General features: G+C 58.9%; 1 protein-coding gene across 4 annotated transcripts; it reads right to left on the bottom strand.

The window, feature by feature from the left end:
• Positions 1-22,338: 22,338 nt before the first annotated feature.
• Positions 22,339-62,788, bottom strand: BDH1 (3-hydroxybutyrate dehydrogenase 1). Of its 4 annotated transcripts, none has more exons than XM_075938322.1 (7): positions 62,659-62,788; positions 48,543-48,674; positions 44,533-44,605; positions 39,578-39,688; positions 30,893-31,034; positions 28,370-28,522; positions 22,339-24,563 (listed from the first exon to the last, which is right to left on the bottom strand). In XM_075938322.1, the coding sequence occupies exons 2-7, from the start codon at positions 48,626-48,628 to the stop codon at positions 24,094-24,096; spliced, it is 1,035 nt and encodes a 344-aa protein (XP_075794437.1). In that variant the 5' UTR covers positions 48,629-48,674; positions 62,659-62,788; the 3' UTR covers positions 22,339-24,093. The 4 variants fall into 4 exon arrangements, with proteins under 4 accessions (XP_075794437.1, XP_075794436.1, XP_075794435.1 ...); XM_075938321.1 differs by lacking the exon at positions 62,659-62,788 and adding an exon at positions 56,094-56,251; XM_075938320.1 differs by lacking the exon at positions 62,659-62,788 and adding an exon at positions 51,606-51,676.
• Between the last annotated feature and the right edge of the window lie 7,020 nt (positions 62,789-69,808).

Below are 69,808 nucleotides of genomic sequence, written 5' to 3'. Positions count from 1 at the left end.
GAAGGGTTAGTACAGGGGCAGGCAAAGCATGGCCCACAGGCTGGACCCACTCAGACCTGGCCCACAACACTCCTCTGTGATGCCAGCGTCCTGCTCCCTGCCAGCTGCACCCCACACACTGCTCCAAGTAGCCAGCTGCTGGGGCCAGCCCATGCATCTCTATGCAGCAAGCAGCAGTAGGGGGGAGGAAGGTCTCATGCACTGCCCCTCCCCCCAGCACAATTTCACAGCTCCCACTGGTCAGAAACTAGCCAATGGGAGCTGCCTGGGCAGTGCTTATAGCACAGGCAGCACACAAGCCCCCCCCACCCCCTCCGCACATGGCACGTTGTGCAGACACACCTGGTCCCAGCCCCCTGGGCTTCTGGCCAGCAGCTGCCTAATTAAGCACCTCCCGGCCAGAGCCTGCACCTGGCACCCCAACTCCCTGCCCCAGGTCACAACCCAAACATTTGCACTCCCTCCTATGCCCCTCCCCAAATCAGTTGACCCAAACTCCCTACCAGACCCCCACCCCCTCCTGCACCCCAATCCTCTGCCCCAAACTCTTTTCTGCACCAACCTCCACTGTGGCCCTTGGTCATTTACCAAATTCTTGGAGTGGCCACCCCATCCAAAATGATTGCCCATCCCGGGCTAGTAGCTGCCCAAGGCCACACAGAGGAGGTGCTGGTAAGAGAATCTATTTAGGGTCTTGTCTAAAGGCCAGGCCTCCAGCTTCCCAGAGCCCTGCTCCCACTGTCTCAGACACAGTGCCTAGTGAGCTCTGCTGTGCGCCCGAGAGCGACACTGCAAAGCCTGTGGGGACAGCTGGCCACCTGGCTACTGACCTGTGTCCCAGCCACGGGGGTTCATTGCGCAGCGGGGCAGGAAAGGGGCTCAGCGATCGGCTCGCCAGGGCCAAGGTGGTTAAAAGGAACCGTGGAGGAAATGGCACATGTGGAGAACTGCAGGACAGTCCCCCTCCAGGAAGGGATACAAGCTGGGGGAGGAAGAAAGCGGCTGGGCCCAGCTCACAGGATGGGCAGCTGAACCTTCGCCAGCCTCTTGGTAGCACAGATCAGATCTCAACACAGGACCTGTCTCACGTGCAGGGCCGGATTAAGAGAGGGGGGTGAGCCGGGCAGCTGCCCGGGGTGCCAACCTATGGGGGGCGCCTGATGGCAGCTGTAAGGAGCCCACAGCACCCCTTCTAGCTGCCATCAAGCGCCACACACCCGGCTCCCGGATCGCGGGCTGCAGCAGCTCCCAGTGGTCATCCTGCAGTGGCCGCCTGGTGCAGGGGCCGCGTTAACCCCTGCAGCGCCGGCCAGCAGCGCCTTTCCCCGCGTGGCCCTGCACGGCCAGGCTCAGCCCTCCCCCAACCCGGGGCACAATTAAACTGTCTGCCTGGGGCGCCGGAATAGTTCAGTCCGACCCCCTCGTTCACAGTCACGTGGACCTTTAGGGGAGTGTCAGGGCTGTTCCTCACTCTGGCACTCCAAGTGCAGACATGGGGGCCACAAGAGACCTTAAATACCTTGCCTCTATAGGCTCTGCTTACAAAACTCCCCAGAGACGCAGGTTGGCCAACTTTGGTGGCGGAAGGGAGGGGGTAGCTGCCACCACCAAGTGAAACAAAAGGGGAAAAAACACCTTTCTTCTTGAACCCAGGAAGGAAGCACTTGGACGTCTTTCAGAGGGGAACCCCCAAGCTCCTTTGCCACAAAGAGAAATCAGCCTGTGGTTGCTGACCTTAGTCTGAGGCATGCAGACGCAGACGCAGACACAGACACAGACCTGCTGTTTCTTTCCAGGACACAAGAAGCAAATCATCACCTTAAAAAGGTGATTTTGTTAACAAAACAAAAAAGATAAACTTGATAAAGCATCTTGGATTGCTAGGGGTTACAGAGCAACTAAATCCAATGAATTAAAAGACAGAGACCATCTCCTAGACAGTGAGTGGGGGAGGGAAGGCATTGGTTAAACTTCTCTGTGCGAACCTAACCATCAAAACAACAAAAAATACCCGATTGCGACTGAATAGCCCTTTCCCTTTATTTACTCACGATTCCTTCCTGGTTCAGTCCACTTCCATGCCCAGTGTTCCTTGTAGACATGGTCATTCCAATTACTCCATGTTGCTCCCTCCAGCCCTTAATTTACAAGACAGGAGAGCAGGTGAGATCAGCCCTGTATCCCCATTGGTTCTTCTGGCCCCCTGCCAACACCCTTGCTAGCTGCCTGAGTTTAACCCCTTAGTCCCTGGGTGGTTGCTAGCTCCCCTCCTACCCATCACAGAGGCACAGGGGCAAGAGTGTTTGGCGCTCTCACAAGGGAGCTTGAAGGCTGCTGGGAGGCAGCAAATCCTGTTCAGGTGGCAGCGGTTCACTATTTTAGGCACCAAGAGGGAGCTAAACCGCTGCTGACAGTTCTCCACTGGGAGGCTGCATCTCTCGCTCCCAGGGGCCTTGGCATGATTTAGTTTGCAGCACAGAGGCACTTCTAAGCCACCTTCCTTCTCCTGCCTGCAGAGCAGCACTAGCACCTGGGAGCGGGGCTTGAAAGGGCACTGCCTGCACAGAACGGCTTTGGGGATAGATACAAGCACAGCTGCTGATCTAGGGTCACTCACTCTGCCCCCCAACCCTGCTCTGGCCCTCAGAAGCATGTTTGCCTTTTGCTTTCTGCTGAGCACCGCAGACAGAGTTACCCCTCTTCTCACCAAGTCCTTTAGCAACTAGGAAACCAGGCAGTTTCTCTGGCTTCTAAGTCTTACGCCTCTGAAGGTGGGTCAGTAAGCATGTCTGGCTCCTGATTAGCTAAATCCCTGAATGGCGATTGGATCCTAGGACACTAGCTGGAGGTTGCCCTCTGGAAGTCAGAAGTTTCATTTCTTGTGCGTTAGTTGCTGTGATTTCTGCTGTGTCTTGCTCTCTCTGTGTTCCCCACTTTTTGGAGCACCTGTCTTCCTGGACCAAAGGGGAAGCCACTGAATTGTAGCTTTTCAGTGTATGTATCAGGCTTTCAGTGCTTGAGTCTGGCTCATTCCACAAGGGAAAACCTGCAATCCCTCTTAGTAACAGGGTTCTTGGGCCACGAGGGAGGCTTTCCGGATTCAGAGGTCACTAGTTCCCACTGTTCTGCACATATTCCCTTGGCTCTCCGGCTAGCGTGGGGTCAGGGAGAAGCCCAGCTGGGAATTGCTCTTGACGCCCCTGGGACAGGCACTGTGCATCCAGATAACCGTTATCTGAGTTTGAAACCAACACGGGAGAGCGAAATCTCCACGAGAAAGCACTTGCCTGCTCCATCTCCAGTAGGGGCCTTCCACAACCGCCTGCACAAGGACCCGCGGAGAGCAGAGCCCTGCAGCAAACGAGCCCTGCTCTAGAACCAGTGGAAAGCTGCATTCTGACTGCTCTGTCCACAGAGAGGAGCTCCAGGCCCTGACAGGCGCCCTCCTGCTGTGTAAGCGGAAGATGGTCCCGCTGCTGTGGGGAACTTTCCTGGCTCCTACATGACCCCGGTGAAAGGACCTGAGTCCCCGCTCGCACTTCCTTTACCCAGAGGCCTCCCTGCCCTCGAGGGCTCCCCTTCCACTCTCCTGTGTGGCAGAGTCCCCGCAACCCCAACACCGCCGGGCCCAGGGCTCCTGAGGCTCCACCCCTCACAGCGCAGGGCCAGGGGGGTCCCCGCGGCAGGGGCTCGATCCCCGCTGGACGTTTCCCTGGCCCACTGAGGATTACAGACAGGACTCTCCCCAGACTCTTCACTCCTTCATTGGCCAACTCACGCTGTCAATCAGGCTGATCAGGCGCACTCTTCTCATTGTTCCTGGGGCCTGTCAGTCTCCAGTTCCTGATTTCTCAGAGACCCACCCCCTTCCTTTTGGTGCTGGGAGCGATGGGCCAGCAGTCCCAGACATATTCTATCGAGCGTGCACTGTAAGTTAGTTACAGTTTGTGCAATAGGGAGCCTACTCTTGCTGAGAAATGACCGTCCCTAGACCCAGAGGCTGCTAGGACATCACAGACTTTGCTGATGTAGCTGTACCAGGCCCAGTAAATGCTGCCAGCGAATGTTTCAGGTGCAGAGCCCAGTCCTTTCTCAATCAGCTTTTTCCAAATACACTTTGTGGATTAATTGTAGGGCTCAGCTGAGAGCACATTGATCATGCTGATTAGTGGATTCAGGAGCCCTGAGGGATTTCTCAGCAGCACACAAACAGAAGGAGGATAAAGAAACACCAGGGCTACATCTACACTGCAGACTTCTTGCACAAGAACAGTTGTTCTTGCGCAAAAACTTGTGCAAGTAAATTTACAGTAAAGCGTCGGAACAGAGGGCTTCTTGCGCAAGAGCTATTCCTCTCCCCGCGAGGAATAAGCCCTCTTGCCCAAGAAGGCAGTGTGGCTGATAACAGGGGTTTCTTGCTCAAAGGAAATGGCCATCAGAGCTTTCTTGTGCAAGAGAGCGTCCACACTGCCATGGATGCTCTTGTGCAAAAGCACATGGCAGTGTGGACGCGCTCTTACGCAAAACAGTCCTTGCGCAAGAAGCCTGCACTGTAGACATAGCCAGGCAGGGTAAAATGAGAGAGCACGAAGGAGACGTTCTTGGGGGAAAACTGGAGACAAATTTTATTTTATTTAATTTTTTAAATGTATTCAGAAAAATCACACCCTCATAGTCTCTGGCTGCAAATACATTCAAACTTACAAATACATTCGTCAATTAACAAAAACATTAACCTGTAACACATCCTGCTCACAAAGAAAATTGTGCCAAACTGGACAACCATTCTTGAGCAAAAGGCTCAACAAATAGCTAGATCTGGTGTGTCCTGGAAGTGAATAACTTGGATTTTGCCATAACTATGGGGAAAGTGAACTCCTGAGGAGGCCTGGGCCAGGCACAACGCACAAGGATTGAAAGCAAGAGGGTCCAAGTGGATCTCACCAGGCTTTGAGATAGTGCGTAAGGAGACAGGCAAGTCTCAAAGGTAGCCTGGACATAGGCTACGTCTACACTGCAGGCTTTTTGCACAAAAACGGCCGTTCTTGTGCAAAAACTTGCAGAGCGTCTACACTGCATGCGTGTTCTAGCGCAAGTAAATTTACAGTAAAGCGTCAGAAAAGAGGGCTTCTTGCGCAAGAGTTATTCCTTTCCCCCCAAGGAATAAGCCCTCTTGCGCAAGAAGGCAGTGTCAACGGGCAACAGGGGTTTCTTGCACAAAGGAAATGGCCATCAGAGCTTTCTTGCACAAGACAGTGTCCACACGGCCATGGATGCTCTTGTGCAAAAGCACATGGCAGTGTGGACGCGCTCTTGCACAAGACCTCTTGCGCAAAACAGTTCTTGTGCAAAAAGCCTGCAGTATAGACGTAGCCCTCCAGTGTACAGCTTTCTTGATGAAAATCCGCACCTGGAAGGGCACTAAGAAATGAAGTGTAAAGAATCCGAAAAACTAAGATGTCCTTTTACTCTGGACTACTAACAAACTAAACTGTAGGGACTGGCAGTTGCCACAGGAAATGGCCCATTAGGCTGAATCTTCCCCCAGCCATACCTCTTATTGGTTTGTATTATATGCAAGTGACATCAAAACATTGTGAGCTGCCTTCAAACAAGGCAAAAATGCAACCCAACCCTGCCCATGACTTGTCTGCAAATCATAATCCACTGTATGAAGTGCACGCAAAGTACTGACAGAGAAAAACCCAGGCAAATAAGCACACAGGTGGAAACTTTTGGGAAGGGAGAAAGTCTCACAGTCCTTGGGCTTTCTGCTCACATAAAATTCATTATAAATAATCCCAAGCAGCCAGAAATCATGAACAAATTACCCAAAATCCTTAGTTTAGTTTCAAAATCATGAGATTAAAAAAAGTCAGTTGTGGGGAATGATTTACCTTTGTTTAAAGAGCCACTAAATCAAATTATGGTTTCAATATTTTCTGTGCAACTTTTCTGCGAAAGGTGCTTTTTTTAAAGAAAAAAACCAAAAGCTGAGATTCTCACCTAATTGCTTGCCTTGAGCTGGGGTTTTAAGCTAAACATCCAATATTGATTGGTTTGTGTTTGGAGCAGCAACAGCTCACCTTGCCCAGCCTGTCAGAGTGAAAACTCATGAAGTCAGACTCACCAGCAAGAATAAATCATGAACGGTAACTGGAAACGAGTTTTATTGTCAATTCTCTGAGAACCTGCCTCATTCAAAGAGCCATTGGCAGCTGCTCCATGCAGTCTCCTAGGGGCAACTGATGAAAGCTGCATTGTGCTCTCAAACTACTCCAAGCCCCAGGACCTGCAGCTGTGAAGTTAGATCCCTCCTATCATTACAACCAAAACAGATTGTAGGGGCAGGCAGTGATCGCATTTCCACCTCCCGAATCCTCTCCCCCTGCTTACTCCCCGACCCCTTTTTTTTGGGGGGGGGGGGTCAACAAATTTTCACGCCAGGCATTTGCCCAGGGCTACCAACGATTACAACAGCAACCACAGGGCCAGAAAGAGGCTCGCTTTTGCAGATGTGACCTTTCAGCCCGGTAAAGCCATCAGCAGCCAGGCCCAGGTTCGATATCCAGAGGTTTCTCTCTATCCATCCAACACAGAGCTGCCTCGAGCACCCACCCCGTAACCTGGAACGTCACACAACCCCTGGGGGCCTGGGAAGGCTGCTTCCCCACTCGCCAGCAGAGTCTGTGTGGGAAAGAGCCCTTTCATAAAAAGGGAGGGTGGTGACGTGGCATTGATTTGGGAAAACCCCACAGACAGGGTCAAGAAACGAAACCGTGAGTAAAAGCCCCCCCCGAAATAGCCTGGGCAGGGGCCTTTTCCTCTCAGAGACTTAAGTGCGGAAATGTGAATGTCCCCTCCGCACCCGCAACCCTTCTCTGCCATCTCCCCCTCGCCCCCTGCTCCCCCCTCACTGCACCTCCCCATCGCCGCCCTGCTACCCCGTCACTGCGCCTCCCCATCGCCGCCCTGCTACCCCCTCACTGCGCCTCCCCCTCGCCGCCCTGCTACCCCGTCACTGCGCCTCCCCATCGCCGCCCTGCTACCCCCTCACTGCGCCTCCCCCTCGCCCCCCTGCTACCCCCTCACTGCGCCTCCCCATCGCCCCCCTGCTGCCCCGTCACTGCACCTCCCCCTCGCCCCCCTGCTACCCCCTCACTGCGCCTCCCCATCGCCGCCCTGCTACCCCCTCACTGTGCCTCCCCCTTGCCTCCCCCTCGCCCCCCTGCTACCCCCTCACTGCGCCTCCCCCTCGCCCCCTGCTACCCCGTCACTGCGCCTCCCCCTCGCCCCCCTGCTACCCCCTCACTGCGCCTCCCCATCGCCACCCTGCTACCCCCTCACTGCGCCTCCCCCTCGCCCCCCTGCTACCCCGTCACTGCGCCTCCCCCTCGCCCCCCTGCTACCCCCTCACTGCGCCTCCCCCTCGCCCCCCTGCTACCCCCTCACTGCGCCTCCCCCTCGCCCCCTGCTACCCCGTCACTGCGCCTCCCCATCGCCGCCCTGCTACCCCCTCACTGCACCTCCCCATCGCCGCTCTGCTACCCCGTCACTGCGCCTCCCCATCGCCGCCCTGCTACCCCCTCACTGCGCCTCCCCCTCGCCCCCCTGCTACCTCCTCACTGCGCCTCCCCCTCGCCGCCCTGCTACCCCGTCACTGCGCCTCCCCCTCGCCCCCCTGCTACCCCCTCACTGCGCCTCCCCATCGCCGCCCTGCTACCCCCTCACTGCGCCTCCCCCTCGCCCCCCTGCTACCCCCTCACTGCGCCTCCCCCTCGCCCCCTGCTACCCCGTCACTGCGCCTCCCCCTCGCCCCCCTGCTACCCCGTCACTGCACCTCCCCATCGCCGCCCTGCTACCCCCTCACTGCGCCTCCCCATCGCCGCCCTGCTACCCCCTCACTGCGCCTCCCCATCGCCGCCCTGCTACCCCCTCACTGCGCCTCCCCCTAGCCCCCCTGCTACCCCCTCACTGCGCCTCCCCCTCGCCCCCTGCTACCCCGTCACTGCACCTCCCCCTCGCCCCCCTGCTACCCCCTCACTGCGCCTCCCCATCGCCGCCCTGCTACCCCCTCACTGCGCCTCCCCCTCGCCCCCCTGCTACCTCCTCACTGCGCCTCCCCCTCGCCCCCCTGCTACCCCGTCACTGCGCCTCCCCCTCGCCCCCTGCTACCCCGTCACTGCGCCTCCCCCTCGCCCCCCTGCTACCCCGTCACTGCGCCTCCCCCTCGCCCCCCTGCTACCCCGTCACTGCACCTCCCCCTCGCCCCCCTGCTACCTCCTCACTGCGCCTCCCCCTCGCCCCCCTGCTACCCCGTCACTGCGCCTCCCCCTCGCCCCCTGCTACCCCGTCACTGCGCCTCCCCCTCGCCCCCCTGCTACCCCGTCACTGCGCCTCCCCCTCGCCGCCCTGCTACCCCGTCACTGCGCATCCCCCTCGCCGCCCTGCTACCCCGTCACTGCGCCTCCCCCTCGCCCCCCTGCTACTCCGTCACTGCGCCTCCCCCTCGCCCCCCTGCTACCCCGTCACTGCGCCTCCCCCTCGCCGCCCTGCTACCACTTCACTGCGCCTCCCCCTCGCCCCCCTGCTACCCCCTCACTGCGCCTCCCCCTCGCCCCCCTGCTACTCCCTCACTGCGCCTCCCCCTCGCCCCCCTGCTACCCCCTCACTGCGCCTCCCCCTCGCCGCCCTGCTACCCCCTCACTGCGCCTCCCCCTCGCCCCTCTGCTACCCCCTCACTGCACCTCCCCATCGCCACCCTGCTACCCCCTCACTGCGCCTCCCCCTCGCCCCCCTGCTACCCTGTCACAGCGCCTCCCCATCGCCGCCCTGCTACCCTGTCACTGCGCCTCCCCCTCGCCCCCCTGCTACCCCGTCACTGCGCCTCCCCCTCGCCGCCCTGCTACCCTGTCACTGCGCCTCCCCCTCGCCGCCCTGCTACCCCCTCACTGCGCCTCCCCCTCGCCCCCCCTCACTGCGCCTCCCCATTGCCGCCCTGCTACCCTGTCACTGCGCCTCCCCCTCGCCCCCCTGCTACCGCCTCACTGCGCCTCCCCGTCGCCCCCCTGCTACCGTCACTGCGCCTCCCCCTCGCCGCCCTGCTACCCCCCTCACTGTGCCTCCCCCTCGCCCCCCCTCACTGCGCCTCCCCATCACCGCCCTGCTACCCCCTCACTGCGCCTCCCCCTCGCCCCCCTGCTACCTCCTCACTGCACCTCCCCCTCGCCGCCCTGCTACCCCCTCACTGCACCTCCCCCTCGCCCCCCTGCTACCCGCTCACTGCGCCTCCCCATCGCCGCCCTGCTACCCCCTCACTGCGCCTCCCCCTCGCCCCTCTGCTACCCCGTCACTGCGCCTCCCCCTCGCCCCCCTGCTACCCCGTCACTGCGCCTCCCCCTCGCCCCCCTGCTACCCCGTCACTGCGCCTCCCCCTCGCCGCCCTGCTACCCCGTCACTGCGCCTCCCCCTCGCCCCCCTGCTACCCCGTCACTGCGCCTCCCCCTCGCCCCCCTGCTACCCTGTCACTGCGCCTCCCACTCGCCGCCCTGCTACCCCGTCACTGCGCATCCCCCTCGCCGCCCTGCTACCCCGTCACTGCGCCTCCCCCTGGCCCCCCTGCTACCCCCTCACTGCGCCTCCCCCTCGCCCCCCTGCTACCTCCTCACTGCGCCTCCCCCTCGCCGCCCTGCTACCCCCTCACTGCGCCTCCCCCTCGCCCCTCTGCTACCCCCTCACTGCACCTCCCCTTCGCCGCCCTGCTACCCCCTCACTGCGCCTCCCCCTCGCCCCCCTGCTACCGTCACAGCGCCTCCCCATCACCGCCCTGCTACCCTGTCACTGCGCCTCCCCCTCGCCCCCCTGCTACCCCGTCACTGCGCCTCCCCCTCGCCGCCCTGCTACCCTGTCACTGCGCCTCCCCCTCGCCGCCCTGCTACCCCCTCACTGCGCCTCCCCCTCGCCCCCCCTCACTGCGCCTCCCCATCGCCGCCCTGCTACCCTGTCACTGCGCCTCCCCCTCGCCCCCCTGCTACCGCCTCACTGCGCCTCCCCGTCGCCCCCCTGCTACCGTCACTGCGCCTCCCCCTCGCCGCCCTGCTACCCCCCTCACTGTGCCTCCCCCTCGCCCCCCCTCACTGCGCCTCCCCATCACCGCCCTGCTACCCCCTCACTGCGCCTCCCCCTCGCCGCCCTGCTACCCCCTCACTGCACCTCCCCCTCGCCCCCCTGCTACCCCCTCACTGCGCCTCCCCATCGCCGCCCTGCTACCCCCTCACTGCGCCTCCCCCTCGCCCCCCTGCTACCCCGTCACTGCGCCTCCCCCTCACCCCCCTGCTACCCCGTCACTGCGCCTCCCCCTCGCCCCCCTGCTACCCCGTCACTGCGCCTCCCCCTCGCCGCCCTGCTACCCCGTCACTGCGCCTCCCCCTCGCCCCCCTGCTACCCCGTCACTGCGCCTCCCCCTCGCCCCCCTGCTACCCTGTCACTGCGCCTCCCACTCGCCGCCCTGCTACCCCGTCACTGCGCATCCCCCTCGCCGCCCTGCTACCCCGTCACTGCGCCTCCCCCTGGCCCCCCTGCTACCCCCTCACTGCGCCTCCCCCTCGCCCCCCTGCTACCTCCTCACTGCGCCTCCCCCTCGCCGCCCTGCTACCCCCTCACTGCGCCTCCCCCTCGCCCCTCTGCTACCCCCTCACTGCACCTCCCCTTCGCCGCCCTGCTACCCCCTCACTGCGCCTCCCCCTCGCCCCCCTGCTACCGTCACAGCGCCTCCCCATCACCGCCCTGCTACCTCCTCACTGCACCTCCCCCTCGCCGCCCTGCTACCCCCTCACTGCACCTCCCCCTCGCCCCCCTGCTACCCCCTCACTGCGCCTCCCCATCGCCGCCCTGCTACCCCCTCACTGCGCCTCCCCCTCGCCCCCCTGCTACCCCGTCACTGCGCCTCCCCCTCACCCCCCTGCTACCCCGTCACTGCGCCTCCCCCTCGCCCCCCTGCTACCCCGTCACTGCGCCTCCCCCTCGCCGCCCTGCTACCCCGTCACTGCGCCTCCCCCTCGCCCCCCTGCTACCCCGTCACTGCGCCTCCCCCTCGCCCCCCTGCTACCCTGTCACTGCGCCTCCCACTCGCCGCCCTGCTACCCCGTCACTGCGCATCCCCCTCGCCGCCCTGCTACCCCGTCACTGCGCCTCCCCCTGGCCCCCCTGCTACCCCCTCACTGCGCCTCCCCCTCGCCCCCCTGCTACCTCCTCACTGCGCCTCCCCCTCGCCGCCCTGCTACCCCCTCACTGCGCCTCCCCCTCGCCCCTCTGCTACCCCCTCACTGCACCTCCCCTTCGCCGCCCTGCTACCCCCTCACTGCGCCTCCCCCTCGCCCCCCTGCTACCGTCACAGCGCCTCCCCATCACCGCCCTGCTACCGCCTCACTGCGCCTCCCCGTCGCCCCCCTGCTACCGTCACTGCGCCTCCCCCTCGCCGCCCTGCTACCCCCCTCACTGTGCCTCCCCCTCGCCCCCCCTCACTGCGCCTCCCCATCACCGCCCTGCTACCCCCTCACTGCGCCTCCCCCTCGCCCCCCTGCTACCTCCTCACTGCACCTCCCCCTCGCCGCCCTGCTACCCCCTCACTGCACCTCCCCCTCGCCCCCCTGCTACCCGCTCACTGCGCCTCCCCATCGCCGCCCTGCTACCCCCTCACTGCGCCTCCCCCTCGCCCCTCTGCTACCCCGTCACTGCGCCTCCCCCTCGCCCCCCTGCTACCCCGTCACTGCGCCTCCCCCTCGCCCCCCTGCTACCCCGTCACTGCGCCTCCCCCTCGCCGCCCTGCTACCCCGTCACTGCGCCTCCCCCTCGCCCCCCTGCTACCCCGTCACTGCGCCTCCCCCTCGCCCCCCTGCTACCCTGTCACTGCGCCTCCCACTCGCCGCCCTGCTACCCCGTCACTGCGCATCCCCCTCGCCGCCCTGCTACCCCGTCACTGCGCCTCCCCCTGGCCCCCCTGCTACCCCCTCACTGCGCCTCCCCCTCGCCCCCCTGCTACCTCCTCACTGCGCCTCCCCCTCGCCGCCCTGCTACCCCCTCACTGCGCCTCCCCCTCGCCCCTCTGCTACCCCCTCACTGCACCTCCCCTTCGCCGCCCTGCTACCCCCTCACTGCGCCTCCCCCTCGCCCCCCTGCTACCGTCACAGCGCCTCCCCATCACCGCCCTGCTACCCTGTCACTGCGCCTCCCCCTCGCCCCCCTGCTACCCCGTCACTGCGCCTCCCCCTCGCCGCCCTGCTACCCTGTCACTGCGCCTCCCCCTCGCCGCCCTGCTACCCCCTCACTGCGCCTCCCCCTCGCCCCCCCTCACTGCGCCTCCCCATCGCCGCCCTGCTACCCTGTCACTGCGCCTCCCCCTCGCCCCCCTGCTACCGCCTCACTGCGCCTCCCCGTCGCCCCCCTGCTACCGTCACTGCGCCTCCCCCTCGCCGCCCTGCTACCCCCCTCACTGTGCCTCCCCCTCGCCCCCCCTCACTGCGCCTCCCCATCACCGCCCTGCTACCCCCTCACTGCGCCTCCCCCTCGCCGCCCTGCTACCCCCTCACTGCACCTCCCCCTCGCCCCCCTGCTACCCCCTCACTGCGCCTCCCCATCGCCGCCCTGCTACCCCCTCACTGCGCCTCCCCCTCGCCCCCCTGCTACCCCGTCACTGCGCCTCCCCCTCACCCCCCTGCTACCCCGTCACTGCGCCTCCCCCTCGCCCCCCTGCTACCCCGTCACTGCGCCTCCCCCTCGCCGCCCTGCTACCCCGTCACTGCGCCTCCCCCTCGCCCCCCTGCTACCCCGTCACTGCGCCTCCCCCTCGCCCCCCTGCTACCCTGTCACTGCGCCTCCCACTCGCCGCCCTGCTACCCCGTCACTGCGCATCCCCCTCGCCGCCCTGCTACCCCGTCACTGCGCCTCCCCCTGGCCCCCCTGCTACCCCCTCACTGCGCCTCCCCCTCGCCCCCCTGCTACCTCCTCACTGCGCCTCCCCCTCGCCGCCCTGCTACCCCCTCACTGCGCCTCCCCCTCGCCCCTCTGCTACCCCCTCACTGCACCTCCCCTTCGCCGCCCTGCTACCCCCTCACTGCGCCTCCCCCTCGCCCCCCTGCTACCGTCACAGCGCCTCCCCATCACCGCCCTGCTACCTCCTCACTGCACCTCCCCCTCGCCGCCCTGCTACCCCCTCACTGCACCTCCCCCTCGCCCCCCTGCTACCCCCTCACTGCGCCTCCCCATCGCCGCCCTGCTACCCCCTCACTGCGCCTCCCCCTCGCCCCCCTGCTACCCCGTCACTGCGCCTCCCCCTCACCCCCCTGCTACCCCGTCACTGCGCCTCCCCCTCGCCCCCCTGCTACCCCGTCACTGCGCCTCCCCCTCGCCGCCCTGCTACCCCGTCACTGCGCCTCCCCCTCGCCCCCCTGCTACCCCGTCACTGCGCCTCCCCCTCGCCCCCCTGCTACCCTGTCACTGCGCCTCCCACTCGCCGCCCTGCTACCCCGTCACTGCGCATCCCCCTCGCCGCCCTGCTACCCCGTCACTGCGCCTCCCCCTGGCCCCCCTGCTACCCCCTCACTGCGCCTCCCCCTCGCCCCCCTGCTACCTCCTCACTGCGCCTCCCCCTCGCCGCCCTGCTACCCCCTCACTGCGCCTCCCCCTCGCCCCTCTGCTACCCCCTCACTGCACCTCCCCTTCGCCGCCCTGCTACCCCCTCACTGCGCCTCCCCCTCGCCCCCCTGCTACCGTCACAGCGCCTCCCCATCACCGCCCTGCTACCCTGTCACTGCGCCTCCCCCTCGCCCCCCTGCTACCCCGTCACTGCGCCTCCCCCTCGCCGCCCTGCTACCCTGTCACTGCGCCTCCCCCTCGCCGCCCTGCTACCCCCTCACTGCGCCTCCCCCTCGCCCCCCCTCACTGCGCCTCCCCATCGCCGCCCTGCTACCCTGTCACTGCGCCTCCCCCTCACTCCCCTGCTACCGCCTCACTGCGCCTCCCCGTCGCCCCCCTGCTACCGTCACTGCGCCTCCCCCTCGCCGCCCTGCTACCCCCTCACTGCGCCTCCCCCTCGCCCCCCTGCTACTCTGTCACTGCGCCTCCCCCTTGTCCCCCTGCTACCCTGTCACTGCGCCTCCCCCTCGCCGCCCTGCTACCCCCTCACTGTGCCTCCCCATCACCGCCCCGCTGCCCCGTCACTGCACCTCCCCATCGCCGCCCTGCTACCCCCTCACTGCGCCTCCCCCTCGCCCCCCTGCTACCCCGTCACTGCGCCTCCCCATCGCCCCCCTGCTACCCCGTCACTGCGCCTCCCCCTCGCCTCCCCGCTGCCTCCTCACTGCGCCTCCCCATCACCCCCCTGCTACCCCCTCACTGCGCCTCCCCCTCGCCCCCTGCTGCCCCCTCACTGCGCCTCCCCCTCGCCCCCCTGCTACCCCCTCACTGCGCCTCCCCATCACCCCCCTGCTACCCGCTCACTGCGCCTCCCCCTCGCCCCCCTGCTACCCGCTCACTGCGCCTCCCCCTCACCCCCCTGCTACCCCCTCACTGCGCCTCCCCATCGCCCCCCTGCTGCCCCCTCACTGCGCCTCCCCCTCGCCTCCCCCTCGCCCCCCTGCTACCCCCTCACTGCGCCTCCCCATCGCCCCCCTGCTGCCCCCTCACTGCGCCTCCCCCTCGCCTCCCCCTCGCCCCCCTGCTACCCGCTCACTGCGCCTCCCCCTCACCCCCGTGCTACCTCCTCACTGCACCTCCCCCTCGCCACCCTGCTGCCCCCTCACTGCACCTCCCTTTCTCTGTGCTGCTGGCTGCTCATTGTGCTGCCGCCACCCTGCTGTCCATGCATCACATCGCTCCACCACCGTCCGGGGTGGGGCTCAGCCATCGTGCGCTCGCTGCTTCTGCCAGCTTGTGGTGGATTTCAGCTCTTTCCCAAAGCACAGTAGAATCATAGAATCCTAGGACTGGAAGGGACCTCAAGAGGTCATCGAGTCCAGCCCCCCGCCCTCACGGCAGGACCAAGCTCCGTCTACACCATCCCAGACAGATGTCTATCTAACCTGTTCTTAAATATCTCCAGAGAGGGAGATTCCACCACCTCCCTTGGCAATTTATTCCAATATTTGACCACCCTGACAGTTAGGAATTTTTTCCTAATGTCCAATCTAAACCTCCCCTGCTGCACTTTAAGCCCATTACTCCTTGTCCTGTCCTCAGAAACCAAGAGGAACAAATTTTCTCCTTCCTCCTTGTGACACCCTTTTAGATATTTGAAAACCGCTCTCATGTCCCCCCTTAATCTTCTTTTTTCCAAACTAAACAAGCCCAGTTCATGAAGCCTGGCTTCATAGGTCATGTTCTCTAAACCTTTAATCATTCTTGTCGCTCTTCTCTGTACCCTCTCCAATTTCTCCACATCTTTCTTGAAATGTGGCGTCCAGAACTGGATACAGTACTCCAGCTGAGGCCTAACTAGTGCAGAGTAGAGCGGCAGAATGACTTCACGAGTTTTGCTTACAACACACCTGTTGATACAACCTAGAATCATATTTGCTTTTTTTGCAACAGCATCACACTGTTGACTCATATTCAACTTGTGGTCCACTATGACCCCTAGATCCCTTTCCGCCATGCTCCTTCCTAGACAGTCGCTTCCCATCTTGTATGTATGGAACTGATTGTTCCTTCCTAAGTGGAGCACTTTGCATTTCTCTTTATTAAACCTCATCCTGTTTACCTCTGACCATTTCTCTAACTTGCTAAGGTCATTTTGAATTATGTCCCTATCCTCCAAAGAAGTTGCAACCCCAACCAGTTTGGTATCATCTGCAAACTTAATAAGCGTACTCTCTATCCCAATATCTACATCATTGATGAAGATATTGAACAGTACGGGTCCCAAAACAGACCCTTGCGGAACTCCACTTGTTATCCCTTTCCAGCAGGATTTAGAACCGTTAACAACAACTCTCTGACTACGGTTATCCAGCCAATTATGCACCCACCTTATCGTGGCCCTATCTAAGTTTTATTTGCCTAGTTTATCAATAAGAATATCATGTGAGACCATATCAAATGCCTTACTAAAGTCTAGGTATATGACATCCACCGCTTCTCCCTTATCCACAAGGCTCGTTATCCTATCAAAGAAAGCTATCAGATTAGTTTGGCATGACTTGTTCTTTCCAAACCCATGCTGGCTATTCCCTATCACTTTATTACCTTCCAAGTGTTTGCATATGATTTCCTTAATTACCTGCTCCATTATCTCCCTGGGACAGACATTAAACTGACTGGTCTGTAGTTTCCTGGGTTGTTCTTATTCCCCTTTTTATAGATGGGCACAATATTTGCCCTTTTCCAGTCTTCTGGAATCTCCCCTGTCTGCCATGATTTTTCAAAAATCATAGCTAAAGGCTCAGATACCTCCTCTATCAGCTCCTTGAGTATCCTGGGATGCATTTCATCAGGACCTGGTGACTTGCTGACATCTAACTTTCCTAAGTGATTTTTAACTTGTTCTTTGTGTATCCTATCTTCTAAACTTACCCTCTCTCTGCTTGTATTCACTACGTTAGGCACACCTCCAGACTTCTCGGTGAAGACCGAAACAAAGAAGTCATTGAGCATCTCTGCCATTTCCAAGTTTCCTGTTACTGCTTCTCCCTCCTCACTAAGCAGTGGGCCTACCCTGTCCTTGGTCTTCCTCTTGCTTCTAATGTATTTATAAAAGGTCTTCTTGTTTCCCTTTATGCCTGTAGCTAGTTTGATCTCATTTTGTGCCTTTGCCTTTCTAATCTTGCCCCTGCATTCCCGTGTTGCTTGCCTATATTCATCCTTTGTTAGTTGTCCTAGTTTCCATTTTTTATATGACTCCTTTTTTATTTTGAGATCATGCAAGATCTCCTTGTTAAGCCAAGCTGGTCTTTTGCCATATTTTCTATCTTTCCTACACAGCGGAATTGTTTGCTTTTGGGCCCTTAACAACGTCCCTTTGAAATACTTCCAACTCTCCTCAGTTGTTTTTCCCTTCAGTCTTGCTTCCCATGGGACCTTACCTACAAGTTCTCTGAGCTTATCAAAATCTGCCTTCCTGAAATCCATTACCTCAATTGTGCTGGTCTCCCTTCTACCTTTCCTTAAGATCATGAACTCTATTATTTCATGATCACTGTCCCCTACACTGTCTTCCACTTTCAAGTACTCCAGTGGATGCTGCAATGGAAAGTTAAATAATAAAGAGACTCCTTATGGAGCCGTTCTTTAGTGCTAGCACTGAAACAGTGGGGAGAAACAAGTGGAGCCAGTCTTACCGCTCACAACTGGAGGGCATGTAGCCTGCTGACTCAAAGTCCAGTCCTTCCCCGCTTAACCTCCCAAGACTCTGGGATTGGAGCCTCTGTCCATCCAAGTTTCTTTACGCGGACCCTGTCTCTCTCCTTTGCGCCAGGTTAAGCACAGACTTTCTTTTGTATTCCCACAATAATTACAGACATTGCAATTAGTGTTAACACAATTTGTGACCCACCACCTCCCAAGTCGATTACAATGAGCAAACCTCTATCCCACTAGCTGAATTGCTAACACGTCTGAGCAAAGCAGGGGCAAACTCTATTTATAGGCACCCGGGGTTTCTCTCCTGTTCCAGCTGGCTGTAACGGAAGAATTCATTCAGACCTTGCTTACATGCTCTCAATGTCATTTCTTCCATCTTTGGAAGTTCATTAGATCTTGTACAGGACTTGTTTCACGCCCAGGACACCATTTCCCAGCGGCTTGCACCCATAACGGGTAGCTTAGGAGTGGCTTTTCTCATAAGAGATGGGCATCAGCTGCTAACTTCAAATCTAGACCATGGAACACAGAATCTGGGGTTTCTAGCCATTATACTAATAGGAAAATTCAAGTAGGCATCGGGGCTGTCAAACTCTCCACCGACTCCACTGGATGTTTGGATAAGCAGGTTTCATTCAGCCCTTCTCCTTAGAAGACGCTTTATTTCCAGGGGTGTCTGCAGTCAGGAGCCAGGCTCAGACTTTGACCTTCCTCAGCTGGGCTGAGCTGCAGACCTGAGAGCTGCCGGGTAAGAGGCACGCTCAGTTCAGCAGTAGCAGATTTAAAGGTAGCCATCCTGCAACAAAAAAACTTTCAAAACAGACTCCAAAGGGAAACTGCTGAGCTACAAGCCATCTGCAGATTTGCCGCTGTCAGTTTAGGGTTAAACAGACTGAGTGGCTAGCCAACTACAGAAGCAGTTTCTCCTCTCTGGAGGTATGTCTAGTTCGAGCTGGGGGGGTAATGTAGTCATCCGCAGCTGCAAATGAAGCCCGGGAAATTCAAACCCGCGGGGTAGTGTAGACATACCCTTGGTGTTCACACCTCCACGTCAGTTACTGGAGGGGGGCCTCGTCCTCCCTGGGTGAACTGACCTGGTTATCTCTGGCCTTCCTCTTGATTGGAACTCCTTTCTTATGCCTGTGTATTTATACCTGCCTCTGGAATTGCCACTCCACGCATCTGACCAAGTGGGTCTCTGCCCACGAAACCTCGTGCTCCAATAAATCCTGGTCTCTAAGGTGCCACAGGACTCCTCGTTGAACTCGTCATGATCTTTCATTCACCAGAGCTGGCTCTGAAGCTGACCAAGAAGCAAGCTCTGATTTCCAAGCTCCTAGAGGCAAGGGCTGTGCCTGCTCTGTGCTCCGTGCAGAGGGCCGGCCTGTGTGCTTAGTAAGCCAGGGCGTGGCAGGGAGAAGCAGGTGGGACGTGGCAGAGGGTGGCGAGGAATGTGAGCCGAGGAGGCAGCGGCTGGCTCTGGGCTGTCACACCCATCGGCATCCACCAGGAGCAGCAGTTATTCCAGATCCAGGGCAGGATAAGGAAGAGCAGGCTCAGGCCACTGTGTAGCTCTGCGGGCCTGAGCAGATCCGCTCACTGGACTGTGGTGTGGAGACAGACAGGACTGCCCCCATTCTCCTCACGACTGCTCCGTGGGGAGCCGACACTCCCCTTTGGGGCGCAGGGTGAGCCACTGGCTCTCAGCGTCTCTGGCGCGCCTGCAGAGACTAGGACGTGAGCTCGCAGGGCCAAAAGAGGAGGCTGTGATTTAGGGGAGAACTGAAAGTTAAGCTGGGTCCCTTGATTCCAGCGGGTTCTGTGGTCAAGGCTGTCCCTGGGGGGCTGCGGAGCACAGGGCAGCCCCTCACCTCAGACCCCACCCTGCCTCTTCCTGCCCCTACTCTACACCTGCCCCACCCCACTCCTCCCTTCCCCCAAGCCCTGCCCCCTCCCCACAGCAGCGGGAGCCCAGGAAGAGGAGCAACACCCAGCGGCCTGTGCCGTACTGCCGCCCATCTCTCTGCCGGGCAGCTCTGCTTCACCACCACCGCTCTAGGAGACGCAGAGCGACCCAGCCCACGCTCCCCCAAGGCAGGGGTGAGCAATAATTTTTGCCTGGGGGCCACTTCAAACATTTTTGAAGTAGCCCCGGGCCACCCTGGAAAGGGCAGGGCCTAAACAGGAAGGGGCAGGGCTACCCCAGTCCCAGACCATGCTTGGTCTGGGGGTGAGGGAGCCCCTTTGCCCCCCTTCCCACTAGGCACCCATGCCCTGGAAGAGGCTTGGCACGCTCCAATCAGGGCCTGGGGTCAGGGAGCACGTGAAGCCTCCTCCCGCCCTGCCAGGAGTACGTGGCACTTTGAAGCACGGGGCAGGGTGAAGGAAGCTTTACGCAGGTCCCCCGCCCCCAGGCCCTCAGTGGCTTCAAAGCGCCGCGTGCTCCTGGCAGGGCGGGAGGAGGTTTCGTGCCCCCAGGCCAATTAAGACAGGATACTGGGCGAAAGGGTCTGCGCCGGTCTGATGATCTTTTGCACTGGAAGCTGCTGGTGGAGAAAGGAAGAGAAAGGCCCCGGGAGATGTTTGCTGCTCCCCCGAAGAGGAGGGTACAATGAGAAGCCGGTGTGTCACACAATGGAAAGGGGAACTGGCTGGTGGGACTCACACCAGGACTCAGAAGGCTTCCAAAGAGCAGCACTCAGCAGAGGAGCCAGGTTCCTAGCAGAGAAGAAACTGGCATCAATTTGGGCGCTAACACGGCGTGGTGTGAGCGCTGTCGTCATCTGACTGGCGGCGAATGCCAGGGCAGGAGCCAGCCCCACGGCCAGGCGTTCTGAGCGTGCCAGGGAGTTGCCGCACCCACAGCTGTGGTTTCAATCCCACAGTCGCTTGGTGCCACGCCGCAGCCCCACGGAGGGAGAGCAGCAGAGCGGGCCGTGCTGCAGAACGCCGGTCTCACTGCTGCTGTCTGCAGCAACCCAGCTGCACGGTGAGCGATGGCACGCAGGAGAGGCCAGAAAGCCTACTTCTGGGAGGGGCCGTTTCAGTGTGACCCAGTCTCACGGGACCCTCTCTTCAGATCGCCTGGAGGAGACATTCACACTTTGCATTTCAGGGCAGGAGCGCCTGTGCTTGGAAGACGATAGGAAAGAGCCCTGTGCTGGTCACATAGACCAGACAATCACACACATTCCTCTCAGGCCTGGCTTGACAAGACTCAGGAGCTGTGCTCCGGGTTGGGGCAGAAGAGTGCAGTGCGGACGTGCTGGGCCAGGGCCCCACTCCAGTCTCCTGACTACAGAGTAACTCTCCCGACAGTTCGAGCCGGATGACTTATGGCTAAGCAGACTGGAGCTAGTTGCAAAACATTCCATACCCCCAAACACCGACAGACACCCGGGCGAGAAGGTCAGTCAGACCTCCCGTTTTCCCTGATTAAGATACAAAATACAGCAGCGGAGATTAAAAATACGCCAGCTCTGCTGCCTTGCACTACAGCAGGGAAAGAGATTTCCATTCCACAGAAAGCCTTGGTGACAATCGTCTCTTTCCTCAGGCAGCGCTGAGCACAGAGCAGAGCAATCGGTGACAGCCGCCAGCGCTCGCATGGCCTGCGTGCCGTCCACTAAGTAGCAAGTCGTTCTTTTCCCTTTGAATGTGACAGGACAAGGGAGAAAAGCAGCCTGCGTTTCTGTCAAACAACAATCAAAGGGCCCTCGTTCCCTGCACCCGGCAGTCAGCAGCGTCTCAGCCCGAGGGCCCTCGGCGCCAGCTGCCCTGTGGGGAGAGGCTGGGCTGCGTACATTTCCCTTCTCCATTGCCTGCAACTTTCTGCCAGAACCCGCTTCCCAGGGCGAGAGGAGCCATCACTGACAAGCAGAAGGGCCAGACGCTGCCGTCTGCATAGCAGCTGCTGCTTTGTGACCTCAGTGCTGATTCCTTATCCTGGCTCTCAGGGGAGCAGGGATGGGCTACGCAGGGACCGTCTGGCCACATGATCACTAAGCAACAGAACACAAGGGTGGAACATGGTCATCGGCAAACTGCCCCCCACACCCCAGCTGTCTTGCAGCAGCTACCTGACTAGCTCACAGGTTTGCTCTGCAGCTGTCAGAATGGCCAGAGCCATCTCCTCACTAGGGCCACTCCCGGTTCCCAAGAGTCCCCTCTCCAGTCAGTTGGTGTCGAACTCAAGGCAACAGACTGCCTAGCACTAATCACAAGAGAAGGGTGCTCACAGGTGCCGGAGCAGGGTCGAGCACCCCTCAGCAAGAAGAGAAGTTGACACTTGCGGCAGTGTTAACTCTAGTGTCTTCCTGGCCAAATTCCAGCTCAGTCAGTCCAGACGTGGCTCGGTCGACAGGGGAAGCCTTTGTTGACCGCTCCCTTATGCCTCGTGAAACGAGGTTTACAGGAGCGGTCGACAAAGGTTCCATTGTCGACCGATCCGCATCTTGACTCGCGCGCTGTGCCAACAATCAGCTGAGCCGGACCAGCGCGGCGGCCATTTTTATTTTAATGACACCGAGGATATTTAAATCCCCGCTTCATTGACTACGTGGGGTAGCCTATTTTACGTGCCTCTGTCGGCAGAGGCATGTAGTCTAGACACACCCTTTGACACACTGGGCTCATTTATTCCATCCAATTAAGACATTTTCTGTCTCCCTGGGTAGGCTCAACAGGGCTCAGGCCGGTAACTTTACCGTGCACACCTCTCGAAGTCAGTGGGCATTTTACATGACACAAGACCTACAGGTCTGGGCTGCACTGGTGACTGTGTCAGTCCAGTATTTGCCATGAGTGAGAGCAGACTGAGTGAATTACTTCTGGGCAGAGTCCTACAGAGCTCAGCTTGGACTTTGTCAAACCACGGAACCTTAGTGCAATTCAGTAGCTGGGTAAAGTGGGCATGTGCCCAGTCGGGCCGAGTCCAGAGGGGGCCTCTCACCCTAAGTATCCAAAAACAAACAGCTGGAGCCTGTGAACTTTATACCAAGAGTTTTAATGTTAATCAAACCAAAGGCTATTTCCATCACGTACTCGTTCCACTTGCTACAGTACTTACAACAGTGCAACGAATCCTTTTGCTACTCGCAGTTATATTTCTGCTCACCTCCCACCCGTCAAACCGAATGCTCAGCGCTCCCCTGCAAAAGGCTTTTCGTTGCTGCTGTTGGTTTCTATGGACGTGTTTTTGTGGTATTTCTTACAGTACAAAAGAACGTTTCTAAGTAAGGCTGCGATGTTGGCATTTTTTTAAGTAACTTTCCTGGCAGAGGTGCTGGGAAAAATGTCAATTTCCTGGCAGAAAAGGAGGGGTGGAAGACTGAGGCCAGCCCTCACACCTGTGGCTCTTGTTCTGCAGGGCAAGGCCTGGCTCCCTACTCCAGGCCTTGTGACCTGGCACATGGGGTTTCAGAGCCACTCAGGTTTGGCCCATCTGTATTTTGTAGATGGACACAGAAGGATCAGTGTGACCCTGTGGATTAGGTGCAATGCCACTCAAATGTGTTTTCCCAGCCATTTCCACGATTTCACCGACTTACTCAAATTCACGATTTCTGTGACCACTGTGACCTCTATGACAAAATCGTAGCCTTACTTCTAAGTCATGTAAACATCATAACCATCGTTGATATTGAACTGCTCTTAAACATTATTCCTTTTTTTATTGATTTCCTACTGAAGATCATATCCAAACTATATTAGCTAGACCAATGTCTCAGCTCCATGACTCCGTCAGTGTCAACTACTGCTCTGTCCGTACCAGTTGTGCTGCCGTAGGGCGTACAAGTCCCAGAACCCCAGCGTGCAAGGCACTGTTCAGACACACGCTGAAGAGACGGTGTAGCTCAGGGCTCCAAGTGGAAAATGCCATTCATCGTTGTGGTGACTGTAACTGCTGCTTCGGAATGCTGCTGGCAAAGGACAGGAACCGGGTCTCGTGGAAATGGGTCAGTGCTGCCGCCGTGTGTGCTACGTTACCACTAGTGCAAATAAACCCACTTCAAAGCGTCTTACTCTGAAGTCGCAGTGTTCAGCTACTGTTGGAAATGAGACGTGCTGACGGGACTGGTCCAGCAGCCGTACTCGCCTGCGCACGCTCATACTCGGGAGGGAGCGAGGACCTCGGGGTTAGGCACGAGCTACCCAACTCCTTGGAAAAAGGATGTGACAGAGAGAGACAGACAGACAGACGGCCCGGCCCCCTTTGACCCAGCGTCCATCGGTGGGAGTGCAGTGAGGAAAGGGACAGCACCAGCTGCTCATGGCAGTGCTCGGAGCACCAGGGGATGGGATCCCGGAATTAAAGAAACCCGCAGGCCCCTGGCTACCCAGGCTCCGCGAGATGCCACTGCAGCAGGAGGGCCTGAGGTCTGGGGGCAAGGGCTGCCAAAGCTGGGGTAACTTGGTCAGCAGCAGTTAGACTGAAAATCCCTGCAGAGCAACTGTAAGTTCAGTGAGGAGCTAAACTCGCTGATTTGTTGGGAGAACAAAAAGGAATCCTTGCAATAAATAGCACAGAGCTGGGTCCCTACAATATACATAACACGGCCCTGCTGAGGGAAGGTCCCATGCAACACTTACTACCCTTTACATTACATTTCAATGTTTAAATTAACCTGGTGGAGCTACGTTACGGTACCTTGCAATTAGCTACAAAAATACAAAAGTGACTCCTGGGAGATGTGTACAACCTGCCCTTTGAGATGAACCTCCCAGCTGCGCGGAGCCACCTCAGTAAATGTAGATCCGATCCGACACAGCCGCAGGCAGGTGCGTCATGATCTGCACGCGCAGCCACCAGTAGTAATCCATGGGATGGTAGCGGGTGTAGGGGGAGGGCGACGTCAGGGCGTGGGTGATGCTGTTGATGACAGGCGAGGTGTCCGGTGAGCCGCTGTTGCAGTAACTCTCCATCTTGGTGATTTGCTCATCCAGGTACTGCCGGCCGTAGTCTTTGCGCACAGTCTCTGGAAGCTCCTTCCACATCTTCTCCGCTATGGCCTTAATTCGCTCAGGCGTGTACAGGTTGGTGGCCCCTATGAAGTTCCCAGGCTCCACCAGACAGACCTTGACTCCCTGGGGGCGCATCTCATAGCGCAGGCAATCAGAAAAGGCTTCCACCCCAAACTTGGTGATGCAGTACGACGACCGTGCGGGGCTGCCCATCCGGCCCATCATGCTGCTGATGTTCACCACACGACCTAGGAAAGTGCCGGGAAAAGCACGGGGCATCAGCAGACGCCATTAGCACCAGATCCCCGGTACAGGAGAGTTCACAGGCTCTGAACTCTCCTGCCTTGTGTGCTGGGTGCGATCAGCAGGGCCGCGTGCGCACCGGGCCAATTGCTAGCGGGGGTGGTCTGCAAACCAGGGGCAACGGCTACTCAGCCAGTGAGGCCGAAATGCCAGGACCCAGAGCAGATTTCTAGAGCAATTCAGGGCTGGGGCCAGATTCCTCCTAATTCCTGGGCTCCTCGCATTCCGAGTTCCAGCCTTTGCTCTTCTGCCCAGCAGCTAGCTCCTCCCCCAGAGGAGGAAAATGGTGAGAGATTCTCCCCATCTGGGAGAAGCAGAATTTCTGTCTCATGCTGGCAGCAGCAGAGGCTCTGCCTCGTGTTCCCAGGGCCGGGTGAGCAGTGCAGCTCTGGCCTCAGCCACGTGGGTAAGAGGCGCCGCCACCGAGACGCACAGTCCGGCTGCACAAGGCTGCTTAGCACCATTTGTATCCAACTTCCCAGCTGTGGCCACAGGCAGGGCTGTGGCTTGGGTACGTGGCCAAGGGAGCCGGTTGCTCCAGACAGCTGCGTGTGGCTGCAGCAGGGAGCGAGGCTGCAGGCTCATTACCTGCAGCTGCCCTCACCTGCCGTCAGAAACTGCTCCCACATGTGCCAAAGGGGGCAGAGGGAGGAAATCAGAGGGAGGGCTGGGCAGAACGTGTGCAAGCCGCTCATCTGAGTGATGAGTGCAAGACAGTTAATCGCTCTGGAGTCACCCGACACTAACGGTCCCCGTGCCAGGAACTGCAGGCTCACCGAGACCAGCCACCCGACACTAACGGTCCCCGTGCCGGGAGCTGCAGGCTCACCGAGACCAGCCACCCGACACTAACGGTCCCCGTGCCGGGAACTGCAGGCTCACCGAGACCAGCCACCCGACACTAACGGTCCCCGTGCCGGAAGCTGCAGGCTCACCGAGACCAGCCACCCGACGCTAACGGTCCCCGTGCCGGGAACTGCAGGCTCACCGAGACCAGCCACCCGACACTAACGGTCCCCGTGCCGGGAACTGCAGGCTCACCGAGACCAGCCACCCGACACTAACGGTCCCCGTGCCGGGAACTGCAGGCTCACCGAGACCAGCCACCCGACACTAACGGTCCCCGTGCCGGGAACTGCAGGCTCACCGAGACCAGCCACCCGACACTAACGGTCCCCGTGCCGGAAGCTGCAGGCTCACCGAGACCAGCCACCCGACACTAACGGTCCCCGTGCCGGGAACTGCAGGCTCACCGAGACCAGCCACCCGACACTAACGGTCCCCGTGCCGGGAACTGCAGGCTCACCGAGACCAGCCACCCGACACTAACGGTCCCCGTGCCGGGAACTGCAGGCTCACCGAGACCAGCCACCCGACGCTAACGGTCCCCGTGCTGGGAGCTGCAGGCTCACCGAGACCAGCCACCCGACACTAACGGTCCCCGTGCCAGGAACTGCAGGCTCACCGTGACCAGCCACCCGATGCTAACGGTCCCCGTGCCGGAAGCTGCATGCTCACCGAGACCAGCCACCCGACGCTAACGGTCCCCGTGTCGGGAACTGCAGGCTCACCGAGACCAGCCACCCGACACTAACGGTCCCCGTGCCGGGAACTGCAGGCTCACCGAGACCAGCCACCCGATGCTAACGGTCCCCGTGCTGGGAGCTGCAGGCTCACCGAGACCAGCCACCCGACACTAACGGTCCCCGTGCCAGGAACTGCAGGCTCACCGAGACCAGCCACCCGACGCTAACGGTCCCCGTGCCGGAAGCTGCAGGCTCACCGAGACCAGCCACCCGACGCTAATGGTCCCCGTGCCGGGAGCTGCAGACTCACCGAGACCAGCCACCCGACACTAACGGTCCCCGTGCCAGGAACTGCAGGCTCACCGAGACCAGCCACCCGACGCTAATGGTCCCCGTGCCGGGAGCTGCAGACTCACCGAGACCAGCCACCCGACACTAACGGTCCCCGTGCCAGGAACTGCAGGCTCACCGAGACCAGCCACCCGACACTAACGGTCCCCGTGCCGGGAGCTGCATGCTCACCGAGACCAGCCACCCGACACTAACGGTCCCCGTGCCGGGAGCTGCATGCTCACCGAGACCAGCCACCCGACACTAACGGTCCCCGTGCCGGGAACTGCAGGGTCACCGAGACCAGCCACCCGACACTAACGGTCCCCGTGCCTGGAGCTGCAGGCTCACCGAGACCAGCCACCCGACACTAACGGTCCCCGTGCCGGGAACTGCAGGCTCACCGTGACCAGCCACCCGATGCTAACGGTCCCCGTGCCGGAAGCTGCATGCTCACCGAGACCAGCCACGCGACGCTAACGGTGCCCATGCCGGGAGTTGCACGCTCACTGAGACCAGCCACCCGACACTAATGTTCCCGGTGCCGGGAGCTGTACGCTCACTAATGGTCTCTGTGCTGGGAGCTGCACGCTCCCCGTGACCAGCCACCCGACACTAATGTTCCCGGTGCCGGGAGCTGCACGCTCACCATGACCAGCCACCCGACGCTAACGGTCCCCGTGCCGGGAGCTGCACGCTCACTAATGGTCTCTGTGCTGGGAGCTGCACGCTCCCCATGACCAGCCACCCGACACTAATGGTCTCAGTGCCGGGAGCCGCATACTCACCATGACCAGCCAACCGACGCTAACAGTCCCCGTGCAGGGGGCTGCACGCTCACCGTGACCAGCCACGCGACGCTAATGGTCCCCGTGCTGGGTGCTGCACGCGCACTGTGACCAGCCACCCGACACTAATGGTCCCCGTGCCGGGAGATGCACGCTCACTGTGACCAGCCACCTGACACTAACGGTCCCCGTGCCGGGATCTGCACGCTCACTGTGACCAGCCACCTGACACTAACGGTCCCCGTGCCGGGAGCTGCACGCTCACTAACGGTCCCTGTGTCGGGAGCTGCACGCTCACTGTCACCAGCCACCCGACACTAACAATAACTGGGCTGTGCGAGATGCAGTAGGAAACAATCTCCCTGATTGTAGCTGTAGCCACGGCCTGTTCTGCAGGCCAGCAGGGGCAGAGGTGATTCCGTAGCAGAGGGGAACTCGGGAGGGGTTTCTGGCCATCTGCCGTGTCGAGCAAAGGGGCTATGAAACCTCAGGGTGGTGCTCTCCGCCACGAGAGTGACAGGCAGCAGCCATGGGGAGCCCAGCCCGGATGGCGTGGGCAGTCCCTGGCAGACGGAGGGCAGTGTCTCTGCGTGGCTGTCGTTCATACCCACTCTCTAGGGCCGGGCTACTGAACATGCGGCCCGTCTGTTCACGGCCGCCGGTGCGGCTTGGATTTACACGGGGCTCATCACGCGGCCTGCGGGTGGGAGCCAAACCCAAACAGGAGTCACCAGAACGGTCGTCTGCGGAGACGCGTTGTGGTGGTTACATTCCTGGCCCGTCATTGCTCATTCAAAGTGCTGTCGTACAGGTGGGAATCGGGTCAATGGTGCATTGTGTTACTATCAGCAGAGCTGACTTAAATGGGGCCTGCGTGTTGTGTGGTCTTGCCTTAATCTTTGTATTCATGCCCGGCAGTGTGAAAGAAGCGATTTGCATATATTTGCATGTCTATGCAACCACACTTAAGCTGCGGCCCTCAGCACGTGCTGTGAGTAGCATTGGGCCCCCGGGGCTTCCACAGTTGAGTAGCCCTGCTCCCGGTAAGCGCTGGCAGCCTGTGGTCAGGGCAATGGGGAGCCGGCCCTAGCGGGGGGAATCACTCACCTTTGGCCCTCCTGATCAGAGGGAGGAAAGCCTTGGTGGTTCGGATGGTCCCCCAGAGATTCACTTCCGCTACCTCCTTGTAGGTCTCCATGCTGGTGAACTCAACTTCTCCGAAGGTGGAGATCCCAGCGTTGTTAACCAGCCCCCAGAGCCCTGGGATTCAAGAAGCACGGCTTTGTGAGCCAGGCCAGTCCTGGGCAGGGGCTTTCTAGGGGCCGGGTGAACCTCTCCAGTTCCGCACTCTCTGGCCCTGAGCGCCAGGGCCCGGCGGGATCTGAGTTCCTCGGGTGGCCACTTAGCGGCAGGGTGGCCAGGCTTCCCACGGTCCCATAAGGTTTGTTTACAGCCCCCAGGGGGGCTCTCAGGGCTCTGTGCAGTTACTTAGCTCTAATTTACCCCTCGGCTAGTGCAATTTCATGGCACTTCTCCCTCTCCCTGCAGTTAACGCAGCCCCCCAGACATGGCCTGGCTCCCCACGCGGCTTTCATCCTCTCGCGCCCTTTCCCAAGCCCACGGGACGCCAGCTTTGTGCTCTCCCCTCTAGAGATCCCACTGCAGGCAGCTCCGCACGTGCCAGCAACAATGGCAAGCCCAGGGCAGTGCTCTCCAAAAGACCCCCAGGCAGAGTTTGAGGCTTTCCCCCGCAGCGTTACAGAGCAGGCTCAAAATGTACCTGCAGCTGCCCTCCCCCGCCCTCAGGATGTCTTCTCAGAGCCCAGGGAGCAGTGGCGGGGTGGGCGATGCTGCTGCAATACTGGCCTCCCGTGGGCCAGCACAGTCTCTGGTCCCGGGGTGCCGGGCTGGAGAGGTGCAGCCGGTACCAAGGTCCGAGAGCTCTCTTCGGCCCAGGCGCGCTTAGTGCTGCACAGGGAGGTCAGCATCATCTCCCGTTTACAGATGGGGAAACAGAGGCTCAGGGACACCCGGCAGGCCGGGGCAGAGACGAGAATTTAACTGAGGCCTTCGGAGTTAAAGACTCTCCACCAGGCCTCCCTGCCTCTGCATCACCACCACAAAGACGCATTCCAGACGGGCAAGAACTCCGATCTGAGCTCCACTGATCGAGCCGACGTGGCAGCCAGCACAGCTGCTCAGGGACACCTCGCCAGAGAGCACCACACGACGTTAACGAAATTCTAAATCGACCACGCAGAGTGGCAGCCACGTCCAAACGGGCCCCCTCTGCCCGATGACAACACAGAAAAAACCCGACACAAAATGCAAACGCCAGGAGCTGGCAAGACCCGGGAGAGACAATGGAGAGTTAACTTCTGCCAGAGGCTGGGAATGGGCCACCTGCCGTGTTCCCTCCCTCTGGGGCACCTGGCACGGCCCATTGGGGCATGCACGACACTAGGCTGGAGGCACCTTTGCTCTGACCCAGCCTGGCCGCTCTGGCGCCTGCCAGTCACACGCAGCAGCGCAGAAGAGAGACACTGGGAAAAGAAAATGCCAAACTGAAACCGGCCCTGCGAATCCAAAGGGACCACAGCCAGACGGGGCTGGATGCCAGGAGAGCTCGCAAGAGCACTAGCTGCCAGACCACAAGTAACTTCCCATGTTTCCCGTCAGGACCCGCCTGCCACACTAGAGGAGCGGAACAGGACCCTGGCGCTTCCACTCAGCACGTGCCGAGATCCCAAAGGAGACAGATCAAACCTTCAAACCTGGATGCGGATTCAGACATTCCTGCTTAGTCTGTCCCTCCCCCAATCACTCGGTCAGTGGTTCCCGACCTTTTTTAAATAGCGGACTGGCAAATCCATTCTCATAACTTTTGGTAGACTGGCAACATTTTATTTGCATATTCATTATGCCAATACAGAACATGCAAATACGCAAATAATATGCTACTGGTCCATCAAAAGCCCCAGCCCCCAGAGTCACCACAAACAGCCGGCTTCAGCTCCAGCAGTCACCCGCCACGTGGCGGCTGCCGGAACTACTCAGGTTCGCAGCGTGGCACAGGTCCATGGCCCAGTGGCTGGGACAGCCGGCCGTGACAGGGGTTTTGTGCAAAAAAAGGGTCCACGCTGCTTCTTTTTGCGCAAAACCCTCTTGCACAACAAGAAATGGCAGAATATGCTAATGAGATCACGACTCATGCTAATGAGTCCCTCATTAGCATATTTTCTGCCAAAAAAACTTGCAAAGCCTAACCTACATGTCAGCAGCCCCACAAGCCCAGCAGCACACGCAGGCTACTCCTCTGCCCCACGAGCCCCTCCCCCTAACTGCCCACGGCCCCCAGTGTCATGGCCTGGTCACAAGCCTCCGGCTTTGGCCCTCAGACCACGTGCACACGCCCCGCGACTGGCCCAGGAGCGTTTCCTTGTGGCATGAAAAATGTTTCTGTGGAGTCCAGAGCTTGAGCCAGCAACTGAGCCCTGACAAAAGCAACTGGCTGCCCCCGCTTTCCACAGGCAGCTTTGGGAGCCAGCCCTGATCCCGAGAGACTCGTGCAAGGAGAGCTACTTCCGTGTGACCCTGTCTCGCACGCAGGCGCCACGAACCACCGCTCACCTTTCTGGGGGTCCTTCAGACTGGCGCCCAGGTGCTCCACCGCCCGCTCCATCTCCTGGCTGCTGCAGACGTTGAGCTGGAGAGTTCTCATCCGCTCACTCTTCATATTGTCCAGCTCTTGGGACCCTGCTTCCCCTTTGTCCTAGGCAGAGGAGAGAAAGCCCTTCCCGTGGAGTCTGTGCAAGGAAAGGCCAAACACACGGGCAGCGGCTGACAGAACCCCTAGGAGCAGGGTTCCCTCTGAGCCGCACGCTTGCCTGGGTGCAAAAAAAGTCCACCCCACCCACCTCCTACGCAGAGCCACGCAGCGGGCGGCAGGCGGCTGCTCCAGCAGCCACAGGAGCCTCAAGGCGGGCGCCAGGGGGCTGGTCGAGCCGTGAGGCAGGCGCCAGGGGGCTGGGCTGGCGGCCGGAGGAGCCGCGAGGCGGGCGCCAGGGGGCTGGTTTGGTGGCCGGAGGAGCTGCGAGGCGGGCGCCAGGGGGCTGGGCTGGCGGCCGGGGCTGGAGGAGCCGCGAGGCGGGCGCCAGGGGGCTGGTTTGGCGGCCGGAGGAGCCGCGAGGTGGGCGCCAGGGGGCTGGTTTGGCGGCCGGAGGAGCTGCGAGGCAGGCGCCAGGGGGCTGGGCTGGCGGCCGGGGCCGGAGGAGCCGCGAGGCGGGCGCCAGGGGGCTGGTTTGGTGGCCGGAGGAGCTGCGAGGCGGGCGCCAGGGGGCTGGTCTGGCGGCCGGAGGAGCCACGAGGCGGGCGCCAGGGGGCTGGTTTGGTGGCCGGAGGAGCTGCGAGGCGGGCGCCAGGGGGCTGGTTTGGCGGCCGGAGGAGCCGCGAGGCGGGCGCCAGGGGGCTGGGCTGGCGGCCGGAGGAGCCGCGAGGCGGGCGCCAGGGGGCTGGGCTGGCGGCCGGGGCTGGAGGAGCCGCGAGGCGGGCGCCAGGGGGCTGGTCTGGCGGCCGGGGCTGGAGGAGCCGCGAGGTGGGCGCCAGGGGGCTGGTCTGGCGGCCGGAGGAGCCGCGAGGCGGGCGCCAGGGGGCTGGTTTGGCGGCCGGAGGAGCCGCGAGGTGGGCGCCAGGGGGCTGGTTTGGCGGCCGGAGGAGCTGCGAGGCGGGCGCCAGGGGGCTGGGCTGGCGGCCGGGGCTGGAGGAGCCGCGAGGCGGGCACCAGGAAGCTGGTCTGGAGGCCGGAGGAGCCGCGAGGAGGGCGCCAGGAGGCTGGTCTGGAGGCCGGGGCCGGAGGAGCCGCGAGGAGGGCGCCAGGAGGCTGGTCTGGCGGCCGGGGCCGGAGGAGCCGCGAGGTGGGCGCCAGGGGGCTGGTTTGGCGGCCGGAGGAGCCGCGAGGCGGGCGCCAGGGGGCTGGTTTGGCGGCCGGAGGAGCCGCGAGGCGGGCGCCAGGGGGCTGGGCTGGCGGCCGGAGGAGCCGCGAGGTGGGCGCCAGGGGGCTGGTTTGGCGGCCGGAGGAGCCGCGAGGCGGGCGCCAGGGGGCTGGTTTGGTGGCCGGAGGAGCTGCGAGGCGGGCGCCAGGGGGCTGGTTTGGTGGCCGGAGGAGCTGCGAGGCGGGCGCCAGGGGGCTGGGCTGGCGGCCGGGGCTGGAGGAGCCGCGAGGCGGGTGCCAGGAGGCTGGTCTGGCGGCCGGGGCCGGAGGAGCCGCGAGGCGGGCGCCAGGGGGCTGGGCTGGCGGCCGGAGGAGCCGCGAGGCGGGCGCCAGGGGGCTGGTTTGGCGGCCGGAGGAGCCGCGAGGCGGGCGCCAGGGGGCTGGGCTGGCGGCCGGAGGAGCCGCGAGGCGGGCGCCAGGGGGCTGGGCTGGGGGCCGGAGCCGCCGTGTGGGAGCCCAGGCAGGAGAGCAGCGGGGCAGGTACCGGGGTCGGCAGCAGCGGGGGAGGCAGTGGGGCCCAGCACAGAAGTCAGCCAGATGGGGGGCAAAGGTACCAGCTCTCGGTGGAAGAGGGAGGCACCGGGCCAGGTAATTTCTGGGGGCGGGGCGAGAGGGGCGAGGTGAAACACAGGTCTCTGGGCTGTGCAGGGGGAGAACAGGAGAGATGCGGGGCCATGCACAGGCCTCTGGGCAGTGGTGCTTGCGCTGTGGGCCCTAGGCTGCTTGTGTTTGGGGAGCAGATAGCACGGCCCTGGCATACGTACTGGTGGCAGATGGGGGGCGATTGCAAGGCTGGACACAGCTACAACTACTATAGGGGGGAGGGGTACTTCAAAGTGATAGCCCTGCTGAAAGCCGGGGGCCAGACCCCAGGCTCCACGCAGTACTGCTGGTCTGAAACACCACGTGCAGCCCAGAGCCAGCTGGGGTGTCCCCAGGCTGCATTTTTCATCAACTATTCGCTTAGTTGATAGGGCGCCTCCACCTTGGAAGCCTGGAGTCAGCTGGGCATCCCCTGCTGACCCCGGGCTCCGTGTGGCGCTGCTGCTTTGAAACGCCACAGGGAGCCCAGCGTCAGGCTCGCTGCGAGGTTTCAAAGCGGCAGGGCTGCATGAAGTCCAGTGTCAGCAGGGGAGTCCCAGTGTCAGGCACCCTGTGAGGTTTCAAAGCGGCAGGGCTGCATGGAGTCCAGGGTCAGCGGGGGAGTCCAGGGTCAGCGGGGGAGTCCAGGGTCAGCGGGGGAGTCCCGGCGTCAGGCTCCCCGCGAGGTTTCAAAGCGGCAGGGCTGCATGGAGTCCAGGGTCAGCGGGGGAGTCCAGGGTCAGCGGGGGAGTCCCGGCGTCAGGCTCCCCGCGAGGTTTCAAAGCGGCAGGGCTGCATGGAGTCCAGGGTCAGCGAGGGAGTCCAGGGTCAGCGGGGGAGTCCTGGCGTCAGGCTCCCCGCGAGGTTTCAAAGCGGCAGGGCTGCATGGAGTCCAGTGTCAGCAGGGGAGTCCCAGCGTCAGGCACCCTGTGAGGTTTCAAAGCGGCAGGGCTGCATGGAGTCCAGGGTCAGCGGGGGAGTCCAGGGTCAGCGGGGGAGTCCAGGGTCAGGCTCCCCGCGAGGTTTCAAAGCGGCAGGGCTGCATGGAGTCCAGGGTCAGCGGGGGAGTCCCGGCGTCAGGCTCCCCGCGAGGTTTCAAAGCGGCAGGGCTGCATGGAGTCCAGGGTCAGCGGGGGAGTCCAGGGTCAGCGGGGGAGTCCCGGCGTCAGGCTCCCCGCGAGGTTTCAAAGCGGCAGGGCTGCATGGAGTCCAGGGTCAGCGGGGGAGTCCTGGCGTCAGGCTCCCCGCGAGGTTTCAAAGCGGCAGGGCTGCATGGAGTCCAGGGTCAGCGGGGGAGTCCCGGCATCAGGCTCCCCGCGAGGTTTCAAAGCGGCAGGGTTGCATGGAGTCCAGGGTCAGCGGGGGAGTCCAGGGTCAGCAGGGGAGTCCCGGCGTCAGGCTCCCCGCGAGGTTTCAAAGCGGCAGGGTTGCATGGAGTCCAGGGTCAGCGGGGGAGTCCAGGGTCAGCGGGGGAGTCCAGGGTCAGCAGGGGAGTCCCGGCGTCAGGCTCCCCGCGAGGTTTCAAAGCGGCAGGGCTGCATGGAGTCCAGGGTCAGCGAGGGATTCCCCCACTGACCCCAGGCTTCCAAGGCAGAGGTGCCCTATCGACGAATCAAACAGTCGATTAGTCGGTTACCCGATACTTAAGAGAATACAACTGCCCTCCCGCCTCTCTAGGCCTGTGGATGAGACTGGCGGGGGGGGGGGGGGGGCAGGGCCCCTTTTCTGGCTTGCCCTCCAGTGATTTGTACAGGCTAGTTCTAAACAGCCCAAGTGACAGGGCTTCCCTGGGCAGGCTGCCCACCGCCCTTGCTCTTCCTGAGGCTTGGTGTCTGCTTGGAAGCGGCAGCAACACAAGGACCCCAGCCACAGACCTGAAAGCCCCTTGTCCCTGGCGGATCCAGTGGTGCTGCCAAAGCCAGAGCAGACCCGGCGATGCGGACGGAAAGGTGCTTCTCAGGGCGGAGGTGCCCCTGCACCGAGAGAACAGCCCCTTTCCCTCGGCGTCGGCTGCATCTACACCGCGGGCCATGCCGACACAGGCGGACGTTCCGTCAGCCTACATTTCCCCTGGCTCAGAGATCCCCCAGACAGGAAGCTGAGCCTCCCAGCTCTTCAATCCCAACACCTCAGTCTGCCTGCAGTGGGTGGCCACTGATTCCCTGCGTCTTCTGAGGGTTTTCAGGTCGGTTCCTCCTTTCCCACCATCGATTGCAAAGACAGCTCAGTGCAGAAGCCGGCCGCTGCTCAAGCACAGGCTGCTGCTGAGGCCAGCGTGTAGGCCAACGGAACATCCAGTGATGCCAGCACGAAGTTACGAGGTGCGAGCCGCCAGAACCAGAAGACAGGGCAGAGGAAGTCAGAGACCAGTGAAATAAAAAATGCCCTTCCCTGCTCCCCGGCAAATCTTGGAAACGCTGGGAACAACTCCCCACGAAGAAGATCCTGCAGCCCAGCTGGTGGAGGGACTGAGCAGGACCACTGAGGAAACAGGCTCCTGTCGGGTGAATGCACAGCCCCCGGGACTCTGCGCCGCAGCCACTTCTCGAGATACTCCGAGTGCCGTAAGATCTCCTGCCCCTTCTCCCTCCCACTGCGCCAGGCTGCCTGGGCAGGCCCCGGTTCGTCTGACCCCCCAGGCTGAGAACGGGAGCAGGCGGGATCCCGAGGGGCAGGAGTGAGATCGAGCCGCGCCCCGGGACACAAGGGTGCCGTGCTGGGAAGGAGCGGAGTCGGTGGTGCTGATCGCAGGCCATGCCTTGTTGGAGGCGTGGGGCAGGGGCTCGTGCCGCCCTCTGTCTCCACCCCCTCCGGAGCAGCAGCTAGACATCCTGCCCTCTGCTGCATGGAGAGGAGATGCTCTTTGGGCCATTCCGCCAGTGCTGGCTCCGCAGGGGCAAAATTCCAGCCCTGGGGCTGAACCCTGCTGCCATCTTCTGGCTTCCTGGTTACCCGCCAGCATCCCGGGCCACGTCCATGGTGGTGCCTGGCCAGGTGGCCCCACAGAGCAGCATTTCATCTCCCTGTGCTCCCCATGGGCCTCTCGATGAACAGTTCATATGGCCACCACGCCACAAGGCCTGAGCAAACGGGCTCCGGGACAGTCCCGGCAGCCATGACACACGTCAGGAAGGCCCAACGCAAACAGATCAGCTGCTGGAAAATCACCTTCTTCATCTGGTGCCATCTAGCGCTTCTCGCTATCCACCGCAGGGCAGAAAACAGCCTGCTGCAGGCGCTGGCTCATCGGATCCATGGCGCCAGTGTCTGCGGCAAAGAGTCATCAGCACCTGCCTTGCAGGAGTGCGTTTCGAATCGCAGTCCTGGGAAGCCCGGGCTGAGAAGTGCTTCATTTACAGAACCAAGTGGCAGCTAGGGTGGCCAGGTGTCCGGTATTGGCCACTTGCTGAGTCCAGACAAAACTCGCTGTGACTGCAGTTTGCTTCCCTGGGTAAAAGCCAAGCAAGGAGCTCAGGGTCTGGCCCCCAAAAAAGACTGTGCCTATTAAAAGGTAGCCGTTCTCTGCACATGCGCAGGCATGTAGGAGGGGCCGGGGGAACACACTGCCAATCACACCTATGGCCTCCAAGTGCACAGCGAGGATGTGCCAATGGCACTTGGAGGTGCTGCATTCATTTTCGGTCAGTCATGTCAAGAGCAATTCACTTCATTTACAAAGCCAAAGGCAGCTCTTCACTCGCAAGGTCTGAAAACTGAGCTGCACCTGCAGGTTTGCTCCGTGTGGCCAGCGCTGTCCGAGGCATGGATCGTATTCAGCTCTGCATGGCTGTAGCGGCACTGCAGGGCGAGCCTCGGACCAGTCCCTCACGTAGGATACGGCCTGAAGACGCAGAGGGAGCAGTGCTGCTGAGTATCGTTTTGCCGTTTTCACATTCACTTTTCTGTGGAGCAGGAACCTTGCTGCACCCTGACCCCTCTGACAACACAAATTACCACCCGACTCCAGGAGGGGGCCCACCTGCGCTCTGCCACCCTAGGCAGGGGCCTATAACCCAGGGCTAACGCCCTCAGGTTCCGTCTTCGGCCCCAGGCGGTGTGGCTCAGCATTTGGCCCGGGGCCTCGCACGTCTAAGCCACCCTGGCGACCCAAGTGAAAGGGGGTTGCGACCCTCAGTCTGAGAACCCCCTGGAAGCCACGGGGCCAGCACCGGCTCTGGTCTCACCCGGTGAAGGACACGCCCGGGGTTCCAGCCGAAAGTGCACCAGGCAGCTCGGAGGGAGAGGCATTGCGTGGTCAGTTCTGCCCAGCGCTGGAGGAGCACCCGCAGCCACACAGCGCCTCTCGGCGCTTCCAGGGGCAGGCCCAAAGCACGGCCGGGTGGGAATGTCATTGGCCACAGGTTTCCAAAGTGACAGCAAGTGCGGGTGACACTCCACAGCAGCCTGGGGTGCAGACAGCGCTGGTCACCCGCCCTCTGAACATATGCCCCTTCCAGGTCTCTCGGGATGGGCAGCCAAAACTCCAGCCTCTGAAATCAGGAGACATTTCACACACACAGAATGGGAAGCGACTGTCTAGGAAGGAGCACGGCAGAAAGGGAGCTAGGGGTCACAGTGGACGACAAGCTAAATATGAGTCAGCAGTGTGATGCTGTTGCAAAAAGAGCAAACATGATTCTGGGCTGCATTAACAGGTGTGTTGTGAGCAAGACACGAGAAGTCATTCTTCCGCTCTACTCTGCGCTGGTTAGGCCTCAGTTGGAGGATTGTGTCCAGTTCTGGGCACCGCATTTCAAGAAAGATGTGGAGAGACTGGAGAGGGTCCAGAGAAGAGCAACAAGAATGATGAAAGGTCTAGAGAACATGAGCTATGAGGGAAGGCTGAAAGAATTGGGCTTGTTTAGTTTGGAAAGGAGAAGACTGATCAGGGACATGATAGCGGTTTTCAGGTATCTAAAAGGGTGTCACAAAGAGGAGGGAGAAAAATTGTTCTTCCTGGTCTCTGAGGATAGGACAAGAAGCAATGGGCTTAAACTGCAGCAAGGGAGGTTTAGGTTGGACATTAGGAAAAAGTTCCTAACTGTCAGGGTGGTTAAACACTGGAATAAATTGCCCAGGGAAGTTGTGGAATCCCCATCTCTGGAGATATTTAAGAACGGGTTGGATAGACATCTATCAGGGATGATCTAGACAGTGCTGGGTCCTGCCATGGGGGCAGGGGACTGGACTGAATGACCTCTCGAGGTCCCTAGTGTTCTATGATTCTGACCGGACGGGCTCAAGGGTTGATGTTCATTCGACAGCGCATCAGCCTGTCACTCAACCACCACCACGCTCCCCACAAGCCCCATCTCCACCAGCCTACAATGCTCTGTGCAATTCTGCTGCAGAGTCAGCAGAGGGAGCCCACGTCACAAAAAGCCCTCCTCCAGAGGTGCCCTGCCATCCCCACGGAGACACGGGAACGAGACCCAAACGGAACACGTTCCTTCCCGGGAACAGCTGCAGACCGATGGCCACAGCGAGGGGACTGGATTCAATCCATTTGGAAAGCACCTCGTAGGTCTCTGGAAAACTAATAACTGGGCTGTGGGCCTGGTACCTGAGCAAAGCTTTAAAATAGGTGAACCAGGCCTGGGCCTCCTACTGCGACCCGCATGCCCCCCGGAACTGGCTGCTTGAGCTGCCATCATGTGAAGGGAACCACTGCGGGGCCTTGTGCCGAGGCCGCCTGACACCCCTGCCTGTAACTGGCGGGAAACCACGTGCACGACTTTAAGCTGCTGCCGTCACCGCGCTCACACCTGGTCTACACCGGGGACTGTGCTGCTGAACATTAGTCAATTGGTACCACGTGCCAGCTGGTCACAAGAGGGGCATGGGCGGACTAATATATTCCCCAGATTACATTTGAAACAAACAGGCTTGGTCACAGGATCAGGTCTAACAACCAGCCCGGAACGGAGTCCAACATTCTGATTCCAGATGTGCCCCCAGCGTTGTGCTCAGATTTGAGAACCATTTTTCAAATGGGATCAGAGCCAGGCCATTTGGAGCTGAATGCCTCAGAATCTCAGAGCTGGTAGAACTGGGGCCCTAGCCCCATCCCGTTCCCAGTTCTCATGGAAGTGAAACAAATGTCTGTGTCATTCCCCAGCGAGACACCCGGACAGGAAGCTGTGTTCCAGCGCAGGAGTGACAGATGAGGGGCCAGGCTCTCTTAGGGTATGTCTACACTACAAAGTTAATTCGAACTAATAGACGTTAGTTCGAATTAACTTTGATAGGCGCTACACATGCAGACCGCTAGTTCCAACTTAATTTGAACTAGCGGAGCGCTTAATTCGAACTAGGTAAACCTCATTCCACGAGGACTAACGCCTAGTTCGAATTAAGAAGTTCGAATTAAGGGCTATGTAGCCCCTTAATTCGAACTAGTTGGAGGCTAGCCCTCCCCAGCTTTTCCTGGTGGCCACTCTGGGCACCACCAGGGAAACTCCTCTGCCCCCCTCCCGGCCCCGGAGCCCTTAAAGGGGCACTGGCTGGCTACGGTGCCCGTGCCAAGTGCAAGCCTGCCAGCACCCAGCCAGCAGACCCTGCACCTGGCACGTCACGAACCAGCCACCCGCTGCCACCCAGCCCTCCGCCTCTTCCCAGGACCAGGCTGGCGGCTCCCGGGAGCCTGCCCGGGGCCGCAAGAGGCAGGCGCCCGCCTGGTCTAGTGCGGACACTAAGTTAGTTCGAATTAGTGCTGTAGTGTAGACATACCCTTAGTTCCTTACCTTGAACAGGCAGCCAGCAAAGACAATGAAGCCTTTAGAGTGCAGGTGCTTGGCTAAAGAGAACCCAAATCCGGAGTCACAGCCAGTGATGAGCACAGCTTTGCTGCCAATCTGTAAAATGAGACACAACAAATACAACAGCTTGAAAGGGTGCTTGAAACAAATGAATTTCAAAGCAGGGATCAAGCCCTTGTATGGGGCTATGGGCATCCTGTCCCTAGGACGCACTCTTGGCTGTAGGCCAGCGGGTGGAATCTGGCATGTCCCAAAGGCAGCAGACACAAACTCGTCCTTCACAAGCATCTGTGTGAGCCAGGGATCAATGGCATCCCAGACCGGGGAAAGGCTCAGCGTCCAGTGGCGATGGGCTGTAGAAGAACAGCGGCCAGGCAACCGCACAGCAGTTCACATACACCTAGAAATAAGGCCTGAAAACACACTGAAGAGCTGCCACCCACCTCACACACCCTCGGAGCCTGGCACTGCCCTGCCATAGCCAGAGTCAGCTGACTGGAGCAGGAAAGAACAGATGCAACATGCAACCGCTAGAGCGAACTTACCCGGGAGAATCAAGCAGAAATGGCCATTTAACCCTACTCCCTGCTAACCCACACGCCCTCCGGTCACCATCTCATCACAGCCCACAGCTAAGCAGAGTCCGGCTGGTGGATGGGAAGCCAGGTGATTAGCGTAAGATTCTGTTCTCGGCCTGGCCACTCACTAGGAAGGCCAAAGAGGGAAGTTGATATTCACTTCTCCAGCTAAGAACAATGAAAGGCTGGGGTTCAAATCCCTCCAAGCCAGTGGCGGGCAACCTGCAGCCCAATGCGGCTCTACCTGCAGCCTCCCTGGCTGCGTCACGCACTGGGGCACCAGAGCCCCGCACTTCTCACCCCTCCCCCACGCACCTCTCATCACTGGGGCACCAGTGCCCCGCACTTCTCACCCCTCCCCCACGCACCTCTCATCACTGGGGCACCAGAGCCCCGCACTTCTCACCCCTCCCCCACGCACCTCTCATCACTGGGGCACCAGTGCCCCGCACTTCTCACCCCTCCCCCACGCACCTCTCATCACTGGGGCACCAGAGCCCCGCACTTCTCACCCCTCCCCCACGCACCTCTCATCACTGGGGCACCAGTGCCCCGCACTTCTCACCCCTCCCCCACGCACCTCTCATCACTGGGGCACCAGAGCCCCGCACTTCTCACCCCTCCCCCACGCACCTCTCATCACTGGGGCACCAGAGCCCCGCACTTCTCACCCCTCCCCCACGCACCTCTCATCACTGGGGCACCAGTGCCCCGCACTTCTCACCCCTCCCCCACGCACCTCTCATCACTGGGGCACCAGAGCCCCGCACTTCTCACCCCTCCCCCACGCACCTCTCATCACTGGGGCACCAGTGCCCCGCACTTCTCACCCCTCCCCCACGCACCTCTCATCACTGGGGCACCAGAGCCCCGCACTTCTCACCCCTCCCCCACGCACCTCTCATCACTGGGGCACCAGAGCCCCGCACTTCTCACCCCTCCCCCACGCACCTCTCATCACTGGGGCACCAGTGCCCCGCACTTCTCCCCCACGCACCTCTCACGCACTGGGGCACCAGAGCCCCGCACTTCTCACCCCTTCCCCACGCACCTCTCACGCACTGGGGCACCAGAGCCCCGCACTTCTCACCCCTTCCCCACGCACCTCTCACGCACTGGGGCACCAGAGCCCCGCACTTCTCACCCCTCCCCCACGCACCTCTCATCACTGGGGCACCAGTGCCCCGCACTTCTCCCCCACGCACCTCTCACGCACTGGGGCACCAGAGCCCCGCACTTCTCACCCCTTCCCCACGCACCTCTCATCACTGGGGCACCAGAGCCCTGCACTTCTCCCCCACGCACCTCTCACGCACTGGGGCACCAGAGCCCTGCACTTCTCACCCCTCCCCCACGCACCTCTCATCACTGGGGCACCAGAGCCCCGCACTTCTCACCCCTCCCCCACGCACCTCTCATCACTGGGGCACCAGAGCCCCGCACTTCTCACCCCTCCCCCACGCACCTCTCATCACTGGGGCACCAGAGCCCCGCACTTCTCACCCCTCCCCCACGCACCTCTCATCACTGGGGCACCAGAGCCCCGCACTTCTCCCCCACGCACCTCTCACGCACTGGGGCACCAGAGCCCTGCACTTCTCACCCCTCCCCCACGCACCTCTCATCACTGGGGCACCAGAGCCCCGCACTTCTCCCCCACGCACCTCTCACGCACTGGGGCACCAGAGCCCCGCACTTCTCACCCCTCCCCCACGCACCTCTCATCACTGGGGCACCAGAGCCCCGCACTTCTCCCCCACGCACCTCTCACGCACTGGGGCACCAGAGCCCTGCACTTCTCACCCCTCCCCCACGCACCTCTCATCACTGGGGCACCAGAGCCCCGCACTTCTCACCCCTCCCCCACGCACCTCTCATCACTGGGGCACCAGAGCCCCACACTTCTCACCCCTCCCCCACACACCTCTCATCACTGGGGCACCAGAGCCCCGCACTTCTCACCCCTCCCCCACGCACCTCTCATCACTGGGGCACCAGAGCCCCACACTTCTCACCCCTCCCCCACACACCTCTCATCACTGGGGCACCAGAGCCCCACACTTCTCACCCCTCCCCCACGCACCTCTCATCACTGGGGCACCAGAGCCCCGCACTTCTCACCCCTCCCCCACGCACCTCTCACGCACTGGGGCACCAGAGCCCCGCACTTCTCACCCCTCCCCCACGCACCTCTCACGCACTGGGGCACCAGAGCCCCGCACTTCTCACCCCTCCCCCACGCACCTCTCACGCACTGGGGCACCAGAGCCCCACACTTCTCACCCCTCCCCCACGCACCTCTCATCACTGGGGCACCAGAGCCCCGCACTTCTCACCCCTCCCCCACGCACCTCTCATCACTGGGGCACCGGAGCCCCACACTTCTCCTCTGGACAGGGGCTGCTGCCACCCTGCCCTGTGTCAGAGGCAGCAGCGCAGGGCGCTAGGCAGCCCATTTGTGAGGGGAGCTGGTTTTGAAAGTGACTCCTGCCTGGCCCCGCGCTGTAGAAGAGCCAAGTAACAGTTAAGAATTCACGAAGTCACTCAACCAGTCAGTTAACCGATATTTAACATCCCTACCGCAGTCTGATCTGTGCTCTGTCCCCACTCCGCATCCCTGCCTCCCTGCCAAGCAGCTATTCCCAGTGTGCCAGCCTGGGAGGGAGGGGGAGGAGCCGGTGAGGGCGCAGTTCGGTGCCCCAGTGCACGCGAGGGGGTGCAGATGGGGGGGCGCAGATGGGGGGGCACAAGTGGAACCCCAGTGGGCATGGGCTGCTGCAGCCCAGGAGGCAAAGGAGGGTCACATGTACAGCCCCCCGCTCCAAGCAGCATGCGACGTGCCCTGACGCTCTTCTGGAGCACAAGGACTGGCTCCTTCATTTTGATTAGATCGGGATTCTCAGACACCGTCGTGTCACAACCCCCTTCTGAAACACAAATTACTGCCTCACCCCAGGAGGCTCTGGGGCCCCTGCAAGTCTGACTCTAGCCCTGGCAAACCCCCACGGACAGTGGTGGGCCAGTCTCACGCCCTCCGGTCCAAACCAGACCCTTGGCTTCCCCCGGGCGCACGGGGCGGAACGACAGTGACACTCGCTGGGCCCCAGCAAACGCCCCCCCAGGATTCCCCCAGGCGCGCGGGGCCAGGGCAGCATCGGGTCTGTCAGAACATCCGGCCTGTGCCATGTGCAAAGGCAGGAGGCACAAGCAGCTTCCCCGCCCCATGCCAGGCCACAAGGGCACCAGGGCCATGGCCCGAGGAAATAGATGGGGTGGGATGGCGCCATGCCCCTGAGCAGCTAACAGCACATTTGTGTCTGGGAGGGCACTGGGACCCTCACCAAAGTGTGGGGGGACTGCTCAGCCGGTGCACCCAAGTGGCCCGAGGCCTGTGGTCGGGCTGATGTAGCTGTGCTCCCGAGGGCTCCAGCAGGCACAGGGCAGAATCCAACCCTAATTAACTGTAATTTACAGCAACACAAATAATTGCACCTGGTTACTGTGACCATGGAGTTTTTCTGTTTTAAACGCGGGTTCGTGGTGCATTGTGCACGTGGAAGAAGGATCCCTGGCTCTTGCATCCAGAGTGCTTCCCAGAGCAGAGCTCCCAGCCCTGCACGCCAGCCAGCAGGCGCTCGGCACCCTCGCAAGGTGGACCGTGCCCGGGGCCCTCTCACTGGCCGGTCCTGCAACCAGAGCATGGGAGCGACACACAGCCCCTGAAGTGCTGCATTCTCACAAGTTAGCGGGCTCAGCGCTGGGTCTGTGTCTAAGGGGCTGGAGGACGGAGACTCGCTGTCTAATGGGCTGTCTGGCCTGAAAGCTCAAGGAATGAATTTTACATCCAGGGATGTGAGAGACTAAGTGACTTGCCCAAGGTGACCTAGAAAGTAGGTAGCAGAGCAGAAATCTGAACCCAGGTCTTCTGAGTCCCAGGCTAGCACAGTAACCACTGGACAATGTGTGCTCTGATGCACACAGCTCTAAAGCCCTGTTCTTCTCCAAAGTGCCACAGAACATATTGTGGAGCCAGCAAAGAATTCAGCCCCTAACATGCACTCCTGGGGCAGGGCTATTGTATACACAGCCTCCAATGCAACTGTATAAGCTTCCTTAGAGAGGAGCTTGCCAGCCAGTAAGTGAGTTCCTAATGTAGTAGAGAAACACTGGACTCAGTGTTCAATTCCCTCACTAACAGCACGTGTCCTTCTCCGTCGGTGGCCGGTGCACACTAGGAGAGAATGTGGAGTATGCTAGCGAGCCCCACGCTGGCGCCATAGAGCAGACCAGCCAGGAGAATTTTGTCACAAGGTTTCTACACCTGTGTTAAAACTCCCAGCTCCACAGCACTGTCCCACTCACCTGATCGACTTCACTTGCATAAGGACGCCTGCCACTTGGAGTCAAGAGAGGAAAGCAAAATCCTTGCACAGGCCTGCAGGAGAGAAGAAAACAATCAGGCAAGAGTCTCTCCCCCAGCCCCTGGCTGGGAACCCTAGGTGAGGGCCACCGCTGAGTTTTGCCCGTCCCTGCAGTGGAGGTAATTTGAGAACAGAGGCTTGGGTCGGCAACTCTCCTAGACCTATTTGTTTTTCCATTGTGTCAGGCATTTTTCTCAAAAGACCTTGATGCTGTTCCCAGTAGCTGAAGCTGCCAGGGTATTACTGAGCCTTTTAACCAGCTACTAAGCTACATGCCCAACATAGACTGGACATTCCAGTGTCTGAGGGTCTGACAGCAGCACCATGCAGAGCTCAAGCACAGAGAGCAGGTTTGGGGCCATGATTCCGCAGCCCAGTAAAACTCACTGGGTAGGACACAGTCCCTGATAGTCACCCTAAATTGCCCTTTATTCAGTTTTACCTCACCCTTCATTGCAGCCCCCTCGCTAAACAACCTCTCCCCAGGCACCTGCACCAATCGGACACGCCTACGCAGGTCTCACAAGTAACTGTAACTCAGGCTGGAGGCTACAATCCCTCTGCCGGTCCACACGGAGGACCTGTGTGCCGGGCAGCAGCTCGCTCTCTTCGCTCCTCCTCAGGGTGACAACGATCCTAACGCACGGGCTGTCAGAACACCCAAATTCCTTCCCCGGCAGTCGCCTCTCCTCGGGCCTGTGCCCGCTTCCTTCTGCTTCCTTCACTCACAGCGACTGCTGCTCTCGCTCTGCCTGTGGCTCCCTGCGGCATTTCAGCTTCCCCTGAGCTGGGTCTCCTGAACTCTTTTCCCCAGGAGCAGCGGGCGCACCCTCGCGCACCCTCGCTCAACGTCTTGCGAGCAGACTGTCCTCTGACGCCCTGGGCATCCCCACACACGGGGCACCAGGCTGGCACGTTGCACGGGGCGGGAGGCAGGGAAGGGCTGTGAATCAGAGGGGAAGGTGGATGGGACTGAGACTGGCATGTTTGACTAACAGGGTTACTGGAGTTCACCTGCCGCCCCTCGTCTGCCCCAGCTACAGTGTCACAAGCCTCCTCTTGAAATAGCAGCAGCCAAGCGGGAAGAGACTGAATTGCTAGAGGTCAGGCATGGGTCTCAGGCTGGCTGAACAATCACTGAACCCAGGCCTGGCCAGGGCCTTCCATCCCCAGCTCGCCCTGGAGCGGGCTCCCGAGGTGCATGCACGAGCGGCATTTTTCAGCATCGCCGCCTTTGCTTTTTGCTGAAAATGCGCTGAGGGGTGGTTCTCCCTGCACTCCGGCCCCTCTCCTGGAGCTGGGCAGCACGGTCTGTGGGCAGCAGGGGGTCGCACAGCAGCCAGAGACTCTGGTGTTAACGCCTTGATGAGATCACAGCCCAGCCTTTCCTACCACAGCGACTGCAGCTCTGCCTCATGCCAGCGTGTGCAGGAAACAGACCTGTACTGTGAGCAAAGGGGGTCCCTCGCCCACTGGGCACTCCCTGGACGCAGGTAGCACAGAGAGACGGGGTGGGGGGGGCAGCTGCCCCCGGGCGCCATGCTAGGGGGGCACTGATTTAGTCCCCCTCCCTCCCCGTGTCATCCCTCAGCTCGTCTGCTCCTCCCCACCTCTCCGCCCCCAGCCCGAGGGTTAGTGTGTGTGGGGGCCTGGCCCCAAATTGGAGGGGGCAGGGCAAGACGTGGTACAAGCTCCCTTCTGCCCCCAGGGTCAGGCTCAGCTGTGTGCCAGGGTCGGGGCCCTGCTGCGTGGTGGTAGCGGGGAGGGAGGCGCAAATTTTGCTGTTGCCCCCAGGCGCATAACACCCTCAGTAGCCTCCGTCTGCCCCCGGATGCTGTTTCTATTCGAAATCTCTGCTCCCGTTCTTCAGTCTTCACAGCATTTAACCTGCCACGCTGTCGCTGCCCACTGCCAAAGCTCCCCGAGGGCCTTAGGGTCCAGTCCCACGCTCGTCTCTCAGGCAACCCCCCCCCCAAGCCCACGGGCCTCTGGCGCGACAGAGGCAGACTCAGCACCGCTGCAGCAAGCAAAGCCGGGGGAGTCTGCTGAGCAGAGAGCCCAGGGCTGGGCCGGGATGACTGCGACCGAGGGCCACAAGCGCAGAGCCCGCGAGCTGACACGGGCCTGATGCGGCCTCCACATCCCCGACACGCAGCAAAAGGAACCGAACGATTCCCTGCTGGTTCCTCCAAACCACAACGCTGGGAGCCTGGCGGCCTCTCCCCAGGCCTCACGGACTCAGGCAGGGCCGCCCCGGTTTGCTCCGCGGGGGCTGCAGGCTTCATGTTCTCTGGGAAGGAACCATGGGAGCCAGGGTTCATTCATTTTCCAGGCACGCTGCAAAGGGCTTCTTTTGTCCTGGGGAAGAGCTGGGAAGCGCGGCTCCGTCACCAGCAGCAGCTGGCGCAGTGAAGATCTCCCCTCCCGCAGCGGCCTCGTTTTCCTTGGGCATTCAGGGCGAGAGCCAAGCCCGCGGCAGCCAGTGGCAAGACTCCTGGCTGGGGAGATGAGCTGAGCTGAGGGACAGCGGGGCACAGAGTTCGGGGGGGTTGACGGTGACAGGTCAGCATCATGCTGTCTGAATTAGGGATGTTAAAATGCATTGGACTGAGTGATCAGCGGTTACAGGCAGGGCAGGCGGCTCCTGCCTACCACCCTGCACTGCTGCCTCTGATACATGAGAGAGAGGCAGCAGTGCGGGGGGGCTGCGTGTAACCGTGCCCCTTAACATGGTTACACTGTCACATCCCTAATGGGAATGTGGATGAGGAGCTGGCTGCGTGGCCCGTCTCACGCCCTGAGTCTATTATCATCAAGAACCTTCTAATTGTCAAAACAGTATCAAGAGCAAGAGGAAGGTAAATCTAAATAATTCCATAAACGAACATGTGTGAGATCTGATACCAAGTCTTGTTATTTTAACTCGAGTTGCAAAGAAGATTTTTTGTATCACCTCAGTCCTTCTGCCAGAAGGAAATTCATGTAGGGCCCGATCCTGCAAACACTCTCTACTAAGCATTGTCCTGTTGGCCTCCAAGGGCTACTCTCGGCAGCGAGTGCTGCGCGGGTAAGAAATGCTAGCAAGAATTGGCTCTCCGAGTGAACAGTCACAGACATTTAAAATGAAATTCGGCCAGGCTAGAAACATCTGAGTTCATGATCCAACACCTGTCGCTATGTATGAAACAGTAACACTTCAGACAGCATTTGTGGGACACACGAGTTTAGACACCAACTCAATTTACAGTTTGATTCCTCCATTCAACGCCCTGCATTCCAGACCAAACCTGCTGTCTTAGCTCGAGCACAGCTCACACTGGGCTCATTTCTTCCAGAACAAGCCCTGTAACAAAACCCTTAAAAAACAACAATGGTCCTGTAGCATGCTAGAGACTAACGAGAAAATACATAGATAGTATCAAATGACATCTGAAGAAGTGGGTTGGGCCACGAAAGCTCCCGATACCACCTCTATATTTTTCGGTTAGTCTCTAAGGTGCCACAGGGCCATTGTCATTTTTAAGTTTTTTAGTTACAGACTAACACAGTTACCCCTCTGAGACTTATAAGCCCTATAAAGTAAGGGAAGTTACTCTGGATTTAGACCCGTCAAACTCACTCAGAACCTGGGTCTGACATCAGAGGGTGTTTTGTCTGAGCCAGGATTCTGCTTGCTTTTAAAGAGCAACAACTTCATTGCTTTGCCCAGCTTATCCTCATACACAATCCCCTCCATCCTTTATGAATTTCTCTTTTTTATTTAAAACAAAAGGAAAAACTATGTAGCACTTTAAATGTTTAATGGTCCCAGATCCTTAAATGCAAACCCTTAGCTAAGTTTTGGTTGTGGTCCCAACAGAGACAAATAACTAACCCCACTGAAATGAATTGGTCCCTTGCTGTGCGGGTTGTGCTACCCTTCACACCCGCTCACACCCTCAGGTTCCTTACCTGAGACCATTTCCTGCATCCCTGAAATTCAGAGTTTTCACAGAGAAAAGAGACAGGGGCCGGGATATCCTAGTAGCCAGCATCATTGCAATCCACAAACGGTACCAACAGCAAGCTTCTTCCCCTTTAGTTCTGAAACACAAGAAAGCACCTCTCCTTTATTTGCTCTGCAGTTATAGTTCTGCTGACGCCTAGTATTTTAACAACAAAATAAAGTCCAAAGTAGGCTCATCTTTCCCCTCCACTCCACACAGTGAGATAAATAGCTCAAGCAGCAGCTACCAGCTCAAACTCCTTTTTGAAAAAACAGAAAGGACTGAAGCAAACTAAAAAGCAATGGGCCATTTTACAAAAATCTCCATTTTAATTCATTTATTGCTTCTTAATCTCTGCATATTCTTACACATTTAGAAAAAAAAATTAATTCTTCAAGTAACAGTTTTAAGTCAGCTGTTTGAAATACTGTACCATTCAACTGTAAATCCCACGCACCGAGCAAAGTGAAATCCTACATTTTCAAAGCATTCTCTGGGCTTTAATGTCAGTGGCAGCCTTGCTGCTAAAAAACGTGGGCAGCTCTTTGAAATGTAATGCCCCAAAAGGCTGGCACTAGAGAGCTAAGCTCAGGAAGTCACCGAAAAGGGAACTCTAACAAGGAAAAAGGCACAAAAGCAGGAATTAAGAACAAGGGGCCTTTCCATCCAATGGTGAATCAAGTTAGTATAAAACAAATCCAATCTAGATTTTCTCCTAAAACCTGAATCAAACTTTTTTTCTTTCAAGCTGGAAAATACTGGTTAATGTTGAAGTATTTGTGAGAAGAGAGAGAGAGGATTTTATTTTATGCTATTACTGCACTTCTAGGGTCTGTCTGGAAACACAGGCTGGCCACAAGTGAGAAAATACCATGAGAAGTGCTGTAGTGAGGGCCTTTACGGTTTGGCCATAAGGAGGAAATACGAAACTCTTCCAAGAAAGCCTGTTGCCATGAACGTCCGTGCTAGTCAGCGCTACTAACGCAGGCTTCGCCATTCCGAAAAGCATCTGAACTTGGCAGTTCTCGGCCGACGGCCCATGCCAAAGGCTCTGTTCTGCCCCATGCTCAGGCAAGGGGCTTGCTGCCTGGGCCGGGTGGGCTGCACATCAGAAGAAGGGAGAGGGCTGCCTGCTGTGGCCAGACAGTGGCACAAGGGTCAGCAGCACCACTAATGCGGTGTCTGGATTTTTTTTAACATTTTATGGCCATTCATAAAACTGGCATCTCTGGAGGCAGAGAGAATGATAACAAGGGAATTAACCCAGGCGTCAGGGTCTGAGCCTGTCGTGCAGAAGCATCTGAGCTCCAGGTACATCATTGCACAATGCCAAAGTGCAGAGCAGATGCTGCAGCCCAGCAGGGCAGACTGGCTGTGTTGCGGGCGGCTGCATGGGAAGGGAAGGTGACTGGGGGGCTCTCTCCTCATTCGGGCTTACCCCTCGCACCGTCTCCACCCCTCCCCCCGGCTGGGAGAGCTGCCTTCTGCCCGCACTGTGCACTGCCCCGGGTAGCCAGAGCCAGGAGCTGAGCAGAGGGGCTGTGTGCTTAAACAGAGCACCCCTGTCTCAGGGACAGCCAGCCACGTTCGGACGGACACATCCGAGGGAAGAAGGTTGCAGGGTATTCCCATGGGACTTGGGAGTACTGGGCACAGGGGTGGGGGTCTCACAGCTGAGTACCTCTTCCCTGACTTCTCATCCCCCTCTGCTCTGCCTGCTTGGTCCCTCCCTGCGACAGCTGCTCTTCCCCCCCATCCTCACCCAGCCCATTGCACCTGCTCCCTGGCCCCATTGCACCTACTCTGCAGCCCAGCCCAGCCTCATCCTCTGTTCTACCTGCTAACCTTGCTTTGCTCCTGGTGAATCTGCTGGTCTCCTCTCCTCCCCCTTGCCCAGCCCTCTGCCCTTCCCCAGAGTGGCTCACACCGCAGGCTCCCTGCCCAAGGGGCTGCTGTGCGAGCCTTGCCACCTCCCACACAGTCCGTGGAAGAGACCAGGCCAGTGAAACCTGCTTTGCAGCACGGCGTGCAGGAGCCATCGCAGCTAGACAGGCCAGGAAATGACGCCGCACCCTGTGAGACGCTCCAGCCCTGACAGCAGATGGGCCACTGGTCCCATGTGAGATCGGGGGCCCTCAGCTGGGAGAGGGGATCCCTGGGCTGGGGAGGAACTGGGTGGGCAGGTGAGGGTAATGAGCTCTGCCCGAGTCTCTCCTCTCCCTTCCCCCTCATTGCATTCCCCCATGACCTGTCTCCTCACAACCTCCTCAATCAGGGCCTGAACCCCTCACACTCCCGCCCGCCTTATCCCCCTCTGGAGCCCCACCCCCAGGACGGAGCTGCCAGCTCTGACCGAAGCTCTTCTGGGAGGTTTTCCCCACATGACACAACATCAGTTCCTTAAAATACCCCGTTCACACCCCCAGGACTGCTCTCAATTGGAGCCGATTCCTGGAGCCCTTCCCCTGCTCCTCCTCCCACGCTCCCCCCAGGTGCTCTGAGGCTCTGCTTGTGTCGCTCCCTGCACCTTGGACGTGCTGCACTCTGGGGCTAGGGGAGCTGCACACGCACAAGCAGGAGCCCCCAGGAGAGGCGGAGGGGTGAGCCCAGGCCCCAGGCATGGAGGGTGAGCTGCCTTGGCGGATGGAGCTCCATGGTGAACGTCAGACCCTGGGGTTGGCAAGGGCACATCTAGGGTCACCAGATGTCCAGTCAAAAAGGGACCCTGGCAACTCCGGTCAGCACCAATGACCCGACCGTTAAATGTCCGCATGGGTCCCGGCAGCAGTGACATCCCTCTGGCTCCTAGGCGGAGTGATGGCCATCGGGCTGCTGCACTGCCACACCTCATACACCAGCTGCACAGCTCCGACTGGCTGGGAGCTGCAGCCAATGGGAGCTGCAGGGGCGGTGGCGCCTGTGGGTGGAGGCAGCGTCTTTACGCAACACTTGGCATTTCCTTTGGCTAGCCAGGAGGATGCATTTCACCTGTCTACATACAGCTCAGCAATTACCTATCATCACATACTTGTCACGTTCCACCTCCTGCACCAGCAGAGCCAGGCTGGCCGAACACTCCTGCATGGCGGGCTCTTCCTGAGCCAATTTATGTCAGCTCTGTTCTGCTCCTGCAGCATGAAATGAACTTAGCAAGCTACAGTCCAGCACTGAGTCTGCTTGTGCCTTAGTGCAGATGCGCAGCCCCAGTGCAAAGCCCCAGGGCAGAGTCAGGCCAGATGGGACCATTACAATCACCTGGTCTGGCTTCCTGCATTGCACAGGCCAGCAGCCCTCCCACCATGATGCCGGCAGCAAGCCCGTAACAGCCAGCCAAGCTCGTCTAATGGAAACACGCCCAGTTTGGATTTAAAGACGCCTGGTGATGGAGAATCCACCTCAGCCCTAGGTAAGTTGTCCCAACAGTCAATAACCTTGGGATAAAAATGGGCACTTTGGTTCCAGTCTGAAGTCAAGTTCTGGCTGCAGCTTCCAGCCAGTGGATCTTGTTAGGATGAAAGAGCTTTTGCCCATCAGAAATCCCTTCCCCCGGTCAGTAGGTCAGACTGGGATCAAGTCCCATCTGAAGCTACTCTTGGAGATGGAGCTTCTTACCTGGCTCATAGGAGGTCAGTTTTCTAGAACTTGAACCATTTCTGTAGCTCTTTTCTGAACTCTTTTACTGTTTTTCAGTCTGGTTTCTGAGGTGTGGGCTGGACACAGTGCTCCAGCAATGATCGGGTCAGTGCTGCATGCAGCGGGAATAGCGGGGCACGTCCCTTCTCCTGCTTAGACACCCAGGATCACAGTAACTCTCTCGGGTAGCAGGCTTTTGCTCATTGGCTACCTGTCCTGACCCCTTCCTCCTGGCTGGTGTCACTGAGTTCCAGGGCACTCTCTCATCCCCTGCCTGACCCTCATTCTCTGTTCCCAGGTGGATCCGGCTATATTAAAGCCCATGCTATCCCCCTGCAGCAGCCTTCAGCTTGTGGCTAGTCAGGGGAATTTACCGTTCCTGCCCAATGGAAGCAGCGGGGGGGGGGGGGGGGGGCATGCCTGCAGGCAATGTAAACAAAATGTCTGGTGGATTACCCTGCTGGCCATGTGCCAAAGATTTCTGACTCCCGCTATTCAAATAAGCCCACTCCACCAAGCAGTCCAGATCAGACTGCGCCACTGACCTGACCTCAGCAACGTTTGCCACTCCTCCCATTTCTGTCTACTAGCAGTGGTTCCTCCTGTTGTGCTAGGACAGGGATAACGACGGGAAGCACGGCTGGGCAGCCCTCACACCGGTGTCAGATGTGGGGAATCCCACTCTGCCAGGGTGTATGCTGTCCCCATGCAAAACTCCCTAATCGATGGATGGCAGCACAAAGGGCACGACAGCGTAGCAGTGCCTGGGAGATTTCCTGCAACAAAATCATTCAGGTCCCTGGCGCTTCCCCTGAAGAAGCCCAGCAAACCGGGGCTCCCTCATACAGTGTTCAGACCAGGCTGCCCCGCAGGGCCGGAGTAAGACCTTCAGAGGCCCTAAGCACTGAAAAGATGGTGGTGCCCCCCCCAGTAATTCAAAATAAAAACAATACTAGCCGTAAAATCTCGTTTTTTCAGTGCCCCTGCTTTGCTGGTGCCTAAGCACGTGCTTAGTCTGCCTATTGGGTAATCCAGCCCTGCCCCCTCGGCTCGTGAAGGAGACAGATCTACATTCCCTCCCAGCTTTGTCAGTGAGGGGCTGCCTGACCTTGAGCAAAATGACACTTTCTGGGGAGTCACCCAACTACCCTACGTCACAGCGGCTTAGCGGGAAGCTTAATTAGTAAATATTAATAAAGATCCTTGCAAGACAAATGCTAGGTGACAATAATCACCATGCAGCTAATAAGGGTGAAAATGTTCAAAAATGTGTAAATATTCACAACCTAATCGTGGTCCCAGGCTCCGGCCCGAGACAGAGCCCATCCCTTCCAAGCATCCCATACTAAACCGGCCCTCGGGGGCCATGCTCTGCTCCTCCTTCCTGCAACTATTTTCCATTGGGGAAAAAACGTCTCTTTGCATGAAGTCGCCCACGCCGGGGTCGGTGTCTTGCCCTTACTGGCCCATCCACGGGCCGGATTCCCCGCCCTACAGCGGGTATTAACCAGGCTGCTGGGGGGAGCCGCAGTTTCCCGCCCCCCACAGACGTTGGTGACTCGCTCCTGGGCACCGGGGGCTGAAGGAAGGGGGCCGCCGCGGGCTCTGTTCGGATCAGCCCCTGGCTGGTCCCTTCCAGCGAGTCTCTGCAGCGGGGCCCGGGCCCGGCCCAGAAGAGCCCCCGAGCCGCCGCCGCATCTCAGCCAAGCCAGCCCGGGCGCGCAGCCAAGCCAGCCCCCGCCTCTGCAGAGGTGACGCGCCCGGCAGGAGCCGCGCCGCAGCCTATGGGCGCAGGGGCGTGTGCGCGGAGCCGCCCGGCCGCCGGGGAGGCGCCCCCCGCGTGTCCCCGCAGGGAGCCAGGAGCGCTCCGAGGATGCCCGCTCGCCGGGCCGGCACAGAGACCGGCCTGTCCCCGCTAGCCCCGGGCAGCCCCGCCGCGCCCGCGGTCTGCGTGTGTGAGCCTGGCTGCGTGTGTGTGTGTGTGTGTGTGTGTACCTGGCTCTGTGTGTGTACCCGGCTCTGTGTGTGTGTGTGCGTGTGTGTGTGTGTGTGTGTGTACCTGGCTCTGTGTGTGTACCCGGCTCTGTGTGTGTGTGTGTGTGTGTGTGTGAGAGAGAGAGCCTGGCTGCGTGTGTGTGTGTGTAAGCCTGGCTGCGTGTGTGTGTGTGTGTGTGTGTGTGTGTGTGTACCTGGCTCTGTGTGCGTGTGAGAGCCTGGCTGCGTGTGTGTGAGCCTGGCTGCGTGTGTGTGTGTGTACCCGGCTCTGTGTGTGTGTGTGTGTGTGTGTGTGTGTGTGTGTGTGTACCCGGCTCTGTGTGTGTGTGTGTGTGTGTGTGTGTGTGTGTGTGTGTACCCGGCTCTGTGTGTGTGTGTGTGTGTGTGTGTGTGTGTGTACCCGGCTCTGTGTGTGTGTGTGTGTGTGTGTGTGTGTGTGTGTGTGTGTGTACCCGGCTCTGTGTGTGTGTGTGTGTGTGTGTGTGTGTACCCGGCTCTGTGTGTGTGTGTGTGTGTGTGTGTGTGTACCCGGCTCTGTGTGTGTGTGTGTGTGTGTGTGTGTGTGTGTGTGTGTGTACCCGGCTCTGTGTGTGTGTGTGTGTGTGTGTGTGTGTGTGTGTACCCGGCTCTGTGTGTGTGTGTGTGTGTGTGTGTGTGTGTGTGTGTGTGTGTGTGTGTGAGAGAGAGAGAGAGAGAGAGAGAGAGAGAGAGAGAGAGAGAGAGAGAGAGAGAGAGAGAGAGCCTGGCTGCGTGTGTGTGTGTGTACCTGGCTCTGTGTGTGTGTGTGTGCGTGCACGTGCCTGGCTGCGCATGTGTGCCTGGCTGCGTGTGTGTGCATGTGTACATGGCTGTGTGGGTGTGTGTGTGCGCGTGTGTGTGTACCTGGCTCTGTGTGTGTGTGTGTGTGTGTGTGCACGTGTACATGGCTGTGTGTGTGTGCCTGGCTGCGTGTGTGTGTGTGCGTGTACCTGGCTCTGTGTGTGTGTGTGTGCGCGCGCGCGTGCCTGGCTCTGTGTGTGCGTGTGTGTGCGCCCGCGTGCCTGGCTGCGCGTGTGTGTGTACCCGGCTGTGTGTGTGTGTGCGCGTTTACATGGCTGTGTGTGTGAAAGCCTGGCTGCGTGTGTGCACGTGTACATGGCTGAATGTGTGTGTGCCTGGCTCTGTGTGTGTGCATGCCTGTGTGTCTGTCTCTACCTGTCTATCTCTGTGTGTGTGTGCGCGCGCCTGTGTGTCTGTCTTTCTGTACCGTGTGTGTGTGTGTGTGTGTGTGTGTGTCTCTGCACCGCCCCGGCTGTGTGTCTGTCTTTCTGTACCGTGTGTGTGTGTGTGCCCGGCAGTGTGTGTGTGTCTGTCTCTGCACCGCCCCGGCTGTGTGTCTGTCTGTCTGTACCGTGTGTGTGTCTGTCTGTCTGTACCGTGTGTGTGTGTGTGTGCCTAGCAGTGTGTGTGTGTCTGTCTCTGCACCGCCCCGGCTGTGTGTCTGTCTGTCTGTACCGTGTGTGTGTGCCTGGCAGTGTGTGTGTGTCTGTCTCTGCACCGCCCCGGCTGTGTGTCTGTCTTTCTGTACCGTGTGTGTGTGTGTGTGTGTGTCTGTCTCTGCACCGCCCCGGCTGTGTGTCTGTCTTTCTGTACCGTGTGTGTGTGTGTGTGTGTGTGTGTGCCGGGCAGTGTGTGTGTGTCTGTCTCTGCACCGCCTCGGCTGTGTGTCTGTCTGTCTGTACCGTGTGTGTGTGTGTGTGTGTGTGCCTGGCAGTGTGTGTGTGTCTGTCTCTGCGCATGGCTGCGTCTCTTTGTGTCTTTGTCTCCGCATCTCCCGCCCCGCGGCTCGCCCCGGGCAGCCGGGCCCCGCAGCCGGCGATCCGCTCCGCCCGCCCCGCCGCGCGGTTACCTGCGAGCCGCGTGCGGATGCTGCCCGGGCGCTGCTGCGTGACCCGCCTCCCCGCGGCGCGGAGCTGCTGCCGGCCGGCCGGGAAGTGACGCCTCCGCCTCCGGCCCCACCCCGCGCCCTGGGCTTGGGGTGCCGCCGCCCGGCTGCTCGCTGCGCCGCCGCCCGTGAGGACCCGCCCTGCGCTCGGGGGCGGCGGGACCCCCCCGCGCACCCCCCACACACCCCCCGCGAACACGTGCGCACCCCCCCACACACACCCCCCGCGAACACGTGCGCACCCCCCCGGCCGCCGGAACCCGCCCTGCGCGCACACACCCCCGTGCACACCCCTCCCCGCCAGCGGCGCCGCCTCCGACGCAGCAGCGAGCGAGCGGCTGCCCGGCCCGCGGGCGGGAAGCAGGCAGCTCGGGTCCCCGCCTTCCCCCAGCCCCGGCGTGTGTCGGTCGGGCTTGGGTCAGAGGGGATAGCGCCTTTTGCACTAATCCTAGAACCCGAGGGCTGGAAGAGGCCTCAGGAGCCATCGAGTCCAGCCCCTGCCCACGACAGGACCGACCCCGCTCAATCAGCCCAGCCAGGGCTCGGTCAAGCCGGGACTTAGAAACCTCTAGGTTGGGGGATCTCCCTAGAACTGTCCCAGCGCTTCCCCACCCTCCTAGGGACGTAGTTTTTCCTAAGATCCAACCTAGACCTGCCCCACTAAACCAGCCTCCCCCAGTGTTTGGCGCTGTCCATCTTTTTAAAAACCAACTTTTGGAGAAACAGGGCAGGGGAGGGTGGAAACTGAAGGGCAGGACCAAGGAATCCCAGACAGTAATCCCCTTCCCCCTCTGCCCACTCCCGGGTCTCCATTTCCTCTCCAGGGTCACTCCCATCACTCTCCTGTTTGCTTCTTTCAGTCTTTAGACTCTAGGTTTGGTTGAACTGACAAGCTGCTTAGACTTGACCCTTCTCTCCCACCAGCTTAAATCGGGGTCCAAAAAGCGCTAAATAAATTGATGGCAGTTGGGTCCATCAATGGCTGTTAGCCAGGGTGGGCAGGAACAGTGCCACAAGCCTCTGTGTGTCAGGGGCTGGGAATGGGCGATGGGAGGGATCACTTGGTGAGTCCCGGTTCTGTTCTCTCCTCTGGGGGCCGACAGGACACGGGGCTGGAGGGACTTTGGGTCTGGCCATTTCTGTGTTCTAGCTCCACCCAGCGCAGTGGAATTACAGATTCTTGAGGCCACTGTGATCGTCTGGTCCTGCCTCCTGCATGGCCCAGGCCAGACATCTGCCCCACAGTTATTCCTAGCGCGCATCTCAGAGGCTCTGTTCAGCCCTGGCTGGCCTGCACAGGGAGAGAGGGCTGTGTGCAGCCGCCATGTGGAACAAGGGTGCCTTTGAGCTGTGTCAGTCAGGTGGAATCATTTCCCAAGAGCAGAGCAGTCAGGCCTGCTGTTTGCGGCTGACACCAACAAATTGTCACCGAATTACACAGAGCAGCCATCGCCTGAGCTAGAATCAGCATCATTGGGCCTGGCGTCGTTCTAGCCGGGCACGTGAGGGGTTAGCACAGGAACTGCCTGCCCTGGCCGCGGCTCCTTCCTTCTCCCTGTCGATGTCACACAAGCACGTCCTAGACGTTCGCCCTCCTCACCTGAGATGGAGCAGGGATAGCCTTGCCCTGGGGCACTCTGCACGGATCCCATGGCCCTCCCGCCAGTTCTGAGCCCGGGGCACCTGGTCGAGCCCTTGGGGCTGAGCCATGCGTCTCTTATTGCTGTGCTGTAGTGATGTGGGAGAGGGGCCTTAGAATCCATCCCTTGCCCTGCTGCCCTCCGGGCCTGAGAACCCTGGGCCACAGCCCTCCCCCGTCCGAGGTGTGAAAGTGCCAGTGGGCGGCCAGTCCCAAGAGCTTGTTGCTGATCTGTCACCAAGCTCACAGCTCGCTCCCGGGCTTTCATGGCCGCCCTGCAAGGCCGCAGGGCTCTCCACTTCTGGGGCGGACGCAGTCCTGCTCAGGAGGCAGCTGCCACAGCTCTTCACATTTCACACAGCACCATCATGTGCCGTTTCCTTGCCTTTGTGCATCAGCTGCAGCCCTTCAGTGCAGCTTATGTGCGGTGCAGCCTGCTTAAATGTCAGGGCCAGATCCCCAGTTGGTCCAGATGAGCATCACACCAGCTGTCTCAGCACAGCTGCGCAGATTTGACACCAGCAGTAGCTATACACTAATCTTAGTTCTTGAAAAATCTCGATAGTGCACGAGCTCCCGTGTCCCTGTTTGCTTTGACTGGGACAATGCAGTGGTTCTAGGTTGAGAGAAGAGATGCAAGGCCAAATTCAGCTACAGTGTAAGGGGGTGCTACTCCACTGGTCACCTAAATATGCTCCAAAGCCTCAACTGTGGGTCCGAGAGCTCCAGCCAGCCAGTTCCAGCTAGTCACTAGCTGCAAGTGGATTAGCATTGCAACAAGGACCTGACTTAGCGCAGTGACCACAGAGCTTCCCTTACATGCTACTCTCCTAGCTAGAGTGGATGCTGCTTTCTGCACTGCTCAGTGAGGACCATGCTGGTACGGCTCTCGTGATTTCCACTGGAGGAAAGGACCGGTCCCAGCAGCTAGCTCAGGAAGCGGTTGATGCAGAGGAACCTTGCGCACGGAAAGAGGGATGTGAAATCCCACGGAGTGGAGATCTGCCCCCTGGCTGTGGAGTTGATGCTAATGTGAACCAGCCCATCTGTCAGTTACAGTAACACACTTCTACCTGGTGCCTGATGACTTGATTCTTTGCAGCGGAGCTGGAAGCCACTGTGGGCAAGGTGTGGGGAGGCTGGCTCGGTGCCCCGCAAGGGGCAGAGCTTCAGGTGGAAGGGGCAGTCAGCCCATAGCGCTGTCCAGAATGCGGCGCTGGGCCCTCCCCCCCCCCCAGAGCCCCACGGAGGGGTGCTTATGTGGCGTTGTGGCAACAGCGGTAGATGGGAGCTCCGGGCCCCTTTCAAACATTGGGCCCCTGTGCAATTGTCCCTCCCCCCCATCAGCGGGTCTGGTTCTTGTCTTCAACCCACTTGGACAGTAACACCAACCCCAACCAAATCATCCCAGCCAGGGCTTTGCCAAGCCAGGCCTTACAAACCTCTAGGGATGGAGATTCCACCCCCTCCCTAGGGAACCCAGCCCAGGGCTTCCCCACCCGCCTAGGGAAAGAGTTTTTCCTCATCTCCAACCTAGACTTCCCCCGCTGAAACCTGAGCCCATTGCTCCTTGTTCTACCATCTGTCACCACCAAGAACAGCCTCTCTCCAGCCTCTCTGGAACCCCCTGCAGGAAGTTGAAGGCTGCTCTCAAATCCCCCCTCGCTCTTCTGCAGACTAAACAGACCCAACTCCCTCAGCCTCTTCTCATAGGTCATGTGCTCCAGCCCCCGAATCATTTTGGTCGCCCTCCGCTGTACTTTCTCCAATGCGTCCACATCCTTTCTGTGGTGGGGGGCCCAGAACTGGACACGATACTCCAGAAGTGGCCTCACCAGAGCCGAATAAAGGGGAATAATCACATCTCTGGATCTGCTGGCAATGCTCCCCCTAATGCATCCTAATATGCCATTAGCCTTCTTGGCTACAAGGGCGCCCTGTTACATTTTATGTGCACCGAGGCATGGGTGAATGTGCACCACCAATAGAAATACAAACCTGTGGGCACTCTGCTAATCAGCAGGGCAGCACTGGGATTTCTCCTGAGGGCGGCACAAGAGCCCAGCTTCCAAAGGGCACTGTTCTGAAACCTGGAGCAGTCCTGGGGATTCTTCCTTCCCACGGGCAGGACCCTGCACTTGGCCTTGTTGAACCGCATCAGATTTCTTTTGGGCCAGTCCTCTAATCTGTCCAGGACACTCTGGCCCCTCTCCCTGCCCGCCAGCGTAGCTACCTCTCCCCCTAGCTCCGTGTCATGCACAGACTTGCTGATGGTGCGACCCATCCCCTCAGCCAGGCCATTGATAATGACGTTGAACAAAACCGGTCCTAGAATCAATCCGCGGGGCACAACCGCCAGCCAGACATGGAGCCCAGTGATCTCGCTAGATTTCTATCCACATGACAGTCCTTTCTCCAGTCCATACTGCTTTAATTTGATGGCAAGAATCCTGTGGGAGACGCTGAAGTCAAGGTCTATTGCATCCACTGCCTTCCCCATGTCCACAGAGCCAGGTACCTCATGATAGAAGGCAACCAGGTTGGTCAGGCAGGACTTGCCCGTGGTCAATCCATGTTGACTCTTCCTGATCACTTTTCTGTATTCCAGCTGCTTCAGAATGGATTCCTTGAGGATTCCCTCCAGGATTTTTCTGGGGAGTGAGGTGAGGCTGTAGTTTCTTGGAGGTTCCTTCCCTGTTAGAGATGGGTGCTGCACTTGCCTTTTTCCAGCTAATCCCCTGATGGCCACCAGTTTTCAAAGGTAATGGCCAAAGGCTCTGCAGTCACCTCAGCCAACTCTCTCAGCACCCGGTGCATTAGATCTGGCCCCATGGGCTTGTGCACGTCATTCCCGCTTGTGCCAGGTCCCCAGGAGGCGAGTGCAGCCCATGTGCTATTAGCCGTGGTCAATGTGATTTGTGTCACTGTGATCAGTGGTTCTGGCTTAGCTTATGGAGGGACATAGGGGCTGGGACGCAGGCTGCCGCTGCACCCCAGATTGAGGTGGATTCCATCACAGCCAGGGTTTACGGTTTGGTTCAAGGACTCTCAGCACCCCCACTCTACACTTTGTTCCACCCCCTGCTGAGGAAGCAGCCTATCGCAAAACGGGATCGTTTATACACAGACACTGCTCCGAACAGCACCTCGCTGCTATGGCTCAGCCAGACTGCTGAGAGCATTAGAAAAACCCGCGCCGCAGAGGCGTGCTGGCCATGCTGCCAAAGGCAGGACCCTCTCTGGGAAGTTAGAGTAGTGCAGCATTGTGAAATGAAGGGTGTGTTACTGGAACAGGCAAAGTTCACTGTTGCAGGTTGGCTGCTTGTTTGGAACTGAAAATTAATCCACCTTGAACCAGCTAATAACAAGGGGTCCACGACAGGTTCACAGGGGATTGGTCCTGGAAAAACAAATGACACCCGGAGAGGGACTAGGAAAAAGTCTAGACATATTCTTAGTTTATCTTGACACACTGAGGTTATCTAGCTAGTTTGCTTAACTTTGCCTCTTTTGCAATCAGTGGGTCTAATTTTGACCATGTGTGGAAATTATACAATTTAGTTTTAAGAAAATCAGACCCTTTTCTGAGAAAAATAAGTAAAGTGCAAGGGTACATCTAGATTACATGCCTCTGCCAACAGAGGCATGTAAAATAGGCTACCCCACATAGTCAATGAAGCGGGGATTTAAATATCCCTGGCTTCATTAAAATAAAAATGGCCACCACGCTGTGCAGACTCGGCTGATCGTCAGCACAGCGCGAGTCAAGACGCGGATCGGTTGACAAGGGAAGCCTTTGTCGACCGCTCCCTTATGCCTCGTGAAACAAGGTTTACAGGAGCAGTTGACAAAGGCTTCCCTTGTTGACTGATTCACGTCTTGACTCGCACGCTGTGCCGACGATCAGCTGAGCCGGCACAGCGCGGCGGCCATTTTTATTTTAATGAAGCCAGGGATATTTAAATCCCCGCTTCGTTGACTATGTCGGGTAGCCTATTTTACATGCCTCTGTCGGCAGAGGCATGTAATCTAGATGTACCCTAAGGCTATGTCTACACTTGCGCGATCTTGTGCCAGAGCTATGCAAATGAGGCTAAGCATGGAATATCGCCAAGCCTCATTTGCATATATAATGAGCCGCCATTTTGCGGAAGAGGCTCTTGCGCAAGAAGGAGCGTCTACACTGTCCCTTCTTGCGCAAGAAAAACCCTCTTGCGCAATGCTGTTATTCCTGAAAATAATCAGCGTCGAGGCATTGCGCAAGAGGGTTTTTCTTGTGCAAGACGGGGCAGTATAGACAGCTCCTTCTTGCACAAGAGCCTCTTTCACAAAATGGCGGCTCATATATGCAAATGAGGCTTGGCGTTATTCCATGCTTGGCCTCATTTGCATAGCTCTGGCGCAAGATCGTGCCAGTGTAAGCATAGCCTAAGTGTCTTGATGTCAGTGCAGGTTTAAGTGCACTTAGACACATAACTACCCTTTGTGAAAACGCTCATCTAGATAGAGTAGTGCTGCATGTATGGATTAGTGAGCTAGAGCCCCTCACTTCACTGAGCTGTTCCTCCTACCAGACCCCTCCCTCTCCATCTGATGAGAAACAATCCTATTCCAGGCACATCCCATTGTTCTGGCAGAACCAAACCCTGCCCTTGCTGTAAGTTGTGAGAAGAGGAAGCTGCTACTGAATTTGCTGCTCCTAGCTCTTACCGTTTAGGAGGAGTTCTTGAACACAGACTCACAGATGGACACACCGACAGACAGACGCACGGATGCTCTCAGGTATAAAGTAGATAACAGGACACGGGACGGAATAGGTTATTACACAAAATAAAACAACCTGCAAGTTAAGCTTAGAGCCCTAAGAACTGGTTACACGGAATAGCTCACCCTCAAAGTTGTTCTAATAAGCTTCTTTCACAGACTGGACAGCCTCCCAGCCTGGGGCCAGGCCTTCCCCCTGTTCAGTCTTAGGCCTTTTCGGCATCCAGTCATCCTGGATGGGTAGCACGGAGAACTGACAGCCAAGACTCCCTCCCTCCCCACCCTTAAATAGGTTTAGCAGAAGGTGGAACTCCTTTGTGTTCCGCCTACATTTTCCTTCTGCTCTTGTGAAGCATCCAGGATGGATCCCAGCATCAGGTGACATGGCCACATGTCTTGGCAAGACCCACCATTGACCCCCCCACCCCCGGCTGACAGGAAAACAAGTCTATTCATAGATTGTTGTCCTGAGTATTAAGCCGGTAAGTTCCTTGAGCATTACTGATGGTCCTCACTGAGCATGACTCCCTTAGTAACACAGGTTTAGACTTTATTGTTTAACTTCAAATGCAGGAATGATCGATGCACACAAATGAGATAATGGAATTCAGTAGCTTGCAGCCTTCCCAAAGAGATCTCACATGATGTGTCTCACACAAAGCCTACTCCAGTTACATCATAGTCATAAGCCTATTCCCAGAAGGAATATGGAATGTCCGGTCACAACTGTACCCACCAGCCACGTGCCAGAGGATAACAAAACTAGTGATTGGCTCATGAGATCACTGGCTCCTCCCTGAGTGACAGGGTATCCACCTGACTGGGACCCGCCTGCTCCTGAGAGCTGGCTCTGCAGCTGCTGCTATCGAACACTTTGTTCCTGGCAAGCAGGCTAATAGAAATGCTCCTAGCTAATGTAATATGCTATTTCCCTAGACTGTCCCCAAAGGCCGACACAGTTAATCAGGGTTTGTAAAAGTGCTTCGTTTGCTTGGTTTCATGTCTTGCTTATTGTTACTGGAGGCAGCCAAAGAGCTGCCCAGCTCTAAAAACGGACGCTCTGGCAAATCTCAGACTGACACAGCGCAGCCCTCTTTCTGCACAGCTTCGTGTGCGTCCCTCCGCTGATCCGCGCCCCAGGAAGATTTGCTGATAGGATGCCAGATTCTGATTAACTGGGGCTCTTTCTGTTCCCTCTAGCTTGGTACCACAGCTGCCCCAGAAGTGACAAGAACTGGCCACCTCTGTGTGGGGCCGCTACTTTCTGGAACACAGCCAGCATGGGGGCGGGCGGGAGACATTTAGACCAGAGAGGGAGATGGGAGACGCCTGTTGTTGGGTGTGAGTAGAGACGGCGACGACAAGTTTCCATAGAGTGATTCATACTGGGGCTGACTTGGAACAGAATCGAGCCTCGTGCATTTACACTCTCATTTCCCTCTTGTCCTTCCTACTGTGCCTCATGCCTATACCGCCCTTAGCGCCTCAGACATCCCAACCCTTCCTCCTGCACCTCCCGCACCCTAACCTCCCGCCCTTAGCCCCTCAGACATCCCAACCCTGCCTCCTGCACCTCCCACACCCCAACCACCTGCCCTGAGCCCCTCATACATCCCAACCCTGTCTCCTGCACCTCCCACACCCTAACCTACCACCCTTAGCCCCTCAGACATCCCAACCCTTCCTCCTGCACCTCCCACACCCCAACCACCTGCCCTGAGCCCCTCAGACATCCCAACCCTGTCTCCTGCACCTCCCGCACCCTAACCTCCTGCCCTTAGCCCCTCAGACATCCCAACCCTTCCTCCTGCACCTCCCACACCCCAACCACCTGCCCTGAGCCCCTCATACATCCCAACCCTGCCTCCTGCACCTCCCACACCCTAACCTACCACCCTTAGCCCCTCAGACATCCCAACCCTGCCTCCTGCACCTCCCACACCCTAACCTCCCGCCCTTAGCCCCTCAGACATCCCAACCCTGCCTCCTGCACCTCCCGCACCCTAACCTCCTGCCCTTAGCCCCTCAGACATCCCAACCCTTCCTCCTGCACCTCCCACACCCCAACCACCTGCCCTGAGCCCCTCATACATCCCAACCCTGTCTCCTGCACCTCCCACACCCTAACCTACCACCCTTAGCCCCTCAGACATCCCAACCCTGCCTCCTGCACCTCCCACACCCTAACCTCCCGCCCTTAGCCCCTCAGACATCCCAACCCTTCCTCCTGCACCTCCCGCACCCTAACCTCCTGCCCTTAGCCCCTCAGACATCCCAACCCTTCCTCCTGCACCTCCCACACCCCAACCACCTGCCCTGAGCCCCTCATACATCCCAACCCTGCCTCCTGCACCTCCCACACCCTAACCTACCACCCTTAGCCCCTCAGACATCCCAACCCTGCCTCCTGCACCTCCCACACCCTAACCTCCCACCCTTAGCCCCTCAGACATCCCAACCCTTCCTCCTGCACCTCCCGCACCCTAACCACCTGCCCTGAGCCCCTCAGACATCCCAACCCTGCCTCCTGCACCTCCTACACCCCAACCCCCTGCCCTGAGCCCCTCATACATCCCAATCCTGCCTCCTGCACCTCCCACACCCCAACCACCTGCCCTGAGCCCCTCATACATCCCAACCCTGTCTCCTGCACCTCCCACACCCTAACCTACCACCCTTAGCCCCTCATACATCCCAACCCTGTCTCCTGCACCTCCCACACCCTAACCTCCCGCCCTTAGCCCCTCAGACATCCCAACCCTGCCTCCTGCACCTCCCACACCCTAACCTCCCGCCCTTAGCCCCTCAGACATCCCAACCCTGCCTCCTGCACCTCCTACACCCCAACCCCCTGCCCTGAGCCCCTCATACATCCCAAACCTGCCTCCTGCACCTCCCACGCCCCAACCCCCTGCCCTGAGCCCCTCATACATCCCAACCCTTCCTCCTGCACCTCCCACACCCTAATCTCCTGCCCTTAGCCCCTCAGACATCTCAACCCTTCCTCCTGCACCTCCCACACCCTAACCTCCTGCCCTTAGCTCCTCAGACATCCCAACTCTGCCTCCTGCACCTCCTACACCCCAACCCCCTGCCTTGAGCCCCTCATACATCCCAACCCTGTCTCCTGCACCTCCCACACCCCAACCCCCTGCCCTGAGCCCCTCATACATCCCAACCCTGCCTCCTGCACCTCCCACACCCCAACCACCTGCCTTGAGCCCCTCATACATCCCAACCCTTCCTCCTGCACCTCCCACACCCTAACCTCCTGCCCTTAGCTCTTCAGACATCCCAACTCTGCCTCCTGCACCTCCCACACCCCAACCTCCTACCCTGAGCCCCTCATACATCACAACCCTGCCTCCTGCACCTCCCACACCCCAACTGCCTGCCATAACACTCCTGCACCTCAACTCTGTGCCCCGAGCCCATCATGCACTCAAACCCCCTGCCCTGAGCCCCTCATGTACCCCAGCCTTGACTCCTGCACCCCACATGCCCACACCCCTGCCATAAGACTGACAGAAGACAGCCTGAATGCATGCTTGAAGCTGGATTTGACCAGTATTGATGTAAACATCAAAGAAATGTGTGGAAAGGTGCAGCAGCAGAAGTCCCGTTAAATAAAGTCTGTGAGAACAATGTTTCCTTTCCGCTGTTGTTAATCATTATGTCAGTCATCAATAATATGAAGTTGTATATTTTCAGTCATGCGAATGGGCATTCTTATATGGCTCTTTGCTGAGCACTTGTTCTGAATTTTGGTGTAGTTTGGCTCTTTGCTTTGAAAAGGTTGCCAACCCCTGAGCTAGCCTGGGAGTGCCTGGTGCCATGGGCTTGGTTTCTGTTTGAGTTCTCTAGGTGCTATTGCAAACAGGCACAGAAATGCTAATCAATCTGGCTCTGGCTCGCCACCCTCTGTTCCCGTGTCCTTCTCAGACATCTCCATTGCACTCTCCTCCGATTCCACGCCACGCCTTGGGCCTCATTACAGGCACATCTAGAATCTCTTCTGCCCCCTCACCCCAGGGCATCGGGGAAATCGAGAACTCTGGCCCCATTAAGCCATTTGTGAGCAGTAAGGACGTACTAGCGGTACGTATTGTGTATTATTCGTTCCGCTGCCTTGCAGTTAGCTTGTGATTGAACAATGCTCTAGAGGAGAAAACCGAGAGCTCAGAGCATGTCGGGGGTTTGGCACTGACACTCGGCTCTGCCCTCTGGCGTCTCCTGCAGCTCTGCTGTTTCCAAGGGTTTCCACGCCCGGGGCCCAGCTAGCCCTCTGCAGAGGAGGGTTTTGGGCCCCAGGCAAGCCTCTGCCTCCTTTGTTTCTGCCTAGACGAACCTGCCAACGGGCTGAGAACACTTGCTGCCCTTTTCCAGCCTGCCTGTGGGCCTGGGAATGTGAAGGGCAATGTTCCATGTCTAGAGGAGGTCAGTGAGCATAGATGAAGGAGAGCTAGAAAAACCTGACTTGGATGTTGCCCTGAAGGCAAAAGAAGTGACACAGGCTCCCTGCACAAGATGCATTTTACGTTCCTCTGGCACGGAAAAGGCAAACACGCTTGCCGGGAACACAGGGTGGGGTTTGCAGTACAAAACTCATTAGCAGCCATGGTGGAATGTCCTGTTGCAACCCCAGAACACGCTACATTGCTAAAGCCATTCACCACAGATGCCTTCGCCAACATCACCAGTACAGATGCCCTGACATTGTCTTCTGTTCCCGATCAGAAGAACTTGTCCTGTCCGCAACTCGGCAGTGTCATCGGGAAGTGATTCTGCCTGCTAGAGGCCAACACTAGAGCCTGCTCCGATGAGAAGGTGTGGCCACTGTGGAGTGGGAACAATGAATGACACTGGGTAGAGACAGCGAGGAGTCCTGTGGCACCTTAGAGACTAACTGAAGTGTTGGAGCATAAGCTTTCCTGGCCAAAGACCCACTTCGTCAGATGCATGTAGTGGAAATTCCCAGAGGCAGGTATAAATATGCAGGCCAGAATCAGGCTGGAGATGACGAGGTGGATCCAATCAAGGAGGATGAGGCCCACTTCTAGTAGCTGATCTGGAGGTGTGAATTCCAAGAGAGGAGAAGCTGCTTTTGTAGTTAGCAAGCCATTCACAGTCTTTTTCACCTTCAGTCCATTTGGTATAATGTCCATCCGTTTGCATCTGGCTTGCACCCACCGAGGACTCTGCATTACCAGCACCTGCTTCCAAGAGGGTCTTATGAAGACACCTTAGTGCCATACACCAGCATCAGCTAGATTTAATTGTTGCTCCCAGAAAACACCTGCAGGATATGCTCCAGACTCTCCGTTTGACACACAGACCATACACCTGCATGATTGCCATCCTACCAAACACAGTTGTTGCCCATGTATTATCAACAAGAAAAGTGACCAAGAGAGGTGTCACCGTTTCCCCCAGGGAAGTAGGCTGAGTCACTGGCTGCACTTCCCCTGCATGCGGATGCAGCATGCAACATGCTCAGAATGCATCTCCATGTAACCACAGCCTTAGCTTTTGGCAAAAAGACTGTACAAGATAAAGCAGAGTGGTTTGCAGGATACGTAAAGCTTCTGGTTTCTGAGGCAACAGGCACAGCATTTCTCCACCACAACGGGGCCCTTTCCTGAGATAGGCTAGCCTCAGAGTGGCCAAGAGTGCTTGGCAACAAACAACGCCAGGGTGCTCGATCATACTGGAGTGGCCTGTGCAAAAAGATACAGGTGAGGTATGTATGAGGTGCCCTTTGTATGTGAGAGGTATGTATGAGGTGCCCTTTGTATGCGTGAGGTATGTATGAGGTGCCCTTTGTATGCGTGAGGTATGTATGAGGTGCCCTTTGTATGCGTGAGGTATGTATGAGGTGCCCTTTGTATGTGAGAGGTATGTATGAGGTGCCCTTTGTATGTGAGAGGTATGTATGAGGTGCCCTTTGTATGCGTGAGGTATGTATGAGGTGCCCTTTGTATGCAAGAGGTATGTATGAGGTGCCCTTTGTATGCAAGAGGTATGTATGAGATGCCCTTTGTATGCGAGAGGTATGTATGAGGTGCCCTTTGTATGCGAGAGGTATGTATGAGGTGCCCTTTGTATGCGTGAGGTATGTATGAGGTGCCCTTTGTATGCGAGAGGTATGTATGAGGTGTCCTTTGTATGCGAGAGGTATGTATGAGGTGCCCTTTGTATGCGAGAGGTATGTATGAGGTGCCCTTTGTATGCGTGAGGTATGTATGAGGTGCCCTTTGTATGCGTGAGGTATGTATGAGGTGCCCTTTGTATGTGAGAGGTATGTATGAGGTGCCCTTTGTATGCGAGAGGTATGTATGAGGTGCCCTTTGTATGCGAGAGGTATGTATGAGATGCCCTTTGTATGCGAGAGGTATGTATGAGGTGCCCTTTGTATGCGAGAGGTATGTATGAGATGCCCTTTGTATGCGTGAGGTATGTATGAGGTGCCCTTTGTATGCGTGAGGTATGTATGAGATGCCCTTTGTATGTGAGAGGTATGTATGAGGTGCCCTTTGTATGCGTGAGGTATGTATGAGGTGCCCTTTGTATGCGAGAGGTATGTATGAGATGCCCTTTGTATGCGAGAGGTATGTATGAGGTGCCCTTTGTATGCGAGAGGTATGTATGAGGTGCCCTTTGTATGCGTGAGGTATGTATGAGGTGCCCTTTGTATGCGTGAGGTATGTATGAGGTGCCCTTTGTATGCGAGAGGTATGTATGAGATGCCCTTTGTATGCGAGAGGTATGTATGAGGTGCCCTTTGTATGCGTGAGGTATGTATGAGAAAACAATAAGGCCTTCAGCCAAGGAAACTGTCTCACTCGAATCTCTTCTTGGAGACCTCGCCGACAAACACAAATAGAGGCAATGCCAGGTGGAACATTACCAGGGACTTTGTTCATGTCAAGCCACTGTTTCTGAAACAGCTTTACATGAGACCTCAGCTTATTGAAGATCTGGATATCGAACCACCTGTAGATGGGTCTATACAGTCAGTCACCACCTAGCACCTGGAATGGCTACAGGAAAAGATGGCATTCCATCTAAAGTGCAGAAAACAGGAGGATGGGTGTCAGACGTGGGGGAGGCTAGCTGAGGGAGGAGCTGGAACGGGCTGGCTAGTAGGGAAGCTGACAAAGGCAAGATCAAGGGCTGGAGGGAGCAGCGGCAGCCTGCCAGAACTACTAGGCAACGGGAGTGTTCCCAGACAGGTAGGGGAGTCAAGCAGAGGAGAGGGGATGCTTCCTGGAAGAGC

The sequence above is a fragment of the Pelodiscus sinensis genome, chromosome 10, assembly GCF_049634645.1.
Source record: "Pelodiscus sinensis isolate JC-2024 chromosome 10, ASM4963464v1, whole genome shotgun sequence".
Taxonomy (NCBI): Eukaryota; Metazoa; Chordata; order Testudines; family Trionychidae; genus Pelodiscus; species Pelodiscus sinensis.
This window is presented reverse-complemented; position numbering and strand designations above follow the sequence as displayed.

Excerpts from the sequence above, each read along its gene's own strand:
- BDH1 (XM_075938320.1), bottom strand. The coding sequence starts at position 51,661 with ATGCAGGAGTGTTCGGCCAGCCTGGCTCTGCTGGTGCAGGAGGTGGAA. Across the intron at positions 39,689-44,532 it reads ATGCAAGTGAAGTCGATCAG|ATTGGCAGCAAAGCTGTGCT; the intron begins GTGAGTGGGACA and ends CTCATTTTACAG. Across the intron at positions 31,035-39,577 it reads TTGCTGGCTGCCTGTTCAAG|GACAAAGGGGAAGCAGGGTC; the intron begins GTAAGGAACTAA and ends TCCTCTGCCTAG.